This window comes from Micromys minutus (genome assembly GCF_963924665.1).
Source record: "Micromys minutus genome assembly, chromosome: 4".
Classification (NCBI taxonomy): domain Eukaryota; kingdom Metazoa; phylum Chordata; class Mammalia; order Rodentia; family Muridae; genus Micromys; species Micromys minutus.
Window position 1 is genome coordinate 36,648,382 of NC_137973.1, and position 72,089 is coordinate 36,720,470.

The window sequence follows — 72,089 nt, forward strand, 5'->3', positions numbered from 1 at the left end:
GCTCCTATATTTGTCCTTTCATTTCTGCCTATGAACGTTTTGTTCTCCCTTCTAAGAATGACTGAGGCATCCACTGTCTGGCCATCCTCTTTGAACTTTATAAGTTCTGTGGATTGTTTCTTGGGTTTTCCAAGATTTTTTTGGGCTAGAATCCACTTAAAAGTGAGTATATACTATACCTTGAATGTTCTTTTGTGACTAGGTTACCTCACTCAGGATGATAGCTTCAAGTTCCATCCATATGCCAAGAATTTCATGAAGTCATTGTTTTTAATAGCTGAGTAGTACTCCATTACATATATGTACCACAATTTCTGTATCCATTCCTCTGTTGAAAGATATCTGGGTTCTTTCCAGCTTCTGGCTATTATAAATAAGGCTGTTATGAACATGGTGGCTCATGTGTCCTTGTTGAATGTTGGAGCTTTTTTGGGTACATGCCCAGGAGTGATATAGCTGGGTCCTAGGGTAGTACTATGTCCAGTTTTCTGAAGGACTGCCAGAGTGATTTCCAGAGTGGTACCAGTTTACAATCCCACCAACAGTGGAGGAGTGTACTTTTTTCTCTGCATCCTCGCCAGAATTTGCTGTCACCTGAGTTTTTGATCTTAGCCACTATGACTGGTATGAAATCTTAGGTTGTTTTGATTTGCATTTTCCCAATGACTAAAGATGTTAAGCATTTCTTTAGGTGCTTCTCAGCCATTCAATATTCCTCAGTTGAGAATTCTTTGTTTAGCTCTGTACTCCATTTTAAAATAGGTTTATTTGATTCACCAGAGTCTAACTTCTTGCGTACCTTGTATATATTGAATACTAGCCCTCTATCAGATGTAGGGTTGGTAAAGATCTTTTTCCAATCTGTGGGTTGCTGTTTTGTCCTTTTGACAGTATCCTTTGCTTTACAGAAACTTTGCAATTTCATGAGGTCCCATTTGGCAATTCTTGATCTTAGCGCATAAGCCACTGGTGTTCTGTTCAGAAAATTCTCTTCTGTTCATATGTGTTTTAAGCTTTTCCTTGCTTTTTAAAAATTAGTTTCAGTGTATCTGGTTTTATGTGGAGGTCTTTGTTTCACTTGGAGTTGAGCTTTGTACAAAGAGATAAGAAAGAATTGATCTGCATTCTTCTGTATGCTGACTGCCAGTTGAACCAGCACTATTTGCTGAATAGGCTGCCTTTTTTCATTGAATGTTTTTATCTCCTTTGTCAAAGATCAAGTGACCATAGGTGTGTGGGTTCATTTCTGGGTCTTTGATTCTATTCCATTGATCTACTTGCCTGTCTCTGTACCAATACAATGCAGTTTTTAATCACAATTTATTTGTAATCCAGAGATTGTGATTCCTCCAGAAGTGGTTTTTTGGGTTTTTTTTTTTGGGGGGGGGGTTGTTTGTTTGTTTTATTGTTGAGAATACTTTTTACTATCCTGAATTTATATTATTACAAATGAATTTGCAAATTGCTCTTTCTAACTCTATGAAGAATTGAGTTGGAATGTTGATGGGAATTGCATTGAATTTGTAGATTACCTAAGGCAAAATGGACATTTTTACTATGCTGATCCTTCCAATCCATAAGCATGGGAGACCTTCCCACCTTCTGAGGTCTTTTTCAATTTCCTTCTTCAAAGACTTGAAGTTCTTATCATACAGATCCTTCACTTGCTTGGTCAGGGTCACCCCAAGAGAATTTTTATTTTTTGTGACTATTGTAAAGGTTGTTGATTCTCTAACTTCTTTCTCAGCCTGTTTATCCTTTGAGTAGAGGAAGGCAGTTGATTTGTTTGAGTTAATTTTATATCCAGCCACTTTGCTAAAGTTTTTTTTATCAGCTGTAAAAGTTCTCTGGTGGAATTTTTGGGGCCACTTAAGTATACTATCATATCATCTGCAAATAGTGATATTTTAACTTCTTCCTTTCCAATTTGTTTCCCTTTGACCCCTTTTTGCTCTCTGATTGCTCTGGCTAGTACTTCCAGTACTATATTGAACAGGTAGAGAGAGAGAGAGTAGGCAGCCTTGTTTTGTTCCTGATTTTAGTGCGATTGCTTCATGTATCTCACCATTTAGTTTGGTGTTGGCTACTGGTTTGTTGTATATTGCTTTTACTATGTTTAAGCATGGACCTTGAATTCCTGATCTTTCCAAGACTTAACATGAAGAGGTTTTGAACTTTGTCAAGTGCTTTCTCAGCATCTAAATAGATTATCATGTGTTTTTATTCTTTGAGTTTGTTTATATAGTGGATGACATTGATGGACTTCCATATATTGAATCATTTTTGCATGCCTGGGATGAAGCCTACTTATTTATGATGAATAATCATTTTGATGTGTTGTTAAAATCGGTTTACACGAATTTTATTTAGTATTTTTGCATCAATGTTCATGAGGCAAATTGGTCTAAACTTCTCTTTCTTTGTAGGGTTTTGTGTGATTTGGGTATGAGCTTAACTGTGGCTTTGAGGAATGAGTTGGGTAGTGTTCCCTCTGTTTCTATTTTGTGGAATAGTTTGGAGAGTGTTGGTATTAGGTCTTCTATGAAGGTCAGATAGAATTCTGCTCTAAACCCATCTGATCCTGGGCTTTTTTTGATTGGAAGGCTTTTGAAGACTGCTTCTATTCCTTTAGGGGTTATTGAGCTGTTAAGATGGTTTATTTGATCCTGTTTTAACTTTGGTACCTGGTATCATTCTAGAAAATTGTCTATTTTCTCTAGATTTACTAGTTTCGTTAAGTATAGGCTTTTATAGTAGGATCTGATGATTTTTTTGAATTTCCTCAGTTTCTGTTATTAGATATCTTGTTTCATTTCTGATTTTTGTTAATTTAGATACTCTCTCTGCACCATCTAGTTAGTCTGGCTAACAGTTTATCAATCTTGTTGGGTTTCTCAAAGAACCAGCTCTTAGTTTTGTTGATTCTTTGTATAGTTATTTTTGTTTCTACTTGGTTGATTTCAGCTCTTAGTTTGATTATTTTCTGCCATCTATTCCTCTTGGGTGTATATGCTTCCTTTTTTTTTTTTTTCTTAAGCTTTCAGCTGTGCTGTCAAGCTGTTATTGTATGCTCTTTCTGGTTTCTTTTTAGAGGTGTTTAGAGCTATAATTTTTCCTCTTAGAACTTCTTTCATTTTACCCCATAGATTTGGATATGCTGTGCCTTGATTTTTGTTAAATTCTAAAACGTCTTTGCTTTTTTTTTTAATTTCTTCCTTGACCAAGCTATCATTGAATGGAGCATTGTTTAGCTTCCATTTGTATGTGGACTGTTTGTTGTTATTGAAGACCAGCCTTACTCCATAGTGATCTGATATTGTTTTGATGTTCTTGTATCTGTTGAAGCCTGTTTTGTGACCAACTATACGGTCAGTTTTGAAGAAGGTGTGGTGAGGTGCTGAGAAGAAGGCATATTCTTTTGTTTTAGGATGAAATATTCTATAGATGTTTGTTAAATCCATTTGGTTTATAACTTCTGTTAGTTTCACTGTGTCTTTGTTCAGTTTTTTGCTGCCATTATCTGACCATTGATGAGAGTGGGGTGTTGAAGTCTCTCACTATATTGTGTGTGGCACAATATATGCTTTGAGTTTTAATAGAGTTTATTTTATGAATATGAGTACCTTTGTATTTGGAGCATAGATGTTCAGGATTGAGAGTTCATCTTGATAGATTTTTCTTTTGATGAGTAAAAAGTGTCTTTCCTTATCTTTTTTGATGACCTTTCATTGAAAATCTATTTTATTCAATATTAGGCTGGCTATTCCAGCTTGTTTCTTGGGACCATTTGCTTGGAAAGGTTTTTTCCATCCTTTTACTCTGAGGTAGTGCCTGTCTTTGTTGATAAGAGAGAAGTTTCCTATATGCAGCAAAATGCTGGATCCTGTTTACGTATTGAATCTGTCTATGTCTTTTTATTGGGGAATTGGGTCCACTGATGTTAAGAGATATTAAGAAATAGTGATTGTTGTTTCCTGCTACTTTTCTTAGGGTGGTGGAGTTTTCCATCTATTATACTTTGTAGGACTGGATTTGTGGACAGATATTGTGTAAAGTTGCTTTTGTCTTGGAATATCTTGGTTTCTCCATCTATGGTAATTGAGAGTTTTGCTGGATATAGTAACCTAGGCTAAGAGAACATTTGTGTTCTCTTGGGATCTGTATGACATCAGTCCAGGATCTTCTAGTTTTCATAGTCTCTGTTGCAATGTCTTGTGTAATTCTGATCAGTCTGCCTATATATGTTACCTGTCCTTTTTCTCGTACTGCTTTTAGTATTCTGTTGGTGATGCTTGCATCCTGATGTCTATCCTAGGTTTCCCTACTTTATGGGTGTCTCCTTTTGTGATTTCTCTATAGTTTCTATTTCTGTTTTCAATTCCTTCACCTATTTGGTTGTACTTTCCTGTAGCTCTTTAAGTGATTTTTGTGTTTTTTGTGTTTCCTCTTTAAGGGCTTCAACTTGTGTGCATGTGTAATGGCTTCCCTGTACTTCTTTAAGTGTGTTATTTATGTGCTTCTTGAGGACCTCCATTATCATCATGAAGTATGATTTTAAGTCTAAATCTTGTTTTCCTGGTGAGTTGGGATATCTACTATTTGCTGTGGTGGGAGAACTGGGTTCTGATATTGCCAGGTTGTCTTGGTTTCTGTTTCTCATATTTTTGTGCTTGCTCTTGCCATCTTGTTATTGGTGATGCTAGGTGATCTTGTTGTCTGATTGGAACTTGTCTCTCCTGTGGGTCTGTGGGCCTGTGGATTCCAGAGGGAGACTTCTCCTGAGTGTTTGGCCCTCTGGGAGGGCTGTGAGTTCTGATGACAGTGCCCAGTCCTGATACAACTGTGCTGGCTCTGACCTTAGGCCAGAAGTGTTTGTTCCTCGGCTGTACTGCTTGCTACCTGTGCCCTAAAAGTTCCAGGCGCCCCCACCTCAGGATGGTCAGTGTAGAGGGAGTGTGGAGTCACTCCAAGGCTCAGAAGTAAGAGGCTCTTCTGGGTGCCCAGCCACCTGCAGTCAGGCAGCCAGTGCTAATGACACTGGGCTGGGTGTGGTCTCGTGCCAGAAGTGTCTGTTGCCAGGCAGCATTGCTCCCTGTTCCCTGAGAGTTCCGGGTGACCTCTCCCAGGACAGCTGGTGGAGAGGGAGTGTGGACTCAACCCTGGGCACAGGAGTGAAAGCCCTCCTGTGGTTCTTCTGGGTGACCAGCAACCTTGTCTTTGATTTCTTTCTTCAGAGACTTAAAGTTCTTATCGTACAGATGTTTCACTTGCTTGGTTAGAGTCACACCAAGATATTTGTTATTATTTGTGACTATTATGAAGAGTGATGTTTCCTTAATTTCTTTTACAGCCTGTTAATTTTTTTTTATTCTCAGCCCGAGTAAAGATTTTTACTAATCCTACATCCTATAGAGGGCTAATAACCAATGTATACAAAGAACTCAAAAAGTTAGACTCTAGAGAATCAAATAACCCTATTAAAACTGGGGTAATGAGCTAAACAAAGAATTGTCCACTGAGAAATATCAAATTGCAGAGAAGCACTTAAAGAAATGTTAACATCCTTAATCATCAGGAAAATGCAAATCAAAACAAATCTAAGATTCTACTTTACACCAGTTAGAATGGCTAAGATAAAAAACTCAGGTCACAGCACATGCTGGTGAGGATGTGGAGAAAGAGGAAAACGCCTCCATTATTGGTAGGATTGCAAGCACAACCACTCTGAAAATCAGTCTGGTGGTTCTTCAGAAAACTGGACATAGTACTACCCGAGGACCCAACTATAGCACTCCTGGACATATACCCAAAAGATGCTCCAACATATAACAAGGATACATGCTCTACTATATTCATAGCAGCCTTATTTATAATAGCAGAAACTGGAAAAAAATCCATATGTCTTTCAACACAGAAACAAATACAGAAAATGTGGTGCATTTACACTATAGAGTACTACTCAGCTATTAAAAACAACGACTGCATAAAATTCTTAGGCAAGTAGATGGATTTAGAAAATATCATCCTGAGTGAGGTAACCCAATCACAAAAGAATATACATGGTATGCTTCACTGATACATGGATATTAGTCCAAAAGCTTGGAATACCCACAATATAATTCACAGACCAAATGAAGCTCAAAAAGAAGGAAGAACAAAGCATGGATGCCTCAGTTCTTCTTAGAAGGGGGAACAAAATACTCCAGGAGGTAGAGGGTAATAGGGACATGGGAGAAAGGGAGGAGGGGGGATGGACAAAAGAGAGCAGGATCAGGGAGGAGACAGGGATAAGACACAGAGGGTTAAGAATTTGAACAGAGATATGTAGCGAGGAGGATGTGGAATTGGGGTAGCCACTAGAATGTTCCAGGTGCCAGAAAAGCAAGAGGCTTCTTGGAGCAACTGGGATGGCATTAGCTGAAATGTGTGACAAAGGGGAGGGAGAACCTGTAGAGACCATATTCTGAGAATAGGCAAGGCCACCAGTTGTGGGGTGGGGCCACTCACTCATCTCCAAATTTTTAACCCAGAAATGCACCTGTCTAAAGGAAATTCGGGGAGAAAGTGTGGAGCAGAGGAAAGGCCATTCAGAGACTGCTTCACCTGGGAATCTATCCCATATACAGACTCCAAATCCAAACACTTTAGGATGCCAAGAGGTGCTTGCTGACGGAGCTTGATATAGCTGTCTTCTGAGAGGCTCTGCCAGAGCCTGACAAACACAGAGGCAGATGCTTGCAGCCAACCATTGAACTAAGCACAGGATCCCCAATGGAGAAGTTAGAAAAATGACTGAAGGAGATGAAGGGGTTTGTAACCCTATATGAAGAAAAACACTATCAACTAACCAGACCCCTCAGAGCTCCCTGAAACTAAACCAACTCACCAAAGAGTACACATGGAGAGACACATGGCTCCAGCCAAATATGTAGCAGAGGATGGCTTTATCTGGTATCATTGGGAGGAGAGGCCTTGGTCCTGTGAAGGCTAGATTCTCTAATGTAGGGGAATGCCAGGGCAATGAAGGGTGGGTGGGTGGGTGGGGGAGCACCATTATAGAAGCAGGGGGAAGGGAGATACAATAGAGGAATTCTAGAGTGGAAACTTGGAAAGGAGATAACATTTATAATTATAAATAAATGAAATATCTAATGAAGAAATGAAAAAGGGGGTGGGGGATTAATTTGGCCTTCAGTTCTAGAAGGATACAGTCCATTGAGGTGGGGATGACACAGCAGCGGGAGCAGGAGACTGACAGGTATTATTTCATCCACCTACAAGAAGCAAAGAGAGGAAGAGTACAGGAAGTAGGGTAAGGCTGTTCCCTCTGAAAGTTCTTCCCCAGTGAAACACTTCTTTCAGCTAGTCTCTACCTTCTAAAGGGTCCACAAGCTTTCAAACAGCACCATTAACTGATTACCAAGTATTCAGACCCATGAGCCAAAGGAGAGCATTTCTTATTCCGATTACCACAGCTCAGATAATAAATGAAAATGAACATAGTTGTAACAGTACAAAGACGATATGATTTTATTTTTACAGAAGCAGAGTCCAGCTGTAAGTTACTATGAAATACTCAGCTTTAAAGAAGCTGGTTTAGTACCTAAATGAATGTGGGGGCATGAGCTATGCAAACTCCAGCAAAAGAGAAAATGGAGGAGGCACAATACCATCAGAAATTTGACTCAGAAAGAGGAATAGTATCAAACATAAAGGAGTCATTTTGTAATCATCCTGGAGTCCATTTGTAAATATACCCAACAGGAGCCTGGTATGGCTGTTCCCTCAGAGGTTCTGCCAGCACCTGACCAATACAGATGCAGATATGCACAGCCAACCATTGCACTGAGCCTGGGAACCCCAATGGAAGAGCTAGGGGAAGGACTGAAGGAGCTGAAGGGGATTACAGCCCCATAAGAAGAACAATATGAACTAACCAGGCCACCCAGAACTCTCAGGGACTAAATCTCCAGCCAAAGAGTACACATGGAGGGACCCATGGCTCCAGCCACATAAGTAGCAAAGAATGGCCTTATCTGGCATCTGTGAAAGGGGAGGCCCTTGGTCCTGTGGAGGCTGTTGCTGCAGTGTATGGGGATGCTAGGGCAGTGAGGCGGGAGTGGGTGAGTAGGTGAAGGAGCTCCCTCACAGAGGCAAAGGGGATGGGAGATGGGATGAGGGTTTTGTGGAGGAGAAAGTGAGAAGGGAGATAACATTTGAAATGTAAATGAATAAAATGACTAGCAATAATTTAAAAAAATGATTTAAAATAAAGAAGCAAATCTGGTCAAACTTAAAGTAGAAACAGACACCCACAGCCATAGCAGGAGGTTTCAGTGTTCCTCTCTCAGTAACTGATGGAGCATGTAGAACAAGGATCCCATGAGGATATTTTCAAAGACCCAAACAAAGCTATCAATCAATCAACTTAATTGGCTTTTCCAGAACATGGCACCCAACTGGCACAGAAAAACATTTTCAAGTACACATAGCCATCCACTCAGGTCAGGCCCTGAGAGCCAAAACAGGCTTCGGTGAAGGTAAGGAGACCGGAGTCATGAGCATAGTCTTCCACTGCAACTCAGCCAGACAGGAAATACAAAGACAGAGGGGTGGCTGGGAAATCCACAAATATTGGGAAACTTAACTATATAAGTGGAAACCAACCATGGGTCACAAGAGAAATCACAAGGGAAGTCAGAAAATATTTTGAAACGAATACAAATAGATACACAGCATACCAACATTTGTGGGAATCTTCAGAAGCAATGCTCATTTATGTTGGTGGCTCTGGGGATTGAACCCAGGGCCTCCCACAGATGGGGTAAGTACCCACTCTGCTACTGAGCTAGGTCTCAAGCCCAAGAACTGTGCTTAGAGGGAAATCTACAACCTTGCATAATGATGCACGGACAGAGAGAAAGAATTTTCATATAGTTACCTAAACTTTTATATTCGAAAAATAAATGCAGACTATCAAAGTAAGCTTCAGGAACATAATTATGGAGATATATGTGGGAAATCAATAAAATTTAAAATAGACATGAAATACAGAAGAACCCAAAAGGAACTTATTTAAACACAGTAATAAAACTGATAAGCCCCGTTTTGAGTTAACCCATGTATTCTGGTTGTTTGAACTTCCCCAGTGTTAGTAAATGCTTCACAAACCCTCCCAGCAAAGCTGACCCTGGGCTCATGAGAGCAGAGCCCTGCCCCTCCCCTACTGCAGCACTGGGGAGAGCAACCCTGCCCCTCCCCTACTGCAGCACTGGGGAGAGCAACCCTGCCCCTCCCCTACTGTAGCACTGGGGAGAGCAACCCTGCCCCTCCCCTACTGCAGCACTGGGGAGAGCAACCCTGCCCCTCCCCTACTGCAGCACTGGGGAGAGCAACCCTGCACCTCCCTGGGCAGCAGGGTAGAGGTGGCCCTGGTTGTGGAGTTGCTGATGAGCTGGCCCCAGGGACCTGAGTGTGGGAAAGCAGGTGAGCAGAGCAGCTCAGATACCTCTCAAGCTCAGATCCAGGGCTCCGAGTTGGCCCACCCCAACACCCACCCCATCGATCAACTGCTGGAGTTCATGAAGGGGCCAGTCCTACAGATAAAAGACTACAGGATCTCCATAACACATGGCAACAACAGGATAGTCAAGAGGAGTTCCAGTGAGGTTCCAGTATTGAATAGAGTAGCAGAAGCCAGGGGCCTTGTACCAAACCAACAAATCATTGTGATTGACATTTGCAAGTGAAGAAGTGTGGGCAAAAGGGTGTATTGTGTGACACACTCTGACACACTACAGCTTCCACGATGAGACTTTTTGTTTTCTTAATTGGGACAGAGGCTGCAAGGGGGGTAGGGCAGGCATGGGAGAAGGGGAAGTGAAATTAGGGTGCATGATGTTAAATTCACACACACAGACACACACACACACACACACACACACACACACACACACATACACACACACACACACTAAAAAGTTAAAGAAAAAAAAAAAAGCGCCCTCTCAGCAACAACTTACAAAACAAGTCACTCATATTTTTTTTTAATTTATGTTTGTGTGTGTACGGCACACTCACACACTCTTGTGCATGTACTGTGTATGTGCGTATGTTTGTGTGTGTGTGTGTGTGAGAGAGAGAGAGAGAGAGAGAGAGAGAGAGAGGGACAGAGACAGAGACAGAGACAGAGACAGAGACAGAGACAGAGACAGACAGAGAAGGGTGCAGGTGTCTGCAGACACCAGAAGAGGGCGTTAAGTCCCCCGGAGCAGGAGTTACAGGCGCATGTGAGCTGCCCAGCACGGATGCAGGACCTTTAACTGACTCTCTGGAAGAGCAAAAAGTGCTCTTAGCTGCTGAGCCATCTCTGCAGCCCTGCTCCACTCCAGTAAATCTTCCTCTAGCAACCTTGATCGAGTATAGGAAGAGAAGGCAAAGATTACTGATACCTAGAATGAAAAAAATAATAGTTTCTAATGAAAGGAAGAGGAGAAAATTGCATACAACTTTATATAAGTTTGACAACTTAACCTCACCCCAAACAGTTAGAAGAGTTCAGTGGGAAATTCTGTCAAATATTTAACTCTATAGATGCGATTCTGGAAAAGAGAAAAAGAGAAAATATTTCTTCATTTACCTCATAAGGTCAACACTGTCTTGATATCAAAAGCAAATAGTGATATTAGTAAAGAACAGGCTGGAGAAATGGCTTAGCCGTTAGAGGTTCACAACAAAGATATAAAAAAAGAATAAAAATTTTAAGCTCTTTGAATATAGGTGAAGGTTTTCCTCCATTATTAGTACTAATAATAATTATTATTATGGCAAACCCAAGCTACACGATAGCTGAGAAACTGTAGCCTGGGAAGGTTTTGTCCCGGGAGAGCCTGTCTGATTTACTGTTGAAGATGCTATACAGCCTTCACACCATGGAATGCAGAGAAGCCACGAGTAGAGACTACCCAAGGGCCATCTGATAACGTTCGTCATCATTTTTCTATTTCTGGTGAATGTCTGCCAGAATAAGGACAAACCAGACCTTCCTCTGCATCATAAATGACACACTGGAATCATCTGGCATCAACAGACAGCAACAAAGACAGCGCCCTACCATGTTTCCTACTGACACTGGTCAAACATACGATGTCTGCTTTCACCCACCCCAGCACTTCGGTTTGACAGTGTACCTGAGGTTCTTGCCTCTGCAATAAGTAAGGGAAGTTCACACACTTAAGGGCAAAGGCTGATAAGGTGTATTTGAAGGTAACATCATCCATGGAGAATGTTTTAAGCAAGCTACAGAAAAGACAGCAGACACCCCCCCCCCAAAACCCTTCAGGAACAATATAAGATGAAATGTATAAAAATATCACTATCAAAATCATCCCCATGTTTCTTTTGGTATTTACAATTAGAAAGTACAAGTGAACAATAGAACACAACTCACAAAATGCCTAGAGAGGAAGCGGGAGAGGCGTAGGGTCTGCACAGTAACATCACAGACTATCACCGAACAGGGTTAAACATTTTACAAGAACGGAACAAAGTAGTTTACATATAAGAGGATTCATAATATTAAAAGATCTAACTCTTCTTGGACTACTATAACAAAATACCATAGGCTCTTTGGATCAAATAATAGAAAGTTATTTTCTTACAGTTCTGGAAGCTAAATGTCTGAGGACCGAGGTATTGGCGGGTTTGCTGGCTACCCTTCTTGCTACACCAAAGGAAGTGACCGGAGCAACTTTGGGGACGGGAGCTGTCTTCACTGGTGGGTTCGGGAGGGAAGTGGCAGCAAAGGAAGGCAGACTGGCCATGTACAGTGGGCGCATGTGCCTCTGGCCCAGGAAGCAGAGGCTAGACTGACCTCCGTGTATCTGCTTCAGTGAGCAATGCCACACTGCCAGCTTCTGAGGAGTGAACCTTCCACCTCACCAAACATCCGGCCTTCAATGGGGCACTCTACACAACGGCTAAAATTTTACTTCATTTTTTTTATTTTTTGTCTAGAAGAAACTGCAAGGAAAAGAATCTTTTGACCTTAAGATTAAAGAGAAGTTTTCTTTAGTAAAATTGAGACTCTAGAGACTACAGAAAAAAAAAAAAAATGCCAATTTGGGAATCATCAAATGGGAGCTTTGCTCTTCAAAGGCGTTTTTCAGATAACCAAAAGTAAAAAGTCTTGTAAAAAAAAGTGTGTCTAACAAACAATATGTGTAAAATATATAACAAATTTTTACAATGTAGTAAAAGTCAAATCGCATAGTATACAAATATACAAATGTCAAATAAAACCCATTAATGAAAGTTTCTAACTTCCTTAGTCATGGGGGAAATTAAAATCAAAACAAAAGCAAGCTAATGTTGCTTGCTCATTACAATACCTGAAAGTATGTTTCCAAAACAAAAATAACCCAAATACTAAATTTTAGCAACAGTGTAATGCAGGTAGAACTCTCATAATTACTGGTTGGCACACACAATGGCAGAGCGCTTTGGATAGCACTAGAAATTTTTTTGCAAATTTAAATACAATTGGCCACACAACTCAGCATTCCCACATGTAGGTTTATTTTGTTTTTGTCTTTTGAAAGAAATGGAAGTGTGATCACACAAATATTTATAAGGAATTATTAATACTAGCTTTATCCACACCCACTAAATGATTAACTGACCTACATGCTGACTAACCGGCAATGAATAAACTGTTTGTAGAAGGGAATCATACAATGTAGCAATATTAAGAAACAGCTATTGACACACAGAATGGCACAGCAGAATTTCAAAAGCATTGGCCCATGGAACCTAACAAGAATTGAGTACATTTTAGCATTTGTGTGAATTCCAGATTCTAGATGCCTTAGTCAGGTCAGTGGCTGGTGAGGGTTGTGGGTGAGGAAAGACAGTTTGTGACAGGGAGTGAGGGTACCTTCACAGAAATAGCATTACTCTTTAAATCTGACTATGTACAACTAGAGAGTTCTAAAAAAAGACTGAAGTTATGGAAGTTCTATAGATTAGAGAAGCATTTGGTGATGACAATATGACAGCAGCAACGTCATCGTCATCAACGTCATCATCATCATAAGAGTTGCCATCATCATCCCCATTGTCATCATCAGCTGCAGCAGCAGTCTGTCAGACTATGTACTGAACAATATGATACAGGTAGCCTTCTGGTTCATTTCCTTCCTTCCTTCCTTCCTTCCTTCCTTCCTTCCTTCTTTCCTTCTTTCCTTCTTTCTTTCCTTCCTTCCTTTCTCAAACAAAGATTTCTCTGGTCCTAACCTCAAACTTTGTCCTCATGTTTGCTGCAGGAACATAGATTTGCTTTCTCTTAATATATTTTTAATTTATGTTTTAGAATTATGTACACACTATGTGTGTGTGTGTGTGTTTGTTCAGTGTATTTTGATAATGCTTGCTGCTGCTCCTTTCCTAATCCCTTACAGACCCTCTTACCTTGACTTCTTCCCAGTTTTATGTTCTTTTTTAAAAAGTTCAACTAATGTGACCAGAATGTACACCACTGGAGCATGTCAACCTTCCAGCGGCCACATCCCTGAAGAAAACAGACTTCCTTTCCCAGTAATCATCAATTGCTGATGGTTTTATTACAGCCCACCCCAAATGCCATCCAATCAGGACCTATGACTGGCATCAGTGCTGGACCTTTGAGTGGCATCCATTTTGGCCCTATGGCTGGCATCCATGCTGGACCTATGACAGACTTCAAATCCATCTCTATTCTTAGTCATCACTTCCATGTGAGGCTTCTCAGAACATGTCCTTCTAAAGCCCTTCACTGCAGAAGATGGCTTTAGGCCACATTAGCAATAGCAAACTGGTGATCAGATGACAAGGTGCTGCCAGCCGTAGAGTGGACGAGCCTTCACCTATGGAATAGACACAGACTGCCCAGACCGCTGACACATCCTCTTCACCTGTGTCTTGGGCACATCTTCCCCTCATGATTTATACCGAGAAGCCATGGTACCACCCCAGGACTTTCTGCTCCTTTAATCCTGGCTTCCCCTTGCAACTTTCTGCTCCTTTGAAACAGTGACTTTTGACAAGTCCAGAAGCAAATATTTAATTTCAACACAATCCCCTAGAAATCAGAAAGAAATCTAACTGGTCTTCTTAATTCAATAATTAATTAGCAGAAAATGTGCCTCCGATTAACACACACTGATTTACATATACCAAGTCAAGAAGCAGTTAGCAAATATTTTCTGGATTTGTAAAATGTTTTTTTACAACCCTGCTGAGCTGGTATTTAATCCCTTCTCCCATAACTAGGATAAAAGGTCTTTGCAGTGCTTTCTCTTAAGTAAATAGGTTTTAGAACTGTGCTCCAAAGGTGTCCTTAGTGTTCTTTTCATCTGTCTGTGAATGATCCCAGTAGCTGGAATGAAGGTTAGCACATCACACCTCAATGGCACACTTCCTGCCTTTTGTTTTCCTCTTACAGGGCCTTGATATTGTTTAAATAGTGCTCTGTATGTTTAATTTCCTTCTCTTCACAAAGACCCAACAGGTTTTTGTTTCGTTTTTTTTTTTTTTTTAAACCACTTTATCTACCACAGTGAGCCATAAAAACTCCCTGGAGCTGAAACTGAACTCACGTCTTTATATATACATGTAAATATATATTTAGACATTTTAATGCATGGCCATTTATTTCATCAGTTGACTACTTGGGCAGAAATGTATTTGTGCACATGCCATCCACACTGTGGCTTTGCACTGGTGATAGGGGCTGCGTATTGTGTGCAGAGTGTACACAGATGGCTCAGTAGAGAGTGTGCACCTTCCAAGGTACATGGAGTGACTGTTCCTCTCATTTTGCATACTGCTCTGCTGGTGAAGTTCTTCTCTCTTTATCTCAGATCCCTGTCCAGGAGCCAAGACACGGAGTCAGAGGGACATTTAGACATCGTTTGACTTGAACATCCAGAGTTGGGAAGGTCCTAATGTTCTCCAGTCTCAGGTGACAACTTTCAATGACAAGGCATTGACCTCTTCAAAGGACAGAGAAGGCATTTCATTGTCATTCATTTCTACTAGAAAATTCCCTTATATAAAACTGAAGATTTCTGTTATGTAACTTCTACCTACTTGCCCTGTAGTTTGGACCCACATAGGTGACACATAGGCTGGTCTAGGGAACACATTCTGGTATCTTCTGAATTTTTTCCAATTCCCTTCAGCCCTTCCTCACTGTCCTGAGCTGAATCAACCTTTCACGTTAACTTTATGACGTCATCTGTGTGGTCCAGCTAGGGCAGTATAATGGAGGAGACCTCCCATCTTTTCTCTTCTTTCTGTCTCTAATATGGGCTTACTGGTGCTCTCTCTCTCTCTCTCTCTCTCTCTCTCTCTCTCTCTCTCTCTCTCTCTCTCTCTCTCAAGTCTAGCTCATTTAAATATTTAGCTAAAAGTGTGGAACTTTGCATTTTAATTTTGCTTCATTTCTTTCTTCATTGGCCCAACATTGGCTTTTCAGGGATGATGGACAAGAGTCTTAGCACTCTCTCTCGAAGCTTGATTTTTAAGCACAAAGCTGAAAACTTGAGCTTTTATGTCACCATCTAAGCCACAAATAAAAACACTGCATAGAATGAGGCTCCATGGGGAAACTTCTTGATAGCCCCTCCCCAGAATATGTCACTTGATTAATGGTCTACACCCAGTTTCTATGTTAAATGTGCCCCCACCCCAAAAGCCTATAAGTTAAGAACAACTTCCAAATTCCTTCATTGGCAGTATTTGGAGGTGAGGTCTATAAGAGAGGATTATTGTTGGATATGGCCAGGAAGGTGGGGGTGGGTCTCCATGAGACTAACACCTTTACATGTATGGAAAAGACTGGATGTTGCATACTCTTTTATTTTACCCTTTGCTGTGATCCCACCTGATGCTGTTATGGAAACCTTTCTGGAATAAGCACTCTGACACCAGAGAGAGGGGAAGAGAGGAGACGTTACTGTAACCGGTGGCAGGAGAGCTCCCCAATGTCTTCTGTGCCTGTTTTACCTTGGATTCCCATTTTATACTCTAAAACCACAAGGTGGGGAGGGTAGGCAAGAGAGATTTTACAGAAGTTTATGTGACAGTTAGCAGGTTGTTAGGGGCAACCACCCATTGTTTCGGCTATTTCTCTGGGTCATTCTGTTCCAGGTAGCAAGTGAAGTCATGCTTGGTAAATGGAGTACAAACAGTGCTTTAAGTAGATCACTAATAAATCACTATTAATAGTCCGTCTTTTCAGCACCATTCCTGGTCTTTCTAATCTCTAGACTCATAAGATGAATACAAATTCTATTGTTCATCATTTACCCAGTCTCAGATATTCTGTTGCAGAGACAAGAAATAAACCAACTTATGAGTTAATAACCCTCTTTTTTCCTGCTTAACTTTGACTGGATTTCTGCTTTATTCCAAAAGATACAGTGTGAAAATTTATCACATACTTTATTCAAATTATGCTATATCAAAACAGAACTTTCGGGGCCTGAAATTTAATAACTCAATCAAAAGTGGATTAGAAGATGTCCCACCTGAGTGTTCCAATAATACAGTACATTCATGCTTGTTATAGCGATTACTATGTTTCAGTGTAATGATTTACAGCTTTGACCTAATTAGGCTGTGAGGATGGGAACTAACTTGCTTACTCACTACGGAATGCTATAATGCATACAGTGAGGTCTGGCATTTAATAGGTACTCAGTAGGTATGGATTTAATTAATAAAATCAGAGTGTGCTAATAGAAGACAGCGTAACAAGGGTTTTGTGTGAGCACAGAGCCAGAGAACAGGTCAGGGTAAGACATGAGTAGGGTTGAGTTTTCTGGCTTTGCCCACAACACTCCTCTTCAAGCACGAGGCCATCGTTGGTTATACCATGGAGTATATAGTCACCCTCTGCTCTTCATCTACCAACAGGGCTTCATTCCCTATTTTCTTCCTTTGCTCTCCCCTTAGAAAATTGTGTCAACACCTGCAAAACACTGATGTACAAAGATCAGTGCCAGACTCCCCATCTCCAAGACACTGGGAGATGATACTTATGGGGCTGAAATTTAAGAGAAAGAGTTGGCACGACAACTTGAATTTTAGAATAGCCAGAGTAATGAAGGAAATTTAAAGCAATTAATGAGTGGGGCTTTTTAGGGAGACTGTGTTGAACAAGAGAAAGGAAGCAATATGGCATATAAAATAAAAATACAGAATGCTGTAGTCAAACTGACTGAACATAGCAACTGCTGTCACTTTCTTAGGCAAGTAAGAACTACATGGGCTTTATGCAGAAAGACACTTCTGTCAAGATACTAACCAACAGTCTTCTGATTGGATGTAAGTCCCACTCCACAAGATGAAAGCCATACCTGGCCTCACTGTCAGACCAAGCATCTGTGCTCTAGACAAGTCGTGGACCAGCAGGCATAACATTTTTGTGCGCTGTGTAAAGATTAGCCTTCTGTTGTTCAAATGGTGATTTTTCTGCTCTTGTATCTTGTTTCAATCTGGATACAGCATTATAATACTTATGTCAAGAATTTCTAGTCTCAAGTTTGTGTAAACAATGCCTACCATTTATTCTCTGTCTTGTCAATAAAAGCTTATCAGCCAATGGCTGGGTGGAAAGGAAAATGTAGTCAGGACTTCCACTAGCTAGGGATGTAGGAAGCAGGGAAAGAAGAGTAGAGAGGATCTTGCCACAAGGAAAAGGTTTCAGGGAGACATTATGGGAAAATACATCTGAAGCCCAGAGAGTCAGACCAATACTAAATCACAAGTATCTCAGGGATTTTGGCTGGGAGGTAGCCAGATTCATTTAGAGGATTAAAATAGATCAATGACTGCCCAGGTATTTTGGTAAAGCCCAATTAAAGAAATCTTGGTTTCTCTGTGTCTTTATTGAGAAACTAGCTAGGATCAAGAAAAACAGCCACTGTATTAATTTATAGCATGCATTTATAATAAAAACATTGTTACATGGGCCCCAGAGGAAGACCTACTACTTTTACTCTGTGAAATGACTCATGAACGCCACATGGAAGTACAAAACACACGGAACATCCATAATAATGTTGAGCAATAAGAGAAATGTTGAACATCATGTTGTTTCCAATTATACTATAAGTAATAAAAACTGCATTGTACTGGTTCCAAACCAGACACAAAAATCAATACACTAGAATAGAGGATCCAGAAATATAATTTTTGACAAAGATGCCCAAAACATACAGTAGACAGCCTTTTTGACAAATTGCACAGGGGAAATTGGATACCCATGGTTTAAAAAAAAAAAAAAAAAAAAAAAGAAACAAAGACAAAACCAAAAACCAACAATGACAAAAAAAATAACAAACTATCTCTCACCCTATCTATCAAAACAATTCAACATGAATCATAGGCCTCCGTGCATGACCTGAAACTTTGTAAAGTAGAGATACAAAAATGAAGAGAATCTCAATAGCTTAGAAGATGTGGCAAGAAATGAAAAATAGAATTGCACGGGACAGGTTGGGATCAAGGGAGAGTAATGGCAGAGATGACTATGGTCAAACGAAGAGAAGCTATCAAAAAGATGGAAAGGGAGATGTGGAGACAGAGTGCAGGGATGTAGCCGACTATGGAGAAGATAGGGCAAAGCCTATATAGCAAGGAATTGCTTGCCTTGTTTTTTAGACAAAGTTCCATGTGCACACATTCCAGACTGAGAAGATGGAACCCATTTGGGAAGAAACTACTACAGCATCACAGAAAGCAAAGGCATTGAACAAAATCCAAGACCAGACGAGAAGTTGGTGGGGGCTGAAAGGGAACAAAGTGAGAAGCTCTCCTGTCAGAAGTCTGTTCATTTTCTTGTTGAAAAAAACCCACTAACCCATGTGCTATGGTACTATTCCATGTGCTAATCTTCGTACAGGCTGAGGAATGTTGAATTAGCCTTTTGTAAGACTGAGAGTGTTGTATGATCAGGTATTAGTAGTAAGGTTGATAAATTCTTTCTGTGGTATTGACATGCTGGCATCTCTTGAGAAAGAAGACTCTGAGGCTGAGCAAGGAACTCATACCTAGAGGGATGGACCCAGTGGAAGAATAACTGTGGGAACGAGAAGGAATTGATTTGCAAAACTTGGCCTGCTCTCCTGAGCATCCCCTATATGTTAAACAGCATCAGATGCCTTTCTTCTTTTCAAGTGAACTGAACAACTACAAGTCTTTGTCGTACATAAGTATCAAGAAGGAAGGCAAGTTAGTGTTATACACAGGACAAATGGTTGGGTAGGGGTCTGAAAGTGTCATTTGCATATAGAGTAGTTAAAAATATTTTAATGGAAGTGTTAACATTTCAGTTCAGTCCTGGAGCTGGGAGAAAGGCATTTGTTAACTCTCTAGGGCCTAAAGGGATTGTGTGCAATACACACTGAGAACAGATGAACAGGCACTACAGTAGGAAACAGGCACTAAAGCAGGAAGAAGGCTGTGAAGCAGAGAGCTGGGTGAGCCAGAGAGGCTAACAAGCCTTGGATCTTATTTTACAAGAAACAGGGCAAGACCTGGTTCCCATTGAGAGATGATTCTCTTTCCTGTGGGGAGAATGAGCTGGAATAGGGCAAGACTAAAAACAGACAGGCAGCAAAGAACTATGAAAGTTGTCCAAGTGAGAATTACAATGGCAGCAGTGAGAATGAAAAGAGGTAGATAAATTTGGGAACTTATTTTGGAAGCAGAAAATAGGACTTCCTGGCGGACTGGAAATGCTGGTTCAGGAAGGGGACACTAAGGAATGATCCCAAGATTTTATCTAGACCAACCAAGAAGGTTTATGATGCCATTCACTGAGATGCTGAGGAGTGGAAGAAAAATAAAATTGGATTTTAGAAATTAATTTGAGATGTATATTAGGCATTCAAGTAAAAATGTCAAGTAAGCATTTGAATATATGAATTGGGGACTGAGGAGAAAATATAAATTTGCATATAATTTGCATAAATGATTGCAGTTGAATGGTAGAACCAGTTGGAATTACTTAGAGAATATTGATTGAGAAGAGCTTGAGCATTCACTTGTCAGCAGAAAAGAAATCAGGAGAAAAAGCAGACAGAGTGATCATGGGAAAGAAGCAGCCAGGTCACGGTACTGCTGCAGCCGACTGGAGAAGTATGTCCGGAAGGAGGAGGTAGATGGTCTAGAGATGACACTCAAAGGCCAAATTCTAGGCTAGTGAAGAATGTCCACAGGTGAAACAACACAGGGCAATCTTAAGAGACTTTTGAGAATCCAGTGATGCAGAATGATTTAGGATTTGTCCTGGCTTAAATAAGAATGCCCCCCATGGCCTCACATATTTAAATGCTTAGTCATCAGGGAGTGACAGTCTTTGGTAGGATTAGAAAGGTTGAGAGGCATGACCTTATTTGGAGGAAGTAAGTCACTGGGTATCTTAGTTAGGGTTTTATTGCTGTGAATGGAAACCATGACCAAGGCAACTCTTATTAGTGTACACATTTAATTGTGGCTGGCTAACAGTTTCAGAGTTTCCATCAATTATCAGCATGACAGGAAGCATGGCACAGTGTAGGCAGACATGGTACTGGAGGAGCCAAGAGTTCTACATCTTGATGCAGGAGCAGCAGATTTGGACTATCGTCTGCAGGAGGAGAATAGCTTGGTGAAGCCTGAGCATAGTATCTCAAAGCCCACCCCAACAGTGATACCCTTCCTCCAACAAGGCCGTTTCTCTTAATAGCACCACTTCCTGTGGGCCAAGTATATTCAAACCGCCACACTGGGAGTAGGCTTTACATATGAAATGTTCGTTCTAGGCCCAGTCTGCATGCTGGGTCTCTCTGCTACAGATCAGAATGTAACTCTCAGCTATTGCTCCAATATCGTGAGTGTCACCATGTTCCTACCATTCTTCTACAATTGCTCACCATGATGATAATGAACTAACCCTCAGAAACTGTAAGCAAGCCCTCAATCAAATGCTTTCTTTTTTTTATAGGACTGTCCTGGGTCACGATGTGTCTTCACAGCAACAGAACAGTGACTAAGAGAGGGTGACAGACCACTCAGACATAGCAGAGAGACTCAGCTTCTTTCCAGAGTTGAGTCTCCTCAGGAAAAGCCGGTATGGTGCATGAGGAAAGAAAGCAGGAGTCTTCTGGGCTTCTCTGTCTACATACTCAATAGATTTGCTATTCTAATCACCAAATAACTGCCCCAGACTTTCTTCTCTTCTTCGGTAAAATGAGATCCTCTCAGGTTCTGTTTATCTATTTACTCATTCAGCAAATAATCATCAAACTGACATGCCCTTTTAGATCCTCAGTCAGAAAAAGACCACAACCATGCCTTTGAATCCCTGCCTCTGACTTACTAAACCTTTTATGTGTACTTGTGAGGATGCTCTTAGTGACATGAGTGTCATGTGCTCATGACATCAGCGTCATAAACAGAATTTGGATCCAGAGGCGTATTACCCACGGTGCATGGTAAACATCGTAGGTAAGAAAGGTCAAGAGACGATTCTGTGAGAAACAGAGACTGTATGATGAGACGGGTAGCGGGGCTCTCAGTACTGTCTCCTCCACAGTGCAGTACTGGGCAGAAGCGACATTTTATATTGGGGCCATGAACACAAAGGCATATCATTAAGATCTGTATTGATTATTTTCTGGCTTATGTACAAATTCTGATTCTTCTATTTAGTACTTAGAAGTTAATTAGTTTTTCAGTGCCTTGTTTGCCTCAGCTGTAAAGTGGATGTGATGACATCCACATCATAATGTGCTGGGAGAAATAAGATGGTGCCTGGCATGCAGAGGGCTGTTACTCTTAATCATGCATGAAGATGGTAAAACCTTCAGTAAAATATCCGGATTTATGAGGGAGAAATTAAGTGTACTTATGACTACACAGCTAGAGGTATGACTGCCAACATTTCCATGAATATTCACCTTCTCTCCACATCTCGCAAAAGATCACATCCTGAACTCAAGGTGCTCTAGCAGCCTTTGTCAAGGATGGGACTTTTATCAGAACTAATGTGTGGAGCTTTTTATATTATACCTTTTCTTTCATGAAGCATGCTATAGAGTTGAATTATTGCATGCTAATAATATGTAATGTCACGGGTAATAAAAGCCATGCTTGTTGGGTGATTTGTTATTCTAGGCATTCTGTAGACAGTGTTGCACTGACTTATCATAATATCCTTGTGGTAGATGTTTCTTCCATTTTATTTTTGAGAAAAATGATGATCAGAGAAGTGTCATTACTACTGTGTACTAGCAGCTATCTCTCTCTCCCTTTCTTTCTGTCAGTCTCTCTGTCTCTCTGTCTCTCTCTGTGTCTCTGTCTCTGTCTCTGTCTCTCTCTCTCTCTCTCTCTCTCTCTCTCTCTCTCTCTCTCTCTCTCTCTTTCTCTTTCTTTCTCTCTGTCTCTCTCCACTCTGCCATGTTGATATTAGCCAATCATACAAATTGAGGACCAGGAAACATGAGTGGAAGAAACACAAGCCACTTCAGGCTTGGCACCATTGCTCCTGTTGCTTCACTCTCTACTTACCCCCTTTCCCTGTGCCACAATGGCCCTGGAAAGCAAGGCAGATATGGTTGTCTGGACTGATTCCATGCCCCACCCCACCCCAATGAGCATTACTGCTAACATGGCAGGTCTCCAGATCAGACAACACTTGAATGGGTTTAAAGTCACTAAAATGTTGGGATTACCTGTTGATGAAGCATATAGCCTGTCCTATATAGACTGAAGCAACACACTTGAAAAGATCCCCCAAAAGCACACGCTCATGAGGGTCCTAAACAGGATTTGGATCCAGAGGTGTAATACCCACAGTGCACGGTCAACAACTTATGTAAGAAAGATCAGGTGAGGATTCCATAGGAAATAGAGACTATATTGACCATGACATCTGCTATCATGACATTGGCTTTCTTAATTCATCTTGAATATGTCCCCAGTTATCTTTGAGGTTGTGTTGGCATTTTTCCAGATCCTCACGTGAGCGGAAAGACAATCAAAGAGGGTCATCTTATGCATGGATGTGTGTGCTGTGCATATGAGAATTTAAAAGGAAATCACAATAAACACAGGAGGCAAGAGAAGGACAGGTAGAAAGGCTTGATAAAAGGAAGCATTAAATAGAAGAAGTTCAAACATCTTCTCATAGAAAAGATATTTAGTAATAAATACTTCAAGCAACCTGTAGTAGGCAATTCCTTGGATTGTTGGGGCACAAAGGTGATAAAAAAGGCATCTGATGTAAGCTGAGTGACTGAATGAAAGGCTTTAAGCACACTAGTTATGGACACCCAAGCATGCTGAGTGGGTAAGGAGGGTGACAAACAGCTCAAAAGTCATGGTCTGCAGATTACAAAGGACAAGTCTGCATAAAGCCCTGAATTTCAGGAACAGGTACAGGAGGAACCCATTACTGTAGGAAAGTCTGGTCCACCTGCTTCTCTCTCTCTCTCCCCCCACCCCCTCTCTCTGTGTGTGTACATGTTCTATACATGCAAGTATGTGTAGGTATATGTGGGTACACACAATATAGCAATGATAGTGCAAATATACTTTTCTTCCCTGATATTTTAATGTAGGTGTGCAGTGTGTGTGTATGTGTCTGTCTGTCTGCCTGCCTGCCTGCCTGCCTGACTGCCTGCCTGTTCTACTTTGGTTCCTATCACTGTGAAAAAGGCAATGTGACCAGCAATGAACAGCAGCAACTGGGGAGAATTTATTTCATTTTAGAGCTTATGGTTCATTCCAAAGGGAAGTCAGGACAAGAACTCAAGGCAGAAACTTGGAAGCAGCAGCTGAAACAGAAACTGTGGAGGAACACTGCCCACTGCTGTACTCCCCATGGCTTGCTCAGTATGCTTTCTTATGTACCCATGACTACCTGATGAAGGGCAGTACTCCCCCACAATAAACAGGATCCTCCCACATCAACCATTAATCAAAAAAATGCCCCACAAATCTGCCTACAGACCAGTCTGATATGTATATATTCTCAGTAGAAGTTTCCTTTACTTAGATGGCCTAAGCATGTGTCACAATAACAACAACAAAAAAAAAATCTTGACAATATATATCCAAATTCAGATTCTAATGTTTGCATAGTAAGTACTTTACTGGCCAAGACATCTCTATAACCTTTTTTGAGTAAATTTTTGTTTTAAAAACTGTAATAGGAGCTTATGGTTATTTCTACTAATTTCTTCTTTCGAGACACAGGATATTTGATATATTGACTACAACTCTCAAATTACTTAGAGAAGTCAGAAACAGCATTTTCTAAACCATTGCTAAGCCATCACCACAGTTTTCTCAGCTTAGGTATTTCTTAAAGCTAAAACATGAGAAAGAAGGAAAAGCCTCTCTTAGATCAACAAAGACAGAAATGACTTCAATGGCCGACTTCCTCCATCCCAGGCACTCTCCCCTTAGGGATAGATGTGACAGATGACAAATGAGGTGTTAATGGGTCCCACTAGACCAAATTTCATATGCATGTAGGACTCAGCTAAGGCTCTTGTCCAGAGAGAACTGTAGGAAAAGGCCCAGGCCTTGGAGCATCATCTAAACAGAATTGTGGAGTGTCAAACATGAGCCCTGTAGTCATGGGCTCCAGTATCTTCTAGGATGTCTCTAGGCTCCAGCCCTGAGCATTGGGTTCCTTCTCCAAGGCCACCTTCACCATTGCTACTTCAAACCTGTTTTATCTAAAATATTTGTAATTAACAAATCGTTCACATGGTCAAGTTGTACAGAGCAGTGTAAATATTTCTCTTATTTCCTGTTATCTCAAATCAATTCTCAAGGGCCAAAGCTTAGCACACCCAAAAAATTCTATTGTACCTTTTCCTTCTGAGAAATAATCATATTAGATGTGACTTTCTTTACAATATGAATGTGTTGTTTTGTTATTTTGGTAGTGTTGCTTGCAAAGGTATTTTTCTTTTATCACCCTTGCTCTGTGATTTTAAAAAACAGCTAAAGGTTGACATTATAGAATGTATAAGAATTATTGTTTCCTCTTAAGCAATACCTTCTCCCTATTCCTTCAGGACAAGCACCTGCTATGTTTTACTAAAGTGGCCCAGAGATTTAACTACAGGTTCTGGTGAAGAAACCCTTCCATAGTTATAAACATTCAAGGAAAGCAGCTTCCCCTCCCATGAATTTGATACAAATGGGAAAATAATATTTCTATAACAGGACAGGAAACCAAGTCCTAACAAGCACCAACTGTGATGTCTAGTGTTGACTGTCAACCAGACAGAATCTGAAAGCATCTGAGAGACAGGAATTGCCTCAAGGCACACCTGTGAGGGAGTCAGCTTCTGGGCACACCTACAACACATACAGATAGATACTCAGGGGCCCATGGGAACTGGCAAAATCTGAGCAAGGTCCTTGTGTTGCCGTGTCACCATTTTTTAGTTATGGCATTGTGTGGTTTTGGATGACGCTACCACTAGGTGAAGTTAGAGAAAGCATGTGGGATCTTTCTGTATTACTTCTTACAACTGCATATAAGCCTATAGGTATCAAGAAGTACAAAGTTTTAAATATATAATGAGGATGGCTCGGTTGATAAGGTACCTGTGGTATGTGCATGAGGACCTACCTGAGCTCAGAGTTCTAGTACCCCTGTGAAAAGCCCAGTTCAACAACACACATCTGTAACTCAGGAATGGGGAACAGAGACAAAAAGATTCTTGGAGTTCCCTGGCCAACATGCTTAGTCAACTGATGAATGCCAGGTTTAATTAGAGATTCAGTCTATAAACAAACAAACAAACAAACAAGCTAACAAACAAACAAATACATGACATGGACAACTACCAAGGAAGACAATTATAGCAACATCCACCTTTTATGTGCATGTATACATTTTATGTGACATTATTTCTAGGGAGACTTGAACAAATGTCTTCTTACTCAAGAGAGGGAACTAAGACCACAAGAACAGATACCACCAAAGTCTAACTTGATGAACCAGAGTTTTATTGGGGTTGCTTACAGGAATATTGTTGAGGGATTTCTTGAAGGAATGGAAATGACTCAAAGACAGCTGCATCACCAAAGCCCACCAAAACATGGGAGACATCTCACAAAGCTGGGAACCTGGAGCACACTGAACAACCTGTGGGCAGCTCAACAGGTTGGGTAAGGTCCTTTTCAGATATGTGGCTCTGTTGTTGTGAAACTCTTCCAGGGAGCTCAGCAGGTCTTTGCTTCTTCTAGATGACTGGGCTTGTCTACGAGTCTTTTCTCAGTGGACTTTGCTATTTATAAACTCTTGGGAAAGAAGGAATTTAATGAATCTGGTTAGTTTCAGGAACTTCCTGAACCTATTTTTGAGTTGTTTATTTCCTATCTTAATGAGCTTCTCTGCAGTACTTTACTCCCTGCCCACAACTTAGAGCATTTTGCTATTTTATCTCCCTGTAAGCATCTGTTGTAAGAACACCTCCTCCAAGATGGAAGTTTTCATCTCAAGGAAAACTGCTACACAGCACTTGCATTCGTTCACAGGGATACATGTACACCAAGTGTACACACTAAAATAAAAATGTATGTTGAGGTTGTAAAAATCAACTAGAAACAATGCTGCACTGAGAGAGACCAAGGTGCTCTAATAACAGTATAACTTGGGAACCTTGACTTAGTGTCTGAAGTCTGCAATTTGCTTCATAATGTTGCACTGATATTCATTTCTTGGTTTTGATTAAATGTGTAATTATTGCTGTGGTTTTAGTAAAAATGTGCCTGAAGGCCCATGTGTGTGAACACCTGGTCCCCAGCTGGTAGCGTTTTTTGGAAGGTTGTGAATCACTGGGCGTGGGCCTTCAATTTTATAGGCCCATTCCACTTCCTGTCTGCTTTCTGCTTTCTAAGTAGAAATGCCATGTGACTATCTACTCTCCAACATTGCTACCGTTCATTCCCTAACGTGATGGACTAAACGCCTGTTTAAATTGTGAGCCCAAATAAACCCTTCCTCTGTGGAGCCACTTTTTGTCAGGCTCTGAGAAAAAAGAGCTGACATTGTTATGACTGACAGTAACACTGGGGGGGAAGTAGGAGGGAAGACAAGACTCTCAATACTGCTTCTGAAATGCCACTTCTGAAAACTTTTCTGTCTAAAATATATTTTGAAAACAAAAAATATCCAAAAAAGAATTTTCTGTAAAATAAGGTTTCCTTTATGCTAATTACTTTCAAATATCTTTCTAACTAGAAAGGTAGATCAATCAGCTAGCAAAATTTAAAACACAGGAAAAAAAATAAAGGCCACACACAATTTCTTACTACCTTTCTTTAAGATCAGAACCATCCACACAGCTGGAAGACAAACCCCTTGAGTTTGAAAGTACCGTTGGCGTTCTTCTTTCAGGAGCTTTTCCAGGCCAGTGTCTAAATTTTCCCAGTCTGCTGCTTAGTTTTGTTTTGTTTTTTGTTTGTTTTGTTTTGTTGGGGGATGGCTGCTTGGCTTTTGTTTTGTTTTTTTGTCTCTTTGTTTGTTTTGTTTTGAAGCAAAAACAACCCTTTCCTCCTGACTGAACTGTGAGAAAGTCATCTCTGGCCCTGTCTTGCCCTCCAGACAGGAAACCAGCTGGGTATGGTGGGGAGAATCTACAGTCCCAGCCATTGAAAGGCTGAGGCAGGAGGATCAGGATTTCACAGCTAACCTGGGCTCTACATCGAGTCTGAAGCTGAAGTCTGAGTTACATAGTAAGATCTGGCCTCAAAAGTAAAATTTTAAGTGTGATTTCTGTTTTCTTTTGAAGGGAAGAGAAGAAACCCAAGTTGGCGTGTAGCCTACAGAGCTAGTCTCGGTGGACACATCTCAATTCTGTCTTCTAGTATAGATGGATGAGCGGGCATGCCTTAAAATATCTCTATAGTATTGGTTGGAATCTTGTTAATATAATTCTTCTCACATCATGCATATGAAATGGATTTCTTCACACACATGTGTAGATGTCAGACTCAGGTCCAGGAAGCTCAGAAGTGGCAATGGAGTCCCACCTGGCAGAGGCTACACTGCAGGCATATTCTTGGGCTCTGTTTCTCCCACTTTCATTGGCCAACTCCTTCTGAAGAAGCCAGATTTTGCTATGTAGACTTTCCCCCTTCCTTTAAATAAGTATTTTTCCAAGCATGGAATTCAGAGGAGAGGTCACTTTTCTGCCTGGGAATCTCTCTGCTTTCTTTTTATGGTCATTTCTATATTGAGAAGGTCCCAGGTCCAGTCAGTCATGAAGTATCCTGGTAAAGCTTCCCTGGGCGATTGCCCCATATTCACGTGCTAGATATCACCTCAACAGTCCTTCAGAGACTACAGTCTTCCAGCTCTCTTCAACCCCTGATAATTCTGCAGGAAAAAATATCTAATGATAAACTATTTGTTTCTTCTTCGAGTTCTTATCTCTGCAACTCTGGTCCAAGCCTGGACTGATCTGGTTTTCATCCATCTATCTGGAGAGGTTACAGCAGGATGGACAGAAGTTTGGACATCACAGTCTGGGAAAACTTCTCTCATAAACCTGACTTGACACATCTGTCCTGCTGGCAGCTGGAGACCACCAGGGTTCCAGCTGGCTCCTTGCCTTCGAAGAGACTCAGTCAGACAAAGAGCTCCCTAAAGCCCTTCACTCACACTGACAAAGGCATTGTGCCCAAGACAGCCACGGGGATGTTGGCATATAGTAAGCCCAAATGCAATATTTCAGGTGCACAAGGAAGACCCAGGCATCCAACAACAAGAACAAGATGGGAGAGACCAGATTACCCAAGCCTCGGCTCTTTAGATCAACATTCTCTACAACTATAAACCATAGAGCTTCCACTTTCATCTTGGTCTGGTTCTGCTAGCTGAACTGATACAACATAAATCTAAGTTGCCGATGTCCAGATTCCAAAGTAAATACTTTTTTTTTTTTTTTTTTTTTTTTTTTTTTTTTTTTTTGCGTGGACGACCGAGCCTAGAACATCCTGTACTTTACTGTGGAGCCGAAGCACTCATCATTACGAACTTTGAAAGTAACTCCACCAGTGTCTAGAATGACCCCCGCCCTGTTTTCACCCCTGTATGTGGTTTAGGCTGATGACCATGTATGTGAAAGAGGTTCAAGTCACTGCTGGGTAAAATTTCGGGCTTCATCAAGGGTCTTTGTCACGTGGCTGATGCTGTTGTGCTGAAGGAGTTTCCAGGGCTGACAGGTGCTGTGTAATCTCTTGGTGGACTTTTGGCCCTAGGTGGTGTTGTTAATGACTATTGCGTGTCTGTTACTTCAGTTCCCTGGTCCAGCACCTAGCACCACATACCACCCACTGGTGCAGGGACAAAACAGCCCCAGAAAGGGCTGTGAGTCTTAATTTACCTTTCTCTATACTTAGTCTGGAAGCTTCCAGAAGATGCAAGAAGGAAGGCTACAGTACTGGCCTCCACTTGATGAGGGAAATAATCCATGGAACTTGGTGATATTTTATTTCTATTTATTCTTTATATTTTAATGGAATTCTGTGGTCCAGACTTGGTTTCAGGCTCCATGCTCTCGGAGTCAGCTAAAGTACAAGGGGGAAAGAAAGTAGCGGGGGAAATTAGATTCTTGATTTGTGTCCAGATGGTCCTAGCCGAAAATAGACTCAGAGATTCTCACTGCAGACTTGCCTCTGGTATGAAACTCCCCACCCCCTTCATCTGAGGTCTTCTTGGTAAGAGAGGGAATAGGAAAAGCACTGGGAACATCCATTTCTCTTTTTCCCAGCCGTGTATTAAAACGCCCGGGCAGGTTCCAGTCCAGGGCTTCTGTGGAGCACCAAGAGCTGCAGCATCCACAATGGCCTGGGGTGATGTGATTTTAACCAGCCTGGCCTGAAGGCCATCCGAGGCGTGTGTGGCAGCAGGGGAACGCAGCAGTAGCTGGCCCTGCAGTGAGGGTTCATTCAGGCCTGCCACCAGCACAGTGACCTGCTCACACTCCCCTGGGCATCATGCTCTGGAAGCTTAACAGCAAGGAGAAAAGGTATGTCCCAGCCAGCTCTTTCCAGGTAGAGCAATGCCTCACAGAGCCCAGGAGAGGTGGACAGACTTACTTGTCCCCTGACAGAATGTCGGCTTAGAGGTGAAGGGATCAGGGTCATCTGTGAGGGCAGTGCACAGAGTCTCAGCGCATTTTCCCTGCTAGAAAAACTGAAAGTTCATGGCCCATCTCAGATTCTATAAGGTATGAGCATGTTCACAAAAATCAGTCACTTGAAGGCCACACACCCTTTTGGACAAACACTGGGAAGATGATCACAGAATTCCTGTCATTTCTTGATGTTTATTCATTGGAAACACACATTCCACACAAGGTAGGTGTCTGCCCTAAAGTCCAAGTCACTCTCCTCTGACAGACAGCATAAAGATTGGTCTTCGGATGCCAGTAAAATAAACAGTAGTCAGGTGGAAAATGCCTTAAAAAAAAAAGAAACAAATTCCCATAAGTCTTTCACAATTGAATTTCCTTCCTAATGTGTGAACAGTCATTGTTCTGTATCTGTGAAGAAACACCATGGTCAAGGCAACTCTTCTAGAAAAAAGCATTTAATTGGGACTGGTTCACAGTTACAGAGAGTTGATCCATTATCATCATGGCAGGGATAGGGGCAGCATATAGATAGGTGTGGTGTTAAAGAAGTAGCTCAGAGGTCTGTATCTGGATCCAAAGGCAGCAAGAGCAGAGAGGCACTGGGTCTGGCTTAGGCTTTTGAAACCTCAATACCTGTCTTCAGTGCCATACTTCCTCCAGTGAGGCCCACACCTACTCTAGAAAGGCCACACCCCCTAACTCATCTCAAGTAGTGCTACTCTCTAAGAGCTACTACCTAAGAATTCAAGTATATGAACCTATAGGCACCATTCTCATTCAAACTGGCCCAGATGATAAAAGAGACCACCAAAGCAGGACTGGATTCTTGGGTCAGGGCTAGGAGGACAACCAAAGTGACCTGAGAGACAAGACTCAGGAAAATGTCAGAGCACAGAACTAGCAAATATTCTTAAGAAAGCAATCGTATGAAGACAAGACCCAGGACAACAGGGTTATTAGCACCAACCCCATGAAGACCAGACCCAGGACAACAGGGCTGTTTTCAGGTTCAAGACAGACTGCGAGACTAGCCCATTCTAGCCATCTCAGCCCAGAGACTCACTCAGCATTTGCCTGTGGCCACAATTGGGTTCAGGTGACTTCTTTCAGAACTTGAGGATTAAAACTGATGCCTTTAATATTCTCTTATTTGGTGTTTGCTCGGTTTCAAATCATTGTGTGAGCAAAGCCATCAGTATGTTTGAACAGAGGATAATAAATTTGTTGCATTTTATATGCAACAAGTCACTTTCATATTCTTATTTCTTCATTTCAATCTTGGATTGACATGTGAAGGAGAAGGGAGATGACAGGATTTTATAGGACATTAAGCTCCATGAGGGTGGGGACCAGTCACTGGAATGTAGGCAGCAGATTGTCACACGCTGACAAGATACTTATGCAAATATCTGATAAAGAAAGGGATGAATAAGTTAGCGGAAGAAGGGATGGGTAAGTGAATGGATGAGTGAATAGATGACTAGAATTTGCCCTAATTTTTAAAATAGATTCGAAAGCTGGGGAACTCACTCAATGGGTGAAGTAGCTGCTAAGAAGCAAGAAGAACTTAGGTTCTAAGCATCCTTGTAAAAACTGGATACAGTAGGGTCTTTGTAATGCCAGCAGCATGACGGGGAGGCATGTATGATGGCGACCACCAGTTGAAACTGTGAGCTCAGGTTTACAGAGAGTACCTGTCTCAATAACACTGGAGAGAAGGGCCAGAGAGTTCTGTGAGATTGTGTCTCCTTGAGACATCAGAAGCTACACCTCAAATCCCTTACCAGGATCATTACCCAAATGGATGCTGAATAATGATGAAACTGACAAACATGCAAACTGGATGAGGCCTCACCCTACCCCACAGGCATCTAAGTAAATCTATGGGGAGAAGTGGCGGTTCGCTCAGGAAAAAGTATACCAACTGGTTGTCCAGTGCCAGATGATCAGTCTTGAAAACACACACACGTACAAGTAATAGTGTATGAACTCAGCAGGCTATATTTAGGAATATATGCATACACATACATATAGCATACATACATACATACATACATACATACATACAATAACAATGAGTGATAAAAGAGCCATGAATTTGAAGGCGTGAGGAGGACACATGGAAGAGTTTGGAAGGAGGAAAGGGAAGGGGAAAACTTTGAAATTAAATCTCAAAATAAACAAAATTAAAAAGAATAAAATAAAATAGTAAGTGTGAAAGGATTAGAAAAGGATATCTAATGTTTACCTCTGAGTTCTACATGTACTTATACAGATGAATGCACTACACACACACACACACACACACACACACACACACACACACACAATTAATGCATATATACACAGAAAGAAATTAAGAGAGAGAGAACAAATAAAAATATACCCCTTAGGAAACAGATACATTTCCCAACTCTACTACTAATGAATGGCTTTGTCCAAGTTTCTGAACTTTATTTTTGTCAGCTACAAAATAAAATAATGATGGTGCTTCTATTTCCAGATTTTGGGGAACAAACCTAACCAAACAGAAACCCAGATTTATTCAACATCATAAATGTCAGGGAAGGAGCCATGGTTCAAATTGGCACTGCTGGATTCTTGGCCATTGATCGTCCTAATGTGTGATGGGAGAAGGAGAAAGCCAAGTATTTCCAAGTGTTTCTGTCAGTCGCTGCTTAGAAATGAACACACAGGGAATTTGCTACAGAAGTGTCATTATTCTCACATGATAGACTGAGAATAACTCAGAATAACTCAGAAAACCTCTGAAAAGCAAAGCTGCTTGCCCTATGCTTCCTTCGGTGAGTTGGAACCCAAAGTTAGGTTTGACTTTACCACCTGTAACATCATCATTTACCTCATATCAAGTCCAAGGTCAGAAGCCGCCCATGTTCTCCATCTGCCCTGGAAACAAGACGGGCAGCGCCTGCCAAAGGGTCCAGTCCTACACTGAAGTGGTTGGCACAATTTGATCTCTTGACTGATACACACAAACTGCTTTGCAAATAATCTATCTGGATGAAAAGCTTGGCTTTCCAGAACCACTTCCTAGACACTCAAACTGCTCTTGAGTTGCCTGATTTTCTTCTTTTTTCTCTTCCTTTCTTCCTTCCCTCCTCCCTTCCTCTCTCCCTCCCTCCCTCTCTCCCTCCCTCCCTTCCTTTCTTCCTTCCTTTCTCTCTTTCTCTCTCTCTTTCTAATTCTAGACATTCTGAAGACCAGCAACTAATGGCAACATTAGCAAGGCAAACACCATTTATGACCCAGAACAAACTTGAAGTGTATGGAAATCTGTTATGAAAGACACGAAAGGAAGACCTGAAAATAAAAACAGATTATGAGTCTGCCTTCTCCCAGCTTTCTCATAGAGTAATTGGTGGAGTTAGCATCTAGCAAAGAAGCAAGTGTACAAAGCAACTTAAGACTCTGATTCAGAACGTTCCAGTGTGGGGCACACCTGTGCTTGGGAGGTAGAAATAAAGAGGGGGCGGAGGAGAAAGAAATGGCTTTAATGCAAGAACAAATGAAAATCCTTCATGGGTGGGGCTCAAACACTCTGGTCTCCAAGATAGATATCTCTGTTAGTTAAGACTCAACTGCAAGCAAACAAAGGACCCAGCCTAAATTACTCTAAAGCAAAGTATTAATTCATGGATCGTGTAACTCACAAGCATGAAGAGGTGTTGTTATAACTTGAATGTTTGTGTCTTCTTCAAATTACTATTGAAAAATCTATCCCCAGTCATGTGATGATGGCACTGGGGAGATACTAGGAGGCCAGCATGGGGGTTAGAGTCCCATGGTGGCATTACCGTGCTTTGCCCTTATAGAAAGCAGCCAGCAATTCCTCTCCACCCTCCATTTCCTGTCATCTCTGTGTCTTCTCTTTTTCCTTTAGCCACGTTTCCATCTGAGGATGTGGTGAGAAGCCAGTTATCCATCTAACAAACAAGTAGTCTTCAATGGAACCATCCTAATGGGGACACTGATCTTAGACTTCATAGACTTCAGAATCATGAGAAAGAACTATATCTGTGGATAAAGATATAAGTTCATGTAATATTTTATTATAGAAACCAAAGCAGATGAAACTTTTTTTTAGGCACAACCAGTTCAAAGCTTACCTGACTCTCTCCCAGGGTGCCACTGTGCCCTGTTAAACCAAATAGCTTTGGGGCAGATTGTCTCAAGTTCAGGCCAGGAGAATGACTAGGCAGACGTGTTTTCTGCTATCTCAGAATTCATAGAGACATCTTATTGGCCTTGTGGGGTCATTGCCATTCATAAGCTAACCAGTGACCATAGAATATAATGTATTAGTTGTCCATAGGATGATTGTCCTATGCCAAATCCCAGACTTCACCTTATGTGGATGAAGTGCAGGCATTAAATTATCAGAGCTTGAACCAGGGTCAGGCTACATCTCAAATATAGTCCCCAAAGCTAAGAAAAGAGTAATGCAGGATAAACAGAGGAATGTTGGCAAGTAGCAGACTGATGTGTCTTAATAGCTGGTACCCTGGGTTTGTGATCAAGGCTGAAAATATTTGGCACTAAATCATAAGTTAAAAGGAAGAGTTTAAGATGAAAATTCCTTCCTTATGTCTCTTAGTTCCAAATTCAGTGCCTGGGGATCTGCAAAGAATTACTTTATCCCATAGACCTGTTTCCTAATTAAATATCTTACAGGTGGGCCTCTTTGTACTGCACTCAATCCTGAGATACTGTGTGGGACCTGAATTTAGGAGGTTTTTCATTTTGTTTTTGTTTCTGTATTTTTAAAATTTTGTAGCATAGAAAGACATTTTAAAATCCATGTGTGATATGAAAAGCAAGCCTTGTATTTTCCTCAGTTTGGGTTATGCACCCCATACCCCGGCACGCGCACGTGCACACACACACACACACACACACACACACAATCTGCCATCACCACCACCACCAAAACAACACACAAGCTGCATAAGTGTACCTGAGGAAAAAAAGAAGCTTACATGCTTGTTTTCAGTGATAATTTTCTCCGATTTGTCCACCCTCGTGGGAGTAAACCTCCTTAAGTTCACTTCCCCAGACTGTTCTTTCTGACAACAAATTCCAAAAACAAACCACCCCTTCCAGCAACTCAACAGCAGAAAGATGCCAGAAGCCAATGGTCCCTAAAAAAACAAACAGAATTATTTTTCAATAATGTCTGTTTTCATCGAATCAAAGTTTGGCTTCCTGACCATAACAGCGGAAGCAAGTCCCACTAAGTGAGACAGATTTCAGCTCAGAGGCTAACGTATTTTAGACAAGTGAATCACTTCCTGAGGCTGTTCAGAAGTATTGATTGGGAATGGTTTTGAATCTGTTGATTAAAGCTGATATTCAGCTCTAAATAGCAGAGAGAATAAATGTCCAGGCTTTAGTCTCTACCTGTTCCTCTTTGTCTAGTTATATCTGGGTCTTCCAAGTGTATGGGGGTGGGGGAGATGCAGTCCTGCTTTTGCCTCGTGACCTGGAAACCATACCCCAGTGTGTAGGTAGGAGCTGCTCCCCTTCTTTACCACCATTCAAATAGCCACTGTGGGACACACCCAAAGGGAAGTGTATGGGTTGTCACTTGGATGCTGTCTACAACCAACTGAAACATAAGCCACCAGAGCACTCTTATGAGGAATTTCCTGGATCAGATGATTTGAAGCAGATAAACCCATCTCGAATGTGGCAGCAGCCCAGGTTAAGAAGGAAACTTACATTTTGTCTGTTTGTCTTCATTCTTGCTGGCAAGTTTGGGTATCTTGTTACTATGTTCCTCCATCAATATTATTACGGTCTTCTTCAGGGTTCCAATGGAGACTGAAGACCAGCATGTCTCCATGAGACTGACAAGACATATAGCATTGTGGACTGAGTACCTACTGGATTCGTAGCCTCTCCAGTGTTGAGGCAGACATTGTTGGACTGCCTGAACTGCATCCTATAAGCCTGTATAATGAATCCCTTTTTGAAACTCTGATGTTCAATCAGGATAGACCTGAAGTTGTGCTTATTAGGAATAGAGTAAGAGGCTGGGGAGTCAGAGTGTCTGTCATAAGAACAGAGTCCTCTCCCACTGAACTCCTATGACCTCTGACTGTGACCCTGACATAAACTTCTCCAAGTCGGATAAGGTTGGATTTTTAACCTATGTGAGAAAGAGAGAAGGCATGTTTTAAAAAACATGTTCATTTTTATTTCCCTTCCCCAGCCATTCCTTTGTGAAATGGATGGAGTATCCTGGAAGGAACAGGACATGCCACTTGATGTAGGTCAAGGGCACATTAGTCTTAATTCCAACATATTGCCCCTAACTACCTACTGGATGGCAAAGTTCTTCCCACAGAGGCATATGACACTAAGACATGTCAGCTTGGATTTCAAACACTTTCCTGAAAGACAATATTAGGACTCATATAATAACTCATATAACTCATTATGGAGCTCTCTCATCTCACGGTCTAAGAGTTTCATGGGAGTAAATGCCATTCTGATGTCCGTGTTATTAGCACATACTCATTACACACACTAACAGGCCATGTACACATCTTAGTGCCTAGCAACCACTGCTCTTCTCAGGTTACCTCTCCACCCCTGTTTCTACATTCAACAGGTAAATGGATGTAGAAGAAATGACCTATATGCACATATCCATATTTGTAGACATAGGGAAATGTAAAATTTTTTCATTTGCAGCAAGATGCGAAGAACTAGAAGACATTGTGTTAAGCAAAATAAACCAGACACAGAAAGACAGGTTTCAATCTCATACTCCGTTACATTGTGGAATCTATTTTCAATGCCTGGACTTATTCATACCCCCCCTCACCAAGTACCCTAGTTCCTTTTGCTCTGTATATATTTTTAAACAAGCATTTGATTTCTTGTTTTGTTTTGTTTCATTAATTATGGCCATTGTAAATTGGAGTGAGATGCAATCTCATTGCAATTTAGATTTGCATTTTCCTGATGGGTGTATGCTACCAAGTACCTTTTTGTGCAGCTATTGGTTGTTGTACATCTCATTTGGAGAAAGAGTCATTTGGACTATCTGCCTATTTTTAGTTGGATTATCTATTTTATTAAGCTTTTTGAGCTCCTGATATATTTCAGATAGTAATCCTCTGTCCAATGACTAGCTGACAAAGCTTTGCTCTCATTCTGGGGCTGTGTCTTCACTCTTTAGACTGGCTCCTAGGCTGTAGGAGATGTATGCTGTAATCCTGTTTTTCAAGTTTTGCTTTCCTATGCATTTGGCATTCTGTCCACAGAGTCATTGCTCAAAATAATCTCTCAAAGAACCTCCCCACTCCGTCTTCCTCTAGTTTCCTTTTAAAATTTGAGTTTTACATACTACCATCCATATAGCACTTTAAACAAGGCAGCTGGCACACAGACATTGCCTGAGTCAAGTGGGGTTAGAAGGTGCAGAGGTTGGGAAAGGGACAGAAAAGCATGTGAGTAACTAGGCCTTACCCACTTCACAATTGTTCTGAGGGTTAATCTCTACAACAAGTTTCAAACATAACTGTGCGTGAGTAGTTTTTTAAAGAGAAAGAAGGGGGCCCAAATAGGCCAGGGGTGGGGTGAGGTGGAGGGTTCCAAACCAGTGAGCTACCAGCTCTACCCTCATGTGAGTAAGCAGGAAAGGGAGTATTTTCCCACGCCAGGTTCCAAGGAGAAAAGGGAAGCAACCATAGCATCCTCCCTTCTTACCGCCTGTCACTCATGACTACGAGCCCATCCTAGAGAGTAGCCACCAACAGGAAAGTGATAGCTAATGGACCACGCACAGAACATCAGCAGACAAAAATCAAATCCAGATCTGAGAGTTCTGGTACCTGATACTCTTCCTGGCTCTCCTCTCACCCCTGTTCACCTAAGGGATTACTGTATGCAGTGGATTTAAGAAATGAAACACCACACAGCGTTACTGCCAGGAATTTCCTATATCTGTGCTCTGCTTTTTAATCTTAAGCCAGTTCCAGAATTGGGAGCTCCAGTCAGCTTAGATGAGACCAGTCCTGAAGCTGCTGAAGTCATCGAGATTCCTCTGGCAGTCAACCTACCTGTGAAGGTCTCCTCTACTGCAGAGCACCTTGAGGCCCCAGGATGCAGATGCCCATAGGAACACATTCTTTGTCTGTGCTATTAAATGAATTTGTCCAACCTCGGGTGTGGGGGGTGGTGATGATCCCTGGCAGCTCTCTTTGCTGTCTCCCACACGGCAGGAGATCAAAATTCCTTTCAACATACTGGAGAGGAGCTGTGCTATTTGACTTCTGTTTGATGGGCTTCTAAAACCCATCAGTTCAGGCATTGGACTAAAGCTGCCATGTGCCTGACCCAGGGAAGGCTGTTAGGCTCTCATGTTCCCCAGAGGGACATATTCCAGACAAATCCTAACATTAGTACGCGTCCCAGTTTGTGGTGGGAACAGACATACCTACCTATACTACAGGAGCAGACTGCAGATCCAAGACTGAAATGGAGGCTGACCAGCCAATGAGGCACGGGTCACTCCAGAGCACTCTGGTTTCATCTGCCCTCTGGAGTTCAGTTTATGCTCAGATTCAAAATGCAGTAGGGTGCTTCCTGATAAGATAAATCTGTGTCCTGTTACATCAGGGGATATCCCCTAGCAAGTGTTCCAGGTACTGTGCGCAGTCTGGCCTGATAGAAGAGTTGGCTAATTTGCAGTCCTCACCTTGCTAAGGCCTGCAGACCTCAGGAACAGAAGGAAGCGGAGGAGAGTAAGTACTGGGCACTTTGTCCAGCACACTAGTTACTCATTCATACCCTAAGGGCCTGTGCAGTCTGTGGTACACTAGATCCCGCTCTGGGGATTCTTATTGAAAAGTCCCGTGGACGTCATATCCCAGTGCAGTGATTCAGACAACACGGCAAGATAGCAGGCATTACTGTCATGAAGCTCCCTATTCTACAGGCTTTACATATTTCATCTTCCCCACCATGCTGGAAGGTGGGCACCATTATAGACAAGGAAACTGAGGTATAGAGAAAAACAGTGGCTTCCCCAAGGCTAGGAAGCAGAGTTGTGTATTTGAACTTAAGCAGGCCAAAGCCTAGGCTTCCAAATTACACTCTGCCCAGCTAAGTCAAAGGATGGCTACACCAGAGATGATGTAACCCTAGATGTTGGAGGTACAGTGGAAAACAAAGGGAAGAAGTAGGAGGCAGGGCCTGGTGCGCATAGGGGAGAGGGTAGCTTTCATTCTGACTATGGCGGTAAAGAAAGTCCTCGAAAAGGGGCCCTGAGCAAGGACTCCAGTACGAAAAGATGGAGTTATGCAGACACTTAGAGGAAGAGCGTCACCATGGCTGGAAAACAAGAGCACATGCCTTGGGAAGTGTTTAGGAGACTTTAGGATACAGTAAATTCTAAAAGGTCCTGGGGCTGAAAGGCCCTATTGCTCTGGATCCTAGAATATCCTCAGCCTATGGAATACCTTCTAAGGGAGACACAAGCTATAGCTCAACCTCATGCTTTTTGTGAGATTTTTCCAATCCCCGTGTCACATGATTGGATTGCCCTTCTTGGTCCCCATTGAAAGACATGTGACTTGTTCTCCCAATGGAACAGAAGCACGTGGAGTTGTCTTCTTTCTTGCCAGAGTTTTAGAACCATTGAACGTGGGTTGGCCTGCCTTCATCCCTTATTGGGTGACCGAGGGAGGCTCCCTTCAGGCTAGACCCTCCCTATCCCAGTGACCACCATAAACAGAGTCCCTTCAGTGAGGCCCACGGGGCAATGCAGTTTGAAGGAAAAGTAGGTTTTGTTGGGCTATACTGCTGTGACTGGTGTTACTCACTTCCTTGACATGATGTAGTCCTAAACTGACTGACATAGAGTCTAAGAAAAGGCAAAGGCTGGGGAGATGGGGAGCTTTGGAAACGTTGTCCTGGGAGCAGCTGCTGTTAATTGGCTGAGATGGTCAAGCGAGCCTGGACAAGCTTGATGTCGCTGCAATAATCCAGGAAGGTCTGTGATGCAGCAGCAATGGAGGTGACCAGCATGGAGCACATTTGATATGTGAAATGGAATGACAAGGGTTTGATAGCAATTTACATAGTGTGAGGAGAAGGGAGACAGAGATGACTCCAAGAGTTTTCCTTGAAGATGAAAAGCCCTCAGCTTTCCAAACCATACCCCATTCATGCCTGTCCTCCATTAAAAAAAAAAAAAGACATCCTTTGATGTGGTTGGCAAAATGACCCAAATTTCACCACTAAAGAGCTAGTCCTCTTGTCTCAGCATTGACTTCTGAGGTTTATTTTGAAATTAAAAGACCTGGGCTAGAGGGATAGTCATCATACAGACCAATACATGTTAGCCACTTACAAGTCTAAGAAACCCTGGTCCATGTCTACTTTAATTTGAAGCCAAGGTAGGTCCAGAGAAGCCAGTAATCCTGTACAAGGTAAAGGTAGAGACAAAGCCAAACTGAGATCCAGAGAGGAGGCCCCTGATTCAGCAATACTTTCCTTCCTAACCATGCCTAGCCTGGATGAAGATGCTCTGAGCTGAGTTTGGGCCTCCTCAAAATGCAAGAGAGGGGCCACCTTTACTGTACATAGATCAGTCTAAAGCAGAACTTGGGGAGCACCTTCAGTTGCCCTACCTTTGATTTCACTGATTCTGATCCAATGACCAAACTAGAGAAGAAAAATGACTATAAAAGGAACTGTGGGGGGGGGGACCCTGCCTTTTTGGTGTTTCTGACATCAGAAAGCGTGGGACACGTTTAAGTCCCTTCTTCATTCTGTCCTGAGTGGTGTTTTTCTGCCTGCCAGCTTTGCGCTATTCTTCTTGCAAAGCATTCTTTACACTGTTCCCCATGGGTCGGGCACAGCTAAAAACAGACAGTGGCAGCCCGACTCTCTGTCTCCTGGCATGCTATCTCCTAGCACGCCGACTAGAATCATTTGGATTATGCATCCCTGTGTCATACTTCAAACCTGAAAAGTGCTCGACTGTGATTTTTATTGGATTTTTATTATTTGTTGTACCTTTTAAAACATCAATTTGAAATCATTACATTGAAAGCCTTCTCTGATGGTTTACAAACCTTGGCCAGTGTCCGTGTTCCATCACTTTTTTTTTGGTCATAGACCTGTTCTAATGTCCTGGGGAGCCAAACTACCATTTTAGGTAGATTGGCAATATCCCAGAATGGCAGAGTGGTAAACAGGAGGCTCAAATCAGAATCTCCTCTTCCTAGACGCCCAGCAAAAGAAGGCACTTGAAGAGAAAAACATTTTTCAGAGATTCACAGCCCTGGAGGCCAAGTAGCCACCTGCAGAGCCATCAGAAGCTGGAGGGACAGCACACTGCACTGGCCCTCAATGTTTGAAAAAAAAGTGTAGGATAAACTAAACATGTGTTAACTTTCCCTTCTGAAGTTTATGCAAAGATCTGCATTACATAAAAGTGCCGAAAGTGCATCGAAGTCTATAAAAATGTTAACTATGACAGGGTGTTTCCAGTGAGTTCGCTTTCATTGGAAAGGAGATGTCCCCATAAAAAGGCATGCTCTGTGCTCCGTTCCTCTGCAAACCCTGAACTCAATGTGCTGGGTAAGCATCCCTCTCTTCCAATGCAAACCAATTTTGTCTTTCCCTGCACACGTGCAAGGAGTGTGGAAAGATCACTAAAGCCATGCTTGGAACCACACAACAGTGGGTTGTTCCTGGACACACAGCCTGTTTCATATATTAACTGCATGCTAAACCCCATTAATGGCAAAGCCATATGTGCCGTCTTCGGATTTTCACCCCCATTTATACCTTTATTCTAGCCTAACTGGTCCCAGCTGTTATTAAAGAACACAGTTTAACCCCCATTACAACAAAGACTTCTCTGCAATGAGTGATCTAAACAATGGCCCCTTTCTTCCAATAATTTTACTCAGTTCAAGTTTAATGACTATTTTTGAAGACAATTCTTCCAACTCCTGTATTCGGCTCTGCTGATGTAGACATAAAAAGAGCCGAGTCCTCAATCTCAGAGGGCTTGGTGTTTGAAATGACAAAATCCCAGCACAACAAAGGACTGTGGTTATCCCTTGAACTTTGTTCAGATGGCCACCGAATGTAGGGTGGCTGGTGGGAATGGTGGTTTTGCTGTAGGAGTTTTTTTTTTAGAACATTTTTATTCTCTCCTTTTATTTTTGCAGCTCTTTGTCAGGGCTGATGGCTCATAAGTTTTAGCAGCAGGATAGAAGTCCCTTACTGCAGACATCTTCTGTGTTGCAGTAGACTAAGTTTCAGGTGCAGAAGACATTTTCTGGTCACTTCAAGATGCCAGGCAGGTCTCATCATAGGACACCAGCACCCACTTCATGTCAGTGAACCAGGACTGATTTGCACAAACGTGGCCTTGACACCAGGTTTTAGTCCAGGTCTCTGCCTTATTTGGGTCACAAAGTAACTACTTCATCTCTGTCCAGTGAAAGTACATTGCACATGGGAGCTTTCCTTCTTTGGGCCTCTTGTGCAAGCATAGTTTCCCTTACCACAGTTTTTTTTATTCTTCTTCTTAAAAAAATGAACTTGTTGCTCCAACCACTTGGTGTCTGGCTCTGGGTCCAGAGCTTGAGGGTAAAGGGGAAGTTGTAATGTGTTTCTGGATTCTGTGGTTTCAAATCGGTTACTCTTTTCAAACCAAGGTGGGCCCTCTGCAAAATGTGGCTCAGTTGGGCCTATTCCTGTCATGGGGCTGCTCTCTGGGCACCTCTGGTTTGTCTGAGCAGAAGGGAATACATTAAGTTAGAAATGAATAAGGACTCCTCTACCGAACACTCATTATGTGTCAAGAACCATTCCTAAGCAAGATACACACATGGTCTTGGTTAAACCTTTCAATAGCCTATATGTACTTATAAGGGGCATCTTTTGTCTCAAGAAGGCAGTGCTCAAAGATGTTCAATAGTTTGTCTAAAGTCACAAAGCAAGCAAGTGGCTGGGACTGGGTGAATTCAGGTGGTAGCTAAGGCAGAAGATCATAGCTCAACCTGTGTCCTTTATAAAGTCCCACAAAACCCCAGCCACTTTAAAAAGAAAACACACAAAAATGCTATTTGTTTTAAAGATAAAGAAGAAACATGTTGGGAAAGTACAAGCCAACTGCAATGAGTTATTCATAGTTATTCAAATTCAGAAGGCTGTCTCATGGAACCCCAGGACTCACTTCCTCGCTGGTGCTGGGGCTCAACTTCCTTGCTGGAGATGATGCTGTTGCAAGCAGCAAGCATACACCTGCTTGGTCGGCCCAGAGAAGCCTGTCTGTCAGGAAAATGTCTTCCCCTAATGCACTTCCTTCTTAATTAAAATAACATTTTGAAAGTAAAATTATCCAGTGTGTCGAATAAACAGATAAACAATAGCTGTGATTAATCTGTCAGGGCTTGTATAATGGGATGCTAATAGGGAGAAATAAACTCCTGATGAAGATCAGAGTCATCTCTGCACATGGGGAACTTTTAAAATTAGAATGATGATAAATGAATCTTCCATCCTGAACCAAAAAATACACTTCCCATCCCTTTCAGGCTTGCAGAATGAGGGCACAAAGAAGCCCGAGGACATCAACAGCCCAGGAGCTGGGAGTTGGGGACAAGTAGCTCCAGCTGGAATCCACTTCTGCTCTTTGAGAGCACCTCGGGCGCACTGGTCTAACTTGGGATGCTCGCTCAAGTCCATCTCCATCTGCCCAAGTTCTGCTATAGCCCACTCGGTCTAGCCTACGGGTGTGTGGGGAGGGACAGTGCATATAGGGGCCGTGTCTGCCTGGGAGTTCAAGAGGACAGGGTATGCACCCACCCCTTTCAGAGAAAGTGACATGGTATACAGAAAAGTCTGGCTGTGAGGTTTTTTCATGCAGCCACCAAAAAATTCAAGATATGGCCAAAGAGTGTACATGTCAGCAGATAGTTTTGTAGTAGCTGAGAGTGGAGCACCTACTGTGTGCAGGCATCTACCTACTGTGTGCTCCCCTGTATAGGCATGGTGCTAGATAGCATGGCCCCTGCCACTGCATGGGGGAGCTTGCTGGGGTTTGGGGAAAGAGAGGGAACAAAGCACATGGCTGGAACACTGTGGAGAAGAAGAGGACCTCTAACTTAGACCAAGACAGTTAGACTTCCTCTCAAGATTGCAGTTTTTCCCTGTGAGAAAATTCCAAACCTATACAGATTTGGTGTTCTACTCCTTAACCCTATGATGCCCAAATAGTTCCACTCAACTTATGTGTGAGTTCTCACACCTCTCTTAGTCAGCTCTGTCATCTGTTCCCTGAAATGTGATTGCCCTGAGAAACCAGTGGACAGTCCAAGACTGTTTTCTGAGAATAGAACCAAGTGAGATTTTGTGGTGTAGCAGGCTGAGGTTTCCCTGCCCCAAGGGAGCTTCTTCAAGACTCAGAATCTGGCAGAAGGTAAAATTCTGTCTGAGCGAGGCCTCCTGCTACCAGCAGGGATAGCATTGTTTACTTCAGTTTAGTGGGGAAAGTACTCTGCTGCTGGGCATGAGGCTGCTCCTGTAATCCCAGCACTTAGGCGGCTTCAGAAACAGGGTTGGTGTGAGTTCAGAGCCACCCCAGGTTATAGTGTGAGGGCATGACTTAAAAAGAAAAAGTGAGGGAAAGAAAGGGAGATGGGGAGGGAGGAGAAGGATAAGAGGAACAGAACAAAGGAGACACACACACACACACACACACACACACACACACACAGAGAGAGAGAGAGAGAGAGAGAGAGTTCACAGACACAGGCACAGACACAGACACAGAGACACAGAGAGTTAACCTGTTGCCCTACTGTGTGGACACTATCAGATGTATCTACGTTCTCTCCTACCTTTCACAGTGTGTGATCTGCCAGCATCCTTCCAGAAGCACATGGTTTTCATAGGCCGCTTCTAGGGCTTGCTGCAGTTGGGACACAGAGAGAAAGAGCCAATGTTCCTCTTTCCACATCAAGAATAGAATTTCTGAGTCCATAGAAAGACAATGCTTTTGAAAGCCAAGCATTTGCAAGTACAAAAAGAAAAACATGCTTTCTGAATTCCATTAGCTCCCATAGGGTATTAAGAGCAAAGCTTGGAAGGTTTGATCATACAGTCTTACTGTAAACCTGGGGTAGAGAAAGCTCAAGATACAACTTAGGAGGTTCTGGTGGCAAGGAACAGGAGAAAGAAATTTCTGTGGGCTGCAGAGAGGAGACTAGGATTGACAGGATGGATGGGTTAGGTGCTCACCTCCCAGGGTCCTCATCTTCCATCTTTGGCATGCATCCCTTCATTGTATCTGAGTGTTATAAGAATAAACAGGTAGGAGAGAAGCAGAGAACACTTGAGCAAGTGATCTGTTTCCCCTGGGCTCTGATCTCACCTCTGGGAGATGCCCACAGTTGGCTTGACACTAACAGAAGATGGTATAGCTTTGTTGGGGAAGTGAGCCTTCAGCATAGACTTGGAGACAATGTTGAGGCTGTTTACTTCAGCCTATGTGCACTGTACCAGGACTGCCAGCTTTGGCACTGCTCATAAATGTCTTACTTCTCTATTGTACACACACTTCAATGTCATACATTCCCCCACAAAACCCTAAAGACCTTTGTCCCCAGATCACCATCATATGAGCTCCCATTGACAACCCTTTTTCCATAGCTGGTGATCTCATCTACCTGATCAGGAGTACAGGGGCATCCATAAGTCCTATTTCTCTACCTCACTGCCCCTTACCCAGCCATTTCCTATTGCTCAACTCAATTTGCACACTACATTTATTCTGAATGAGTCACTGCAGGATTCTGTCTCAGTGCCTGACTTAGGAGTCATCATTGTTGATCTAAACTGGCACAAAACCCAGGGAGTTTGCCCATATTTGTTCTTACTCACCGTATTCCAGGCCCCTCACTGCCTGAACCCCACGCTTACACTTCACCCATAGCCACATCGAGCCCCACCAGTTCCAGACTGGTTCTGACCCATTCTTTTCCCAAGTCATTCTTTCTGTCTCAGACGATACCCCTTCCCAGCAGTCTTCTTGTCGGTCTTACTCATGCACTGAGGTACAGACAGTATCTCACTCATTATGTGAAAGGGTGGCAAGGCTTGACTTGGAGGTTCAGAGAAATCTCCTAATCAGAAGTACGGCTGGAGAGTCTAAAATATATCTCAGAAGAGTAAAGATGGGCAAGAGGAAGGGATCAGAGTGATGGTCTTTTAGGCCTTGTAAACATATTTAGAAGCCAGAATTATTGCCATTATTTATGAAATAAACTGCCAAAGCAAGCAAGCAAACAAACAAAACAAAAACAGTAACAACAAAAACCAAGGCCAGAGGCAAAACAAAGCAAGTAGCAAGGAGAATAGAGGGACAGGTGACACACATTAAAGAACATGGAATTTAGGCTAAGGACAGCTGTGTCTTTTGAATGGTTACATCTTTCCCTACAGGTTTCCCATTCATATACAGGTCTGATTTTTCACTAGGTAGTGGGTGCTTACAAGGTAAGAACATTCCTTCTTGATCTGATTTCTTTTATATAACTCTTGTCCTAAAATGGGGCTTTATGAAATATATTGAGCTGACTTCTAAGCTGATGGCATTAGGTCCTGTCCTAGATGCACCTCTGTGGTGGCCCCATGGGAATTTCCCTACTCAGGACCTGGATGGAGGCATACTTGTTTGAACCACAGGCTTATAAGTGACCCTAGTGAGCTGCTACAAAGGCAGAGACCTGTGAAGACAGTACCAGGAACATCAGCACCTGGTCTTGGTGGTCCACATGATAACCAAGAGTACTAGGGATCTTTGAAGGGTCAGAGTCCCACAAGACTGAGAAGGTGGAACCTCACAGTGGTCAGGGACAGAATTTGGTTTCCAGAGACATACTTGATTCTCCTTGTGCCTAAGGAGTATTTTCTCTAACATCATTGCCTGCTGTGTCTTGTGATACTCCAACTTATACTGTATATTAACAATTTACATTTATCAAATACTAAACTAACTCTGTGATGGGAAATTTTAGAACTTAAATTCCCTGCATTTACAGGCAGCCTTATTCTGGCTAAATCCTCAGTGTCTACAATGGGACTAGGCAGAACGGATGCTCAAAATTATTGATTTAATATATTTAATCAATATAATTATAGTTTTAGAGTGATTATAACTATTATTGTGCTCTTTCTCCCAAGGTCACATCAGTGGGCCAAAGCTCTCTGGTTCTCAAGGTGATTGCTTTTCTGAGCCACAGTGACCCCACAGGACAAGAGTGGAATTGCTACATTTCCAAATCAGGAGCTTCTCATGAGACCCTGCAGGGAAGGAAGAACCAGTGATATGCTTGCCAAATAGCCATGAGACCCTCCGTGCATTTTGATCTCCAGCATGGCGGCACAGGCCTGTGAGCATACTAGGGAGGTGGAGGCAGGAGGACCAGAAATTTAAAGTCATCCTCAGATATTTAGTGTGTGTGGGGGGGGGGGGGGGAGGGGCTGCAGCCTAGGTGACAGGAGACCATATCTTTAAAAAAAAAAAAAAACAAAAAAACCAAAAACCAGAAAAACTAAAATGACAATAAAAACAAAAGAAGAAGAAAAAAGAAAGAAAAGAGAAGAGCAAGAAGGACTGTGGATGGGGGTGGGGATGAGGGCCAGAGCTGAGATGAAGTAGTCCTTGCTGGTGTCCATGAAAGTGACTAAAACAAGAAACCTCGGAGCACTGTGCACATAATAGGCTCTGATGGCCAAGGGAGTGTGTCTGAGGGGATGAAGATATGACTGGCGTCTAGAAATTAGGCAAGAGCACCTGGAGGAAGGAGCAGGGAGGCAAGGCAGAAGCAGGCCAGGAGGTCGGTGCTATGCTGTGTTGCTGCTGATGAGGCTCTCAATGGCTGCAGGCTTCTGCATCCTCAGAAATAACGACAATTACTGTACACACCACAAGCTGTCTGTCCTGCGGACCTCTAAGTCAGCACATGCATCAGCTGCTGGTTATTTTGATGCCCTGGATGAAAAGCTCTTTCGAGAAAATCTAGTGCATCAGAACGTTCCTATTCTCCGCTGGCCGGCACCATGCCTACCGGCCGCTGCCCTCTCAGCTGGCTTTCATTCCTATAAATGTAACGAAGCTAGGCCTTAAGGTCCTCTGCTCAGTGACCCAGGAGGACACTTCTGTTGGAGTCCTTGAAAGGGGAAAAGGTAAGAAGAGTAGGCACCTGACTATGGTCACTGGAAGCCAGGCTGACCTGCTCGAAAACCACGCCAGGATGGATGGATTATTAGATACCTACAAGTGGCTATCACCATATCAGGTCCCTGTGCCAGGCCATGGGGAGACTAATTGTGTGGCAGGACCTAATAATCAAGCCATCATGGAAACAACTGTGGCAGCAGGTGGCAGGCATCTCCCAGTAGGCAGCCCAGAGTAAACTCAGTAAACAATGGTTGTTGTTTACATATTCTCCCTTGCTCCAGATCCTTCAAGTTCAGGGACAGAAACAGATCCAGGTAGAGCTAGTAAAGAACTTGTATTAGGTCATGAGAAATGATCAGCAATGTGGGGATAGGGCAGCTGGGCTTAGACTTTACTCACCTTTTTTTCTTCTTCTTTTGAATTGAAAAGAACCACAAGTGACTGAAATCCTTCTGTCCTTCAAGGTGATACCCCACAAGGACACCTCCAAAAGCTCTGCTTCTGCAATTTGTACCTCTGCCCCCGAATGCACAGGCAGTTATTATGCGGGCTGTGCTTTAAAAAGTACAGTGTTATAGGTGAAATGGTGAATGGAGAAATGTATTGTCCAGTAATTGTTGGTTGTTTAATTAACGAGAAGTTTTCTAATAGACCATCATCCCCATGGTACCAACTCTGCTTTCTGCCATCTGGTGCCCCCTGGCCTCTCACCTTCACTCCTAAAGTGTGTTCATCTATAGCCCAGGTCTGGACCTCACAGAGCATGTAGCAAGGCAAAGCAGGGGGGGGGGGACTCACTTTCTTCTTCCTTCATTCTCCTCAGAGTGCCTAGAATGATGGTGGGCGTGGGGACAAAGTCAAAATCAGAGAAGTTGAAAGCCAGAGGGCTGGAAATACATCAGTAGGTCCTCTCCTTCCCCAAGTGACCTTCAGTGGGGAAAAGGACTGCCTGGGCCTCACTCCATCACAACTTCATGGACTATGATTCTTGCCTGGACTATGGTGTCACCAGCAGTGAGGATACTTGGTACCTCACCCTCCCTGTCACTCACTCTCCTGCACCTATTCCTTCCTGTGGCATTCATGGGGCTGGGGTGTGTCTTTCCAAAGGAAGAAAATCATTTCACACAGGAGTGTGTGTGTGTGTGTGTGTGTGTGTGTGTGTGTGTGTGTGTGTGTGTGTTAATTTCCAAAGCCCAAAGAACTCAATTACATTTTCACATTTGGTGAAAAATCTGCCTTGAGGCATATTTCTGCCCTGTTGGTCTGAGGCTGAGGCTGAGGTGGAAACATCCTAGGGAAGCAGACAAGCCCTCCCCCTACCCCCCATCAGATCCAAGAAATCCCGGAGGAGGGCCAGCTGGGGACCCCACCACAAGTAAGTAAATAGACAGAAGAGATTGAGAAGGGCTTCGTAGTGGTGCAGAAGGCTTGGCCTTCTACTGGGTGTATGCTCACTGACTTAAAAACTGACAGAAGCCCCCAGATTCTGAAAAATGTAGGGTGCACATACAGACACAGTTCCATCTACAACATCCAGGGGAGCAGATCTCCTGGGAGGCTACTGCAGTCCCAGGCCTTAGGGTTCGGAGTGGGAGTGGGAGTTGGGAGTAATTTGGACACCTAAGACCCTCTTCCGTAGACCTCAGGGAGACAGGCTGGACATTCTAGTCAATTTTGCTTCTGCCTGGTTTCAGAGCAACCCCCTGGCACTGGACAATTCAGGAGCTTCCTGGGTGTATTCCTTTAGTTCTCAGATTTGCAGGGATAGTAACACCTGGTGTCCTGGCCACCCCAGGAAGCTTGTGAGACAGGACAGGAAGCAAAGGGACACAGCCAATCAACTCGGCCTGCCCTGCTCGGCCTGTCTGCCTATTGGTATCTGGAGCCAGTTACCTTGCCTGGTGCCCTAGAAAAATCTCTCTGGGCATCTGTGACCTCCCACTCCCACCCCCATGCATTTTCATGTAAACTGGAAGGTTTTCAGTCCTTCCCCAACTGGCTTTTCCTGGCTAGCTTCCACTGGAGCTATCCATCCCTTGTCCCCAGGACCCTTACAACCCGGACCCACTGGGTCCAGTCACAGCAGGTGCGGGTCTGGGATTAGGGCTGGCCAAAGAGGGAGGGGTCGGGTGGGGGGGGGCAGGATTTGGAGAGGGTGTGACTCGAGCCTGGAGGAGGGGCTAAAGACATTCAGGAAGCCTGTTACAGAAGCTCTGTGCTCCAGCACAGCAGAGAGCGCCTGGAGCCGGAGGGGAGCGCATCGGTGAGTCAGGCTGCTCTGAGCCGAGCCCCGATAAGGGCGCGCGCGGTGGGGCGGACTGGGTTTACTGGGCTCCCTGGCACAGTGTGCTTGGATCCCTGTCTGGCGAGATCTTTGTGGGTTGAAACGCGCCCTTCAAAGAAGTGTCCGGAGTAGATGTAGGAACACGAGATCTCGGGCACGCAAGGGAGGCGAAGGGAGTGAGGGTCTCTCTGGTCGTGAAATTTCCTGTTCCAGGATGACCATAAGTCCCAAAGTCATCACTGTCGCCTACAGAAGCTGCACTGCCCAGCCTGAGATCTCAGGCTAGAAGGGGACAGCGCTCAAAAGAGCCTGGAGTGAGGGATGCGCGCGCGCTGCGAGCGCGCTGGGGTGGCGGAGCAGTAGCCCGCGCGGTGGAGGGCGAGTGCATAGCACGCCGGCTGGGGAGTGCCCAGAGTCCCGAGAGTGCCACGCTGCCCCTAGGTAAGAGCTCCAGTAACCCAGGGCACGTTAGACTCAGTGTTTGTTGCAGTGTTCAGAGTCTTAAGATTGTGGGTGCCAAGGGTTGATTCTGGAAGGTTAGGTTCCAAGTGAGGAGCACCGGGGCCCTCGGTGGGGCCTACTGGGCATCCCAAGGCATAGCCTTACTGCTTGGGTCACCCAGTACATTCAGCTGTCTGCTGCCAGGTGTGGCAGAGGCTGGCACCGGGGATGGGGAAGGGCAGCGGACGCTCTCGGATTCAGGCAGAGAAGCTGTAGGGGAGGGAGAGAGGACTCTGGTTGGGGTCAGGGTGTTGCAACTTGACGCCAACGTAAACACAAGGCTTACTTAGCCCCCGTTTGATTACAATGCTCTTGCTTTCCTAAAACTTTCTGAGATTCGTAAGGAGGGTGGTTTTGGGCTTGACCTTTCTCATCAGGTTTACTTCCGAGATTTAAGATGAGCCTGCTTGTTAGGCTGGTTTTTCCAAGTTGTTCCAGGCTGGAAATTGTAGCAGTTTGAAGGATAATTTATGGGTGTTTCGTGCGTTAAAGTTGTATTACAGCAAAGTCTTTTGGGTGCTGTGGGTATTAAGGAAAACTCAGTGCACGTTCCCAGCTGCAGACCAAAAATACTGTTCTCCTGGGTGCCTCTGCCCCCATCTATCACGGGAGGCCAGTGGAAACCCTGGAGAAAAGCACTTGATGTATTGCCCTCCATCCTTCCAGAGTACTCTCGGGCAGTACCAACCCACTCTCCCCGTAGGCATGGCCAGCTGAACTTTGCAAGGTCAGAACTAGCCATAGAGGTCCGGTCAATAACTTCTCCCAGGGTCTCGAGCTCCTGAGACTGTCAGTTATAACTGATGAAAGGAGCTGTCTCTCCCTCTCCCAGCAGTAGGGAGAGCAGTACTGTCCCCCCCCCCCCCCCGCCACCCTTCTTGACCAGTGTTGTAATTGCCTACTAAAGGAAACTTTCCCTCTCTGCAGTCACGGGCCACATTCAGCCCGATGGTTTTCATCTGCTGAGTAAGCCATGTGTCAGCCTGGCAACCTGAATACTAATTCATCATAGATGGTAATTTCCAGAGGTTGACAGGGGACAAGCAGCTGGAGGAGAACATGGTCCGGGGGATGAGGCCAGCATGGCTGGTACTGACATGCAAAAGACTTGACTGTCCCTTGTGCTGGGTTGCTGAAGGAGGATGGAGTTAACGCCACATCTCTGGACTCTCCCTCATCAAGAGAAAATGTTAAGGGTACCATGTATAGGAGGTCAGAGTCTCTGTGGCACGGGGCACATAATTTGACGACAGCAGTGACTCAGAAGGTTTTATAGTCAGCCAAGATCACATAGCCATGCCTGGATAGCTATCTGAAAGTTTGGAGAACTGAGTTTGTTCAGGATAGTCATCCGGATGTTGGTGGCTCTCAAGACTTTCCCTTTAACTTTTAGCAAGGAATGGGCTCTCACTCGCCCACCTTACAGTCCCTGTTCCCTTAGGTCAGTGGGAGGAAAGGATGAGGCGCCACACTCCATTCTCCTCCAGGGAGAATTCTGTGCTGGGACCAGAAAGGGGGCCCCAGCTGCCAACATCAGCCTGGAGAGTAGGGCAGGGCAGGGCAGGGCTGGAGCCCCAGGGAAGTTTCTCATCGTTTCTGAGATTCAGCTGATGAGAAAATCACACACTTCTAAACTAGTGCTGAGCATGACAGCTGCTCATTTGCAGAGCACAGAGCCTCAGAACTGCAAAAAAAACACAGCCTAGACTTGCAACCAAGCTGTGCCTGGACCCCACACAGCAGTAACAGACTGAACCAGAGACCTGGACATTTGTCTTCCCCTAATAAGAACTCGCAGGCACCTCAGTATCAGAGCAGGTCTTCCAGTGTCAGGAGGTTTGCTGAAGATGTCTCTGGTTGTCTGAGGAGCAAAGGACCCATGCTTTCAGAAAGTGTCTCTTCTCTCCCCTTGACTGGCACGTCTGGCCTTGTGTACTGTTGCTCTCAAGCTTAGCCAGTTCTAAGATTAACTCTGAGGGAATTAGTGTTGTGTCAGAGTGACGTCAGCCAGATAAATAAAGAGGAAAGAAAGACCCTTCCTAACCCTTTCCTGGGATGTTTGTGTCTTGACAGTGGGGCTATGGCTGTGATTCCTAATTCTAACTAGTCAGACTAAGGTGACCCCGAGGCCAGTATACAAAATAGGGAAACTGAGGCTTTGGGATCACTGGCTTTCTAGCAGGTATGCATAACATGGAGATGTTCCCATTTAAGCTAAAGGGAACAGACTTTCAGTCACAACATTTAGCTAGGACTGGAAAAGTGAGAAGCCCCATCACAGAAGGCACTGCTTGGGGTTATGTTTCCTTTCTCTTCTGTGGACTCGATAACATGTTTGAGGAATTTCTGTAAACCTATTGGCCTTGGAGTGTGACAGAGAATCAAACAGAAAAGTGGAGATTACCTCTTAGTTACTTTCTCCTGTATTTTAAGTAATCTTCCAGTGGTGGTTTCTCAGTTCTAAGAAAGGAAAGGCAGCCGTCTGTGGCTGAGAACTAGTCATTAACCTCATGGTTAATGTAATGTATTGCATGGTAGCATTTGTCAATGGAGCCATTGACACATCAGGGCAATTCTTGGTTAAGTGTGACTATTCTACTCACACAGGAAGTTCAGTGTCCCTGCCTTACCTACTAAATGTCAGAGGCCATGGTGGCAACTGAGCTTGGCTCCATACATGAATGGTTCTTCCAGCTAAGAATTCCCTCGGCAGCCATCAATAAAGGTCATCCTCCTTTCTGTTGCGTCATCTATGATGCAGCCATAGAACTGGGACTTTAGAAGCTCTCGTCTTTGTCCCACAAGGATCAGCGCATCGTACACAGTGCTTCCATCAGGGGGACCTCAGGGTTGTGATGCTGCCAGGTGTCACCCTCTGTCTTCTGTGACTGGAATTTCACTGCAAATGACCCGAAGGGGGGAAAAAGCAGGGAGAGGGAGAGAGGGTATCAGAACATGGCAATTTCCTCTGTATGCTGTAGAAAGCACAGCAGACTGACTGCTGGGAGGTCCCCCACTAAGGAGAATCCTCCCCTTCTTTGTTGAAGGATTATCCTTTGGCAATAGGAGGTGCCTTCCCTAAAGCTGGAAGCCTCATCCCTTCACCCTGTCACTGACTGGACTTGATTCAGCATGAGCACATGTTGATATCAAATCAATACAACTAGCCATCTGAAAGAATGAACTAGCAATGCTGCCTGAGGTACCAGTGACCATTCTCAAATGGAACAGCTCATGTCATCCTCACCTCTGCCCCAAGGCTTCATTATGGGACCAAATAAAATAAAAATGGATTAAAAATAATATTTTCGTAGCTTGTATTGGAACACACATTCTCTACGTATCCTCAACTTAGTAGAAACAGAAGAGAAACTTGATGTAGGGTGCTTAGATTTCAGAGTCAATTCTTAGTGAGATCAAAAGCAAAAGGAGAAGGACCAGGGCAGAGGTGGGTGGTTCAGGTGATGAAGTGCTTGCTGGGTAAGCATGAAGACCAAAGTTCAAATCTCAAGCACCCATCTCAAAAGCCAGGGGTGGGGATATAAGCCTGGGATTCTAGCACCAGGGAGGCAGAAACAAGAGGCTCCTTGGAACTTGCTGGCTGGTTTAGTCTAGCCAAAATGTGACCTCCAAGTTCAGTGAGACACACTGTTCCAATACCCCCCCGCAAAATAACAAATAATAATAATAAAGAGGGAAAAGGAAAATGCCCAACATTACACATGTGCAAGCATTTATGTGTGTGCTCACACACATGTACACACACACACACACACACACACACACACACACACACACACACACACACGGTGGGGGAAGGAAAAGGGGAGATTTAACAGGATTACAAATGAGACTGATCTGTTGACAAAATCTGTCAGGTAGGGCTGGCTACAATGCTTTCTGAATTGCCCAAGACCTTGGCAAACCTTTTGCACGTGCAGCAAGTCTTTTTATTGGTAGGGGTGTGAGTCAGAGTTAGACAGTCAGGGCTTCCGTGAAAACTCATCAGTAATCTCGCAGCTTGAGAAGCTCTGGCACAGCCTGGGTGGCTTTTGCAGGTGGAATCCTGATGAGTGGCTGAGTCTGGCTAGGAAGTTGACTGGAATGCACAGCCCAAGTTTGGCACAGAAGCTAACCCATGCTGTGCAGTTACAACCCACTGATGCTGGAATAGTTTCCAAGTAACCACAAGGTATTTGTTCTCTTGGACGATATTATAGGAACACATAGTCGCTGCTCACCCCTAAGTCATTGAGATTGGAGAGAATATTAATGCATGGCCACGGATGGTTTTTTCTGTTTCCTTTGGCTGTTCCTTCCATAGTACAGGTTGTCATTCTACATGCTGTTCCTAAGGAAGCTCAGAGACAACAGTCCCTCCTGGTGGAGGCAAGAACTCAGCCATTACCCATGATAGAGAAGAGGAAAGTGTCGCCTCAGTCCTGTGGTTTACAGCCAGCTCTGTGGTTTACAACCATCATTACTCATGATGGTGACTTGCAGCTCTTCCCTATTCAGTCTGGTGAAATGATGCCCCATTTTTGGATCTGAGTAGACCTGGGTGAGAGGTCAGCAGACAGAGGTACTGCCTCATCATTATGAATAACCGTGTGTTAAGTCCTCTATGGCAAGTGGGAGTTGCCAGGAGAGACAGGTTCCTTCTGCATTCTGATCATGAGTTTCAAATATATACATTGTACACACACACACACACACACACATATATATATATACATACATATATATATATATATATATATATATATATATATATATATATGTACACTTAAAGAAGAGAGAAGTCATCTTGGTTTCTCATTGTCTAAAAGATGGTTAGCTAATAAATTGAGGAAAAAGGAGGCAGCCCTCTGTGGAGAGCAAAGATCCAAATAACCAGTTTTCTCCCCTGTGTATAAAGTACACATTACTGTGGTGTGGCTGCTGTGCCTTGATGAGATGGGATGGTTAGAACACCAAAGAGCCTGAACACCATAAAATAGGCATGAAGCCAACAGGAGCTTCCTTCCCTAAAGCACTTTCTCCATGTGGAGTTGGAAAGAAGTCTGGGCTTTGGGGAACTGACATCTCTTTGAGGTGCCTCCATTTTTAATGGAATGGCAACATTTTTGTACTTGGTGTCTCTTTGTATATATAACACTTCTGCTTCGTTGGGGGCAAGAAATCTTTTGATGGCCCTGAAGTCTTCTCTAGGAATTTACTCATCTGTCTTTCTCACCATATCTTGGTATTTGTCTGGTGTTTTCTTTTGGACTCTCAGTTCTCAGATGTTACTGTCAGAAAATGTTTGACAGTTCTCTCGAAATAAGGTCTTCCTTGAGAATCACTCTGCTTGCTGGCAGTCTTAGGAACATTTTGGTTCCCTTTACTGTATCACAGCTTCTCTGCATGCTTGAGATCCTAAGTATCTTGTCACATTTCCAAAGGGAAGAAGGATATGGCAGCTCCCAGATTTAGGCCAGGGGAGGCAACTGTCATCTCCACAGTCAACCATTTGATTTCATTCTCTCAACTGGCCTCTTTGCTGACATGCAACTGGCAGCCGGACACTGTGGAGGATGCAGGGAAAATACAATCATAATCCTGTAACAAGGAGCTTGCTTGAAAATCAAGAAAACACTTGCTCACAAGGTCATACACAGGAGTCAGGACACAAGAGACTAGGAAACACAAAAGAAAAACGGCCCACTGTGAGGGAACAGGTTATCTACTATTCTGCAAGACTGTAGGCCCAATGGAGCCAACATATATAACTGTTCAAGAGTAATCAAAACTTTGAGTTTGAATGTCTGATTTCCTCTTTTTCAAAATGTCCACCTGAAGCTGGCTGTATAGTTACCCTTTGTTGCTGTGTTAAACACCATGATCAAGGTAACTTCTAGAAGGAAGGGTAGGTTTTGAGGGATAAATGTCCCTCATAATCTGGAATTATGGCAGCCATGACATCAGGAACAGCTGAGAGATCATAGCTCCAAGAGTGAGCAGTAAACAGTGAACTGGGATTGTCATTCGAGTCTTAAACCTCAAAACCTATCCCCAGTGACATATTTCTTCCCACAAGACCATACCTCCTATAGTGACCCAAACAGCACTGCCCACTGAAGACCAGATGGGCAAACAGCTGAGCCTATGGGGGCACACTCTCGTTCGAGGCCAGCTTGGGTAACTTAGCGAGACCGTGAGTCAAAGTGAAGTCTAATGGTAGGGTTGGAGGTCGGCAGGAATAAGGCTCCAGGTTCATTCTCCAATTGTATAAGGTAGAGTTTTATTGCTATGAAGAGACACCATGACCACAGTAACTCTTATAAAGGGAGGCATTTACTGGGGCTGGCTCGCAGTTTCAGAGCTTTAGTCCATTGTTGCCACGGCAGGGAACATGGCGCTAGACAGAAGCTAAGAGTTCAACATCTTGACCCACCGGCAGCAGAAGAAGAGCGTGTACCATACTGGATGTAGTTTGAGGATACCTCAAAGCCCATGCTCACAGTGACACACTTCCTCCAAAAAGGCCACACTTCCTGATAGTGCCACTCCCTGTAAGCCAAGCACTCAAACACATGAGTCTATGGAAGTCATTCCTATTCGAACGACCACATCATACTCCCTGACTTCCATAAGCTTGTAGCCATAACAAAATGTAAAAATACATTCAGTCCCCATAGTCTGTAACAGTCTCAAACTTGCTTTAAAGACCAAGTATTCTAACACATGAGTCTACGGGGGCCATTCCTATTCAAACCACCACACCAGTGTTAGGGCATAAAATAACTCAAACAAAATCTGTGAGAAGACTCCTTTATCTTTTGATCTAAACTTTCACCTTTGGAGAAGTTGCCATCACCTAAATAAGTACAAATGGTGTCCTCACAAGCTCCAAAAGGGAGAGAAGTGAAGGGTCAGGAGATCGCAGGAAAGCTCTGGAGGATCTGTAGGGTTTTAAGTATGTTCAGGCATAAAACACATCAAAATGGGTTTTGTACTGTTCCAATGTCTGCAACCACTTTCCTTAACTGCAGTTAAGGCCTCGGGGTACCAGCCACAGCGAGCAGTTGAGCCGCTGAGGAGAAATGGCTGCACCTTCGGAAGAAGTCTAGGAAGTAAGTTCTTTGCTGCTGTTCTTGTGGATTAGAAGCTGAGGGTGGTGTGAAAACAGGGCTGGCTTGGCTCTGAATGCCTCCTCTCAGAATACAGCTACATGCTTTGCAGAGACCCAGCCTGCCTTGCCTCATCTGCACCCTCAAAGGCATAAGAGGTATAAGCTCTCTTCCCCTTTCTTGCTCCTCTCCAGGGCCTGTGGGTGCTTGCCCAAGGTCCCCCATCAGAATCCTACCTTTTAAGCTAGGCCACCACAGAGGGAAAAACAGTGTACTAAGTTAGAAGTTGCTCTGGTGTCTGTACAGACACGCACAGCAAATATTCAAGGAATTCTTAAGAATAAAAAAAAAAATTCACAAATCTGGATTTTTGCGTGAGGACATCACAGGAACATGTTTTCTCAATTACTGAGCACATTTCTGAAGTGAAGTCACCAGGCATCAGCTCATCAGGATTGGATCTCGATCGGCCACACCTGACCTGTGTTTTCCGTTACGTAATCGGATTCAGCCAACCCAAGTCACTGCCCCTCAGTATCATACAGACTCATCCCCAAAGCCTCAGCCAGGGTGGGAAGCACACCCTAATAATGGCCCAATTTCAGATCCTAAGAATTAAGAGAGTCAATTTAATTCTTGCCATGAGGGGCAGAGTCCCACAAGCCCTGGTATTTTCTTGTCCTTAGCGTTTATTGTTAGACGGTGACCACGCGTGCCCCGATAGAGCAGATGAGTTCTTTAGTTTCTGAAAGAAGAGGAAATAGTCTCTTTTGCAGAAAACTGCCTAAAATATCACCCGCTGGAGCCCGCGATCAGCAGTTGTGTCCTCTGGATGGTTTCCTGGGCTGACTCGTTTCCAAGCAGTGTCTCTTTGTCAGATATTTCTAATTTCTGAGATATTTTATTAATGCTGTCCCTTTAGCAGAGGGATGTTCAGAGTACACAGTTAGCGGTGTGCCTCCGTGCAAGACACTGCCCACACCCTCCAAAAGCAGCAGAAGGCCGAGAAACAGTTCAGATCACCTGCCCAGAGGAAGAAGGCTGTCTTTCAAGGTACAGGGTGAGACCTGTTAGCAGACTGGTAGATAAATTTAGTGCTATTTTTCTCATTAATGTGAAGGGAGGGAGAGAAAAGGAGGAGCGGTGGGGGAAAAAAGGGGGAGAGAGGGAGGAAGGCAGGGAGGAAGGAAGAATAGATGGTTGGATTTGAGTAAAAGATTTAAAAACCAATACACACTGGGGGTAACGATGAAATCTGGTATCAGTTGTGTGTTCCTGAATACCTGTATACACAGAAGTGTTTGGGTTGGCTAAGAGTGGGAAATGCTCTTATTTAAACTATGAGGTATAGTTCTTTTTAAGAGATATTATTCGAAATCTGCTGGTATATAAAACAGAGTGTTAAAGGGTTGTAGAAAAGAGTAGAACTCTGAAATCAGACAGCTTTGGGGTCCAGTCTCAGCTCTGTGATTTCTCATTGTATGATCTTAGGTAACCTTGTTCCTCTAAATGTTGGTGTCTTCTGTTAGGTAGACTAGTTGTCCAGTCACAGAGATGTTACGTAGATCAGATGCCAGTTGGAAATGAAGTCCTTGGTGCTGAGCCTGCCCCTCCAAAGCCAGGGCTTCTGTAGCTCAGCATCCATCTCCCCCTCCCATCCATCCTCCCTGTCTCCTCCTCATCCTTTCTCTTTTATCCTCATCTGTCCTCTCTCCTGCCACACCCTCCTCCATCCTTCTCTTTGTCCTCTGCTTTGTAATGACTTATCTTCATCAAAGCTGTAATGTTTTTATCCCCGAGGTTTGCATTCTCTGGCAGAGAAGCACTAATGATCACACAGTCTTTGGCCTCCCTTCCTTCCTCTCTAGCACCCACTTCACACATGCAGGATCTCCTTACTTGGACTCTGTTCCCCTAAATGTAACCATGACAGTAATCATGTAAGAGACACAAAGCACCTGTCTCGGTCACTGGAGGTCAGAGGGATACTGTGCCCTCTCCCAGTTCAGTCACTGGGATAGATGCTTTGGTCCTGGTGTGGGTGCAGTGACTTTGGACGGAGCTGCTGTTCGTACAAAATCGTTCTTTACACTTCTCTCTGTCTCCTCTGTCTCTCTTTGTTTGTCTCTCTCTTTCTTTATATATTCATATATATGTAAACATAAAATTATAGATGTTAAAAGATAGCAGGCCTGAAACAGCATTGCAATGTTGGCAGAAGTATTTCCTGCCCAGAGCAGAGAGGGCTGAAGATTTCCTCATGACCACGTAGAGGGTTTAGGTTTCTCTCCCTATAGAAGCCGCTAGCAGGTCAGCGTGGACACTGGAGGCGACACCTCCAGGTAAGACTAAAGCCAGCCCTCAGCCCAAGCAGCAGTTGGTCCTTGACCTTGGCTGCTCAGGGTGTAGGGCACAGAGAAAGTGACCCCCACTGTGACTGGACTCTCAAGCCAGGACCCTGGCTGTCTCAATTTCCTTGAGAGCCAGGCAGATGTGGTCCTGAAGGCTGGTCAGTGGTAATAGGCTGCCTGCCTCTTTGTTTGCAGAAGCCTTGCTCCCCTGGGGCTCATTCCAGCTCTTCTAGTAAAATGTCCCTCCTCTAGGCACAGCTTTCACCACGGAGACTCAGAGAGGATTATTTGTGACATCTCAAAGGTTGAATTCCTGCCCAGACCAGACTCCGACTCCTTCCAAATCATTTGAGGTTGCAGGATGATAGAGAGGCCAGAAGAAAGGAAAGGAACCCGGTCTTAGGGGTGCTCAACACTCACGTCAGTCTCCACAAAACTAATGGCACTAGCCAAGTAAGGACACATTTAAAGTGATATTCATCGCAGAAGAGTCAGTTGTCCCATCAGACAGCGATCCACCCTCAGCAGGTAGATGACAGAGAGCCAAGCACCTGGGAGCTGGGAGTGGACTGAACACCAGGCTGTTGCACCTGGGTTTTTGGGAAAAGCAAACACTGAATAACTTTTTCTGTGCCCATTGGGGGTGGGGGTGGGAAGTGTATTTCTGCCTTTTCTATGAAACTCACAATGACAAATGGGATCACTTGTCTCGAAAGTGACACTCCGCAGAGAAGGAAACAAATTACCTTTCTTTTTGATCTGTATTCAAGGGTGTTGCTTCTGGGCAGTCCACAGGGACCATTCGAACACTTGGCGAGGTTTTGCATTTCCCCTTTGAAGAGTTCAGAAACCAAAACCCCAGATCTGGATTTTATGCCCATGTGTCAGCACCCCTGGATCTTGGGAATGAAAGAAAATATATTAGGGGTGAATTATTTTGCTAAAGTGTCCTTGATTTTGAGTTTTTCCAAAAAAAAAAAAAAAAAGAAAAGAAAAGAAAAGAAAAATAGAGGGACAAGATGTGTCAGGAAGCTTGAAGCCTATAAAGCAGCAAATATGTCTCCAAACAGTTCTTTATAAAATATCTTTATTAAAGGGAGAAAAGCAATTTTTAATTACCAAAGTTTGCAGCATACTCACTTTCTAGTCATTTATATTCTGTTGATAATTTTCTATTGTCAAATTGTATATGTTGGTAGAGTTTTTGACCTGCAATGTTTGTGATGCAGAATCTTCAACAAATCTGCCTGCAGCATTTTCTTTTGTGAGTTGGGAAATGTTTTACATAAGAAAAAATCTGAATTTAGTAACTCATTTAGGAGATGAGAGATTACCACGTGTTCTGTAAAACCTCCTATTCTTATCATATACCATCTAAGTTGGGCAAACCACAGAAATTATCTATGCCTGTTTTCTAATCCATAGAATTAAGATAACAATATTTTCCTGCAATCCCAGAGCTCCATCTGGGACCAGTGATGGGCAATGCCTTTCACCCCACCACACACAGTCAGTATATACTAGAGTCTTACCCCTCCCCCATCCAGGCCTTCAGTTCTGTTCTACAGACACACGGTAGGTGAGAGGCATTGGCAGTCACACATTCTAGATGAGTAACTGTCCATCTCAAGAGTAGGATCAAATTCAGAAGCACCCTCAGAACTCTGGGAAGTAGTGAGGTGTTCTGGCCATGCCTGGATAGAGCCTTAATGTAGTAGGCATTAAGCAGATACCTGGGAGGCAGAGTTCAGAGGTCTGAGGGAAAAGCCCAGCAGAAGGAAGCAGAATCTCCAGGTTCTAATCCCAGTGCTGAGGCTTGAGATGACCAGATTGTGATGGACATACATTGATGTCACTGCTTGCTTGTCTGTGCCCCCACATATAAAATAACATACATCTTCACATATGGATTATATCATCCGCCAGTCTGCAGCATGGGTACTGTGCACTACAGTGGTATGACATGGGTGCAGAGCAAAGAAGAATGTAAGCAAGTCCCTGCTTACCCAGTGGCCTGGCTGAGGATATCTCAGGGCAGATGAGCTGAAAACAGGAAGCACTCCTATTGTCCTTGTCCTTGGCTGGCTCCTCCTGTGCCTCTTTTTCTGACTTCTCTGTCTCCTCCTGACCTCTAAATGAGAGTCCCTAGAGCTTGGATCAGGATCCTCTTTATTTTCCAGATCATTCTCTTCCAGGATGATGTCACCCTGCACATCATTAAACATAACATAAGATGTCTGTTTCCATTCTGGACCGCTCCCCTGGGTCCCAGCAGGATCTTCTGTTCTACCGGCAGGATCACTTACTTGGAAGCTAGTGGACATCTCAGATTTAGAGTTTGTGAACCCCTGAAGCTGCTCTCCTAGTCTTGCTTTATGCCCATAGAATAATGTAGAAATTGCCCTCAATTTTACTTCCCCCCTCACCGTTCCTATCCCATTAGCCAGTAAGTTGCTGGCATAACCTTCATGGTCTGGCCACTTCTTGCCAGTGTTGCTGCAAGTTTAGTCTGAGTCATAATTGCTGCTCACTCCTGGCAGTCCCCTCTTGATTGATTTTGTCCCCCTGAATACAGTATTTTATCCAGAAGCAGCCAACATACTCCCCTGTCAGTGGTTTTTCCTCAGCCTCCAATCAATCTCCATGTAAATAGAATAAAATCCACTCTCCATGTAAATAGAATAAAATCCACATTCTTGGTGCACACCTGTAATCCCTGAACTTGGGAGATGGAGGCAGGAGAATCAGGAATTCAAGGAAGCCACCTGGGTCTATATGCTCTTGTCTCAAAGTCACATCTTTGCCATGACCTTATTGTAAGGCTTCTTCGCCAGATCTCATTTTTGTTTCATGGGGACGTTGATAATACTTGGAACAGTCTGGTTTTCACAAAATAGGGTTGCTACTGGCATCCAGTAGGGAAAAACCATAGAACCTGCTAAGCACTCCACACTATTAGTGTACAAGACAATCGCCCAAATAAAGAAGGGTCTGGCTCCAAATGCTGGTGGGGAGAAATGGTGTCTCAACTGAGCCAGACTGGCTGTCCCCAGCCTCTCCTTTCATTCCCACCTTTACACACTGCCCCAATGACCCTGCTATGACTTCATGATTGTGTGCAGCTGTTTCAGGATCAGGCAGGTGCTGCTTCTGCTAATGAGGTCACTGCCCACTCATCTGTGGATGGTTAGCTTTGCTGTCATTTAGGTTTGCCAGGATGCCACCTGCTGATCATTCTAATCTGGAATCTGTCTCCACTTCCACGAAATCCGGTCACTCCCTTCTGCTGTCTGCTGTGTTTGTTCAGTGGTGTTCTGTGCATTCTTTTCCTTCTTTTACTGCCTCTTCCAACAGAGTAGAGAATGGGGGTACGAGATTTGTTATATTCATCAGAGAGTTCTCCACATAGTAGGATCTCAAAAAGTGTTTGCTAGATGAGTGATTTAATAAATAGTCGATAAGTGGGGTACAGTCGTGGCTTACTGTAGAGGGTCAGAAGAGGAGACAGCTAGTGATCTTCAGTAGTTTGAGGTAGCCATGGTCTGCAGTGCTTTCTTGGGTCTCCACCTTCTCCTCAAATGCAATGTCCGAAAATGCAATAGGATTTGATGCACATAACCCCTCAGAGACCTCTATGTCTGTGGGCGGCTGTCTTCTAAGTTCAAGACAGCTGTGGGCTTGAATCTTTAAAAGGATGAAGGGCTAAGCTGAAGGCTGAGGGTTCAGTACACAAATTGGGAAGGAGGACTCTGGAAAGAAAAGATGGGAGCAAATCAGAACCAATAGAGATATTCTGGGTGGTTAGGGTAGACAGAAGGGAGGGCCCAGAGAAGAGCTGGTGTCTCTACCAAACAGTCTCTGGTCCAGTGTTCCAGGATTACAGAGGGATGGAGGTGCATCTGGTAACTGTCTGCAAGGAGTCAAACAAAAGGGATTGGTGTTGGTCCTGGGACACTAGGAAGGCAAATGAAGGTGCCCAGACAGAGAACTTCCCTGTACAGTCCCACTGGCCTCCTCAGAGTTGGTAGCATTGGGTGTCAGTATATGAAAAAGAGTTCCAAATGCTTGGACCCACTGTCTAACACCCGTGATTCTGTGCAACAGTCATTAGAGTAGCACCATATAGAGTAGTACCAAGGTAGTCCTTGCCACTGACAGGTAGGGACCCCCCTCTCCATGTCAGCTCCCTGCACTATCTTTCCATGGTGACACTTGATAAAGGTGAAGCTGTAGAAGGTTAGTTCAAGCTAACATATCCAAGGCCCCAAACTCTAGGGGATTACAGGTTCTGGGACTGGCAGATACTAAGCCCCCTTCCCCCCATTGATGAAGGATGCTAGCCACAGGCACACAGCACCAACCATTCCAAAACCTTATTCAAGAAACTGTGTGGTCAGGGTCTGTGCTTGCAGGGCCACCTTAGGACATGTACTCATGACTGGCTGGTTTTGCTGCCTGGATACTTCTGAGGAGATGACTGAATGGGATTAGCTGGCCAACACCTCGTTTTATTGGTCTGTTAATGTACATTTAAAGTAACACACCTCAGATGGAGACAGCTTACTCCAGCCTACCCAAAATATTATTATGAAAATGTACAAGGTCTAAGGAGTGATATAATGGTGATGAAATTCAGATGTGTTGGGAGACTCATGTCTAATTTAGTCCTGACTCAGTCCATAGAAACATGAATTTTTCCCGCAGACATAGCCTCATAGTTGCCTGGGTACTGTGTGCCTTGTAGGGCTGGGGCATGAGGTTGTCTGTCAGCCAAGCTCAGAAGGTAAGAGCTTCACCCCCACAGGACAGCTATCCTCTGGCTTTTTATTTTTTTAGAACCCATTTGCCAGATTGTCATGTTGAGCCCTCGCCTTCTCGGTTAGCACAGTCTTGGTGCTTTTTAGCTTTTCTATCCACATACAACCTCTGAGCCTTTTTTCAAACTAGGAACTAATGAGGCTGATGACGGCTACTCATCATGATGTCCCTACCCAGGGACAAGTGCTCTGAGCAGTCATCATGCTCTTGTCTTTAGAAAAGGCAACAAGCCACTCACCCACAGGGCATCCAGAAGGCAAATAGTAGTCTCCTTTTTCCTGTGTAACATTAAATAAATTATATAAACTCCTTGAATCTCATTTCCTGAGCTGTGGAAGCAGATTAATCACAATACTTCCCCTATAAAATGATTAAAGGGGAAAGGTCATATAACACTCAGCTCAGTACTTAGCCCATAAAGCTGTTCAAGAAACAAACGCTGTCCTCATTACATTGGCAAAATCTTGGAAAGTGGGATGCAGACCTCAGTCCTTAAAACATTTTGGTGCTGGAAGTATTTTTTTTAAGGTGCAGGAAGTGAACGGGATAGGAAGAAATCCCCAAACAAGGACTGTAGAAGGTTTGTGTCCACATCTCAACATGGAACTTGATGTTCCTTCATGGGATAAGCCACAGTGCTGCCGTCTGTAAGATGAGGATTTCGATATCACTGTGACGATCAACGATGCTTATAAAATGACTAACACAGCACACCAGCCCCAGCAGTGTCTCTGTTGTTCTTTCTGCTGTTCTTACACCCAGGTCCCCAGACACCTCTTTTCCCAGATCCAGCATATAGGTAGAGAAGACACAGCCTCTATTACAAGGGGTGCTTCCTTTCATAAGGCTTTTTAAGCCACCAAAGTCATCATGAAGTTGTAGGGACCCTTTGCCGCCAGGTGATGTTGTCACAAGGGCCAACAGTGCCTTGCCCTGTGGCCCTTTCTTCCCTTTCCCCAGTTGAAGTTGGTCTCCTAGCTATCATTTCTCATTCCTTGGTGGGCAGAAAAGCATAGAAGTCAAGTCCTCTGAGGGAAGTTCAGCAACCAGTTCAGGGCGAGGAGCCAGGTCGTGTCTCTCACTACTGACCCTGCACGGCAGTGCTGGACCAGGGCAGAGAAGCAACTGTGGTAGTCCGTCTTCCGTAGACACTGAAATAAATCATAGGGGTTCCCATTTTGGATGAAAACTACCAAGACAGAAATATGAGAGTGGTTTTACCTGTGTTCCTAAGCAAACATTAAAATGGAGGCACGTTTTGGTCCTACCAAAATTGGTAATTATGAATAATGTTTACTGCAAGAGAATTGCCTGTCTTAAGCCCAACCATTTGCCAGGAATGCCTGTGTCCTAACTGTGTGCACACACTGTTCTGGGCTTTAAACATCAGAAGGACATTTAAGACTTGCACCTGCCTGTGGAGGGCGAAAGGGTTTGCCATTCTGATTGGCACTTCTTATTTTAACTTTACGTTCAATGAAAGATGTTAATCTTTGAGGGACAAAACCAACAAGACAAACCTGATACCGCAGGACTGGCAATTAGGGGAAACTGCAATGAAAGAGAAGAAAAATAACATTATTAGAAATATTCTGTCCCTACCACATGCTTCCTGGGCTGTCTGGCCTGTATCTGTCTGTCTGTCTGTCATTGATGAGAAAACTGCAAACACTAAAGGACTGTAATACTTTCAACTCAAAGGTCAATGAAATTGTAGTGTTGAAAGAATCTTGAGAAACCACAAGTCTTTTTGTTTATAAGTAGGGAAAAATAGTGTCACCCAGCAGCTGTCTGAAAGTTCTTGTGTTCTAGCCATAAAGAAAGAAGGCAGACACTCTTCCAGAGCCAGAATCTGGCAACGGTTTCCTTCTTTTCCTGGTAACTGGCAACAACTGTGTGCAGGCAGAGGCAGCAAGTGGCGCCCCCTAGTGTTGCAGTTCCCATGCAGCCTTGGGTGTGGGAAGCAGCCAGGGTCTAAGAACTAATCCAGTGGTCTCAGACTTTTGGCTTTGAAGACTGGACAGTTCCTGCTGCCTCTTGCTCGTCTTCCACAACTCATCTGGAACCACCTCCACCAGAATTGTCTGGAATATCTGCTGGGGCCACCTACTTAGGAGATGAGTCTACTTAGGAATCAGGATGCCTGGCAGATCACTCAAAAGTCAGACATCAGGGTACTCACTATAATGCTCAGGAACCAAGGTGTTTGAGAGCTAAGGAAACAAAGGAGTGGGGTGCTGCTACCTCCTGAGGCACTGAAGGACAGGTTCTGCTGTCAAGCAGTAGTCAGCCTTGCTGCTTTGACAGTTGACCTGCAGTAGGGAGCAACCGAGGGCATTCTGCGGCCATCACTACTCTTTTATGGTGTCCCTGCTGCTCCTTAGGTTACCCACACAATACAGACACCGGAAGACATGAAAGACATTCGAGAGAAACCTAATTGTCCCTAATGTTGCCACACCAGAAGACATTCAGAAGAGTGAGCCCGCCAACTCACTGAGTGACCCCGAAAAGCCTGTTTATATAAACTAGCCATTGGCATTTGAACCAATCACAGCCATTTACTGGACTACTCACAGCCTTGCCTTCAGCACCCTCAGAGCAGTCTCTCTGTTAGGCAACTAGGGGAAGTGCTCTCTCCTCTAGCCAAGGTGGAAAAAGTTACAGAGACATCTACCAGGAAGGCTTGTCTCTGATACAAAGTGTGGCAAACAGCCCTGGCTGAGGTTTCCCCATCAGGAACCCAGGTGACCAGAGCATAGTTGTCTCAAGATGTTCTAGATTGCCCGTACTGGAACAGGGTTGTCTAGCTGACAGATTGATGGTCCTTTTGCAGCAGCTGGGCAGCAAAGGCAAGTCCAGTGGTTACTAATAAGGAGTCAGATTGTCCCATCCCGAGCATCTCTGTTTATGTACAGGAAAATGAACTTCCAAAGGAGTGCTCACAATAAGATACTGTCATCAACACAATTGTAACTGTGTTTAGTAACTTCCCCAGAGCAAGCCAGGTCCTCCTTATCCGTCTCAAAAAAAAAAAAAAGGAAGAAGAAAAGAAGCCAAAGTTAAAGGTAAAGGTGACTTCCCTAAAGCCAGTGGCAGAGCCTTGCTAGGGCTTAGTACACTTCCTTCCTTCTTTCTTTCACCAATACTGTGTTGAGAACTTGGCCGGACACCCATGATGTTGATGGGCAAACGGATGTAGGTCCTGCCTTACCGATGGGGCTTGCGGACCAGTCTAGAAGACAGTCCATGATGAGCAATAGCACAAAGAACCCAAAAGCTGCCTCTCAGGTAGCAGCAGATTTCCTGAAAGACTGCATGATTCATCTGCTATCTGAAGGGCAGGCAGAAAAAGGCAGAGGATGGCTGCTCCAGCGATGAAGGAAAATCCCCCGTCCTCATCCGGGAAAATGTTTTCTTGTGGAGTGCCATTGCAGGTCCATACTGGCTCACACCTGCTCCACCGCAGACTTCTCTACCATCTTCCGGCTTTGTGAGGTCACATGGTAACTTGGAATTGGCCACAGCCGCAGCAGGATGAACTTAACACCACAGAAAAGCTGCAGAGGCCACAAATCCAGCCTCCTCTTCGCAGTCTGGAAAGGTACTTCACCAATATCACCCAGACTCTGCAGGCTTTACACGTGTCACCTGCTTCCTGGCTGTAAGCAGCACAAACATTGTCCTTTAAGCCAAGGACCTGGTCTCCCTCCTGCTAAAACCAAGTGCTTGTTCAAATCACCAAGTGCCATTGGCCTTGGGGCTGTTTATTTCCAACCCTGAGCCATCTGGCATCTACTAGGATCCAGGACATCCTAACAAGTTGGTACCAAGCTTCTAAGAAAGGGCCTGTTCTTGTGGTCTTCGTCACCCCCTTGCCATCTAATGATATTTATCAGCCACCCACGGCTGCCCAGCTCTGTGTAAGAAAGACACTTAGCCAGGCAGATCTCGGGTCAGGCTGTGACCCCTGAGGAATTCAGGCCTGGCTGAGGCTTCGAGACTCACATTGTTCTTCCTTAATATAATAACATGGGCTTCAGAGGCGCAGGAGTCAGGGCTGGGAGCCCAGCTGTGGACACAGGACAGGAGATGGCACAGCTGATGTTTTTGTCACTTTGTCTCTCAGCACAAGTAGCCTTGGGTGAGTGGGTGTTACAGGCTAGAGCACGTGTGACAGCAACATTCTAAATGAACAGAATCTACCACCTGTGCATAGCCACTTACCATTGTAGTTCTAGAGAGGGATTTCCCAAAAGTAAAGGGATTTTGATATTTTAACGAAGACCATAAGGAAGTAAGGATGGCCAGCCACCCCTGAGGTTCAAATTTTGCAGTGGCTGTTTGTTTCAAGGGCATGTGGTGTGTGTGTGTGTGTGTGTGTGTGTGTGTGTGTGTGTGTACACCCATGTGTTTAAATATGTGTGTACACACGTGAGCATGTTAGTACTTTCTTGCTTCCTTGTGCACGTCCAATAGGCTTCCACATAAGCAGATTTAGCCATGTTCAAGATCGTACCGTCAACTGCTAATACCTGGTCTTGAAGGTCTTCTCTTAAGATTATAAAGCATGAGGCTGCATACCTCAGGGTACAGAAGGGAGAAAGTCTCTACAACACAGGAGCTGTTGGAAGAGTAAAGGCCAGAAGGTGGCTGCTGGTGTGGCTTGGGGATTAGATGCCATGATGGTTGGTGTTTGAGGGTTCTGTGTTCTTGAAGGAGGCAGCAAGGAAGAGAGAGTGGATAGAGAGCTTGGAGTTTACAGGGAAAGAGATTGCATAGGGTGGGCAGCGAGCAAGGCAGCCCGGCCAATGGACAGAAAGACAGTGGTCCTGGACTCCCTTTCTGACACTCAAGGTCGACCAGTACAACTCCCTGAAGCATCCTTTCCTGGCCCTTCTCAGAGATCCATAGGCATCCCCTGCCCCTTCTAGTAAAGTAAAGTCATTTGAGGTGCTGGTCCAGACATGAGAAGTTAGCAGGATGGGCTGGAGGGAAAGTATTGTTCCATCAATGATGGGAAGGGTTAGAAGCCCACCACGGATCCCAGTTGTGCAGACTGTCAAAAAAATTAAGCCAAGGAGAAGAAAGAGAGTCTGCTCTCACAACCGTGGCCCTGGCATGACTGCACCTAACTGAGGAAAGGGTCCTTCTAATCACGAGATGATTCTGTGTGGTCCTGACCTTAGGAGTTCCTGTCTGAAAGAGGGGCTATCCTTTTGGGAGAAAACAGGGATGCTCTTTTTACCAGCTTTACAATATTGCCTAGGGACAGATGAAATGTTTGTGGTCTGAAGATGAAGGGATGTGTCCCTTTTTGACATTGAAATAATTAGCCTGTTTAGCTTTCCATCTTCATTGTCCAAATATTGTTCAATAAAACATCTTATTGCTGATAATTATCCAAACATTACAGCACATGGGGACTCCTGCCAGGGCCAGGAATGCATTTTCAGTTACAGAGTACCAGAGTGGTTTTTTTTTTTTTTTTTTTTTTTAATCATTGCCACATAGTCACCTGGCTGACATCCCTTGACTGCACTGTGGCTCAGTAACTGTTTGCCAGTCCCAGGTGAGGAGCACTCTGATAAAGAGTAAATTCTTCTCTGTGGTCAGATCCCAAAACGCGTGGGCGACAAACACAGGGGCATTGTTTTCTTGACTGAGGCTTGTTTTCCATGTGTGGGAGAAATTCCAGACTTGAGAATTCTATGTCCAGACTTCATAGATTTTCCTTTTTCTGATCAAGACAACAGGACTAATGATAAAGAACAATACCAGCTTGGCTTCCATGATCCAAAAGGCTCAGGGTCAAAACGTGACCTCCGTGGGGATTGGAGAGGATCCAACAGCAACTACTGTCTTCTGTTGTCAAGTTGGACCACAGGCTCCACCAGGGCAGCTTTCTCTTGGCTTCTGCAGCACGAGGCAGAGCAGATGTGCCTGCCTGCTAATGCGCTGGAGGATGGAACTATTCTTCCAACTTATTGAAATCAGATGCACGACACTCAGAACTGCCCTACAAACAGATGGCGGCTCCATGCAAGCACCATCAGAAAATTACAAGAGCTGTGTTTCCATCTTCCAGTGCTCTGACAATTGTGGTTTGGGATTTTTTTTTTTTTAAACCAAGCAAGCATGAGGAAGAAAGGCCTTCTCCCTTCTCCATGCACATAGTATGAGGGGCAAGACCTCTGTCAAATAAAACACTTCTAGATAGCTAAAGCCACACCTTTGCCCCCGATCTACTTTCACTTTCCATGGTTTCCATCATCTGCGGTCAACCACAGTCTGAAAGTATTCAATGGAAAATTCCAGAAATAAACAACTCAGTTGTAAACTGCATGCTGTTCTGAGTAGGCTGACAAAAATCGGGTTTCATTCTGTCAGGATGCAGGTCATCCTCTTTGCCCAGCGTCATCCGCACTGAATGGACCACCCCTGCCCATTAGTCACCTGGCAACTGAATTGACTATCAGATTTACTGCCTTAAGTGTGTTAAGTGTAGAGAAGCCTAATAAAGGGGCACATTGCTGGGCCTTTCACTTTAATTGATATTTTATATCATGCAGGCGTTGTATT